We start from the raw sequence: 72,089 nt of genomic DNA, 5'->3' as shown, positions 1-72,089 counted from the left end.
ATCAGTGAAACTAAAATCTTGTTCTTTGAAAAGGTCAACAAAATTGAGAAACCTCAGCCAGCCTTATCAAGAAAAAAAGGGAGAGGGCTCAAATCAATAAAATTAGAAGTGAAAAAGGAGAAGCTACAAAGGACACCTTAGAAATACAAAAGATAATCAGAGACTACTACAAGCAACTATATGACAATAAAATGGACAACGTAGAAGAAATGAACAAACTCTTACAAAGGAACAACCTACCAAGATTGAACCAGGAAGAAACCGAAAATATGGAAAGACCAATCCCAAGTACTGAAATTGAAATGTGATTAAAAAAATTCCTAGCAATCCCACTCTCAAGCTCATTCTGTGAGGTCATGATCACCTTGATACCAAAATTAGACAAGGGTACTACACACAAAAAAAGAAAGTTACAGGCCAGTATAACTGATGAACATAGCTGCAAAAATCCTCAATAATACATTAGTTAACCCAATACAAATGTCTATTAAAAGGACCATATCTCATGATCAGGTTGAATTTATCCCAGGGATGCAAAGATTTTTCAGTAGCCACCAATCAGTGTGATACACCACATTAAGAAATTGAAGAAAAAAAACATATAATCATATCAATCAATGCAGAAAAAACTTTTGACAAAATCCAACATCCATTTTTGATAGAGGGAACTCACTTCAAATATAATAAAGGCCATATATAACAAATGCACAGGTAACATCATTCTCAATGGTGAAAAGCTGAAAGAACTCCCACTAAGATCAGGAGCAAAACAAGGATGTCCACTTTTGCCAATTCTATTCAACATAGTTCTGTAAGTCCTAGCCATGACAATCAGAGAAGTAAAAGAAAAAAAAGGAATCCAAATTGGAAAGGAAGAAGTAAAACTATCACTGATGGCAGATGACATGACAGTATATATAGAAAATCCTAAAGATGCTACCAAAAGCACCTAGGGTTCCTCAATTAATTCAGTAAAGTAGTAGGATACAAAATTAATATGTAGAAATCTCTTGCATCCTTAAACACTAACAATGAACTATTGGAAAGAGAAATTAAGGAAATAATCCCATGTACAATTGCATATGTACACTGCAATATATGGTATGATTGACCAACAGGAACCTGCTGTATAGCAAAGGGAACTCTACCCAATATTCTGTGACAGTCTATGTGGGAAAAGAAACTATAAAAGAACGTATGTGTGTACATGTAAAGCTGAATCACCCTGTTGTAAAGCAGAAAATATCACAAGATTTTAAATCGATTATAGTTCAATAAAACTTTAATAATGAAAAAAAAAATCCCCAAACCAAAAGCAAACACAAATTTAGGAAAAATAAGAATGCTACTGTGCATGCCCAGAGAAATGTTCAGGTTCAGAAAAAAACATGAAAATACCTTAAATTTATACCTGAAGCTGATCCTTAGCAAAGGGATATCTTACATCAAGAAAAAAATAAAAACAGAAAACAGTAAACCCTGAAGAAAGTGAGAATTTAATTTTGAGAGTTACTATATTGTTAGATTCAAATACAATTTTTAACAAAAATCTCAACGCATACAAAGAAACAAGGAAGTGTGACACATTCATAGGAAAAAATAAATAAATAAACCAAAACTCTCCCTGAAAAACACCTGATGGCAGATCTAGTAGATAAATACTTTAAAATAATTATCTTAAAGGCTTTTTGAAACTACAGGAAGTTGTGGGAAAGGTCAATAAAACGATGCATAAACAAAATGTAAATATCAGTGAAAAGTTAGGAATCTAAAAAGAAATCAAAAATAAATCTTGGAGCTTAAAAGTACAGTAACAGAAATTAATGTTCTCTAGAGAGATCTGAAGAGATTTAAACTGACAGAAGCAAAAACAGTGAACTTGAAAATAAGACAATGGAAAGTATAAAGTCTGAGGAATAGAAAGGAATTTCTTTTTTGTATTTTTAGGGTCACACCTGTGGAAATTCCTAGGCTAGGGGTCAAATCAGAACTGAAGTTGCCAGCCTATGCCACAGCAATGCCAGATCTGTGCCATGTCTGTAAACTATACCTCAGCTCATGGCAATGCTGTATGCCTAATCACTGAGTGGATTGAACCCACATCTTCATGGGTACTAGTCGGGTTCATTACTGCTGAGCCATAAAAGGAACTCCAAAATGAAAAATATTGAAGAAATGTTAATACAGCCTAAGGGATTAATCAGAAACCATCAAGAAATCCAACAGACACAAATGGGAATTCCAGAAGAAGAGCAAGAGAAAAGGGCAGAGAGAATATGTAAAGAATAAAATGGCTGAAAACTTGTGATAATTCATGAAAAAAATGAATGCAAATATCTAGAACCTCAACAAACTCCAAGCAGGATGGGCTCAAAGAGATCACCTTGAGACAAACAGTCAAACTGCCAAAAGGCAAAGATAAAGAGAGAATTTGGAAAGCAGAAAGGGAGAAGTAACTCTTCATATACAAGGGATCCACAATTAGATTGTCAGTATAACCTGCTATAGCCAATGTCTTGGGATAGAACATAATGGAAGATAGTATGAGAAAAAAAAATGAGCATATATGTATGACTGGGTTACTATGCTGTACAGAAGAAATTGTCACAGTATAAATCAATTATACTTTAATAAAAGAGATTATCTTTTTTGGTCTTTTTGCCTTTTCTAGGGCTGCTCCTGTGGCATGTGGAGGTTCCCAGGCTAGGGGTCTAATTGGAGCTGTAGACACCAGCCTACACCAGAGCCACAGCAATGTGGGATCTGAGCCGCATCTGCAACCTACACCACAGCTCATGGCAATGCCGGATCCCAAACCCACTTAGAAAGGTCAGGGATCAAACCCGCAACCTCATGGTCTCTAGTCAGATTCGTTACCCACTGCACCACCATGGGAACTCCAAAAATATATTATCAGTATAATTTTCACCAAGAACTTTAAAGGCCAAAAGCAATGGGCCAATATACCCAAAGTGCATAAAGAAAAATTTTCAACCAAGAATCCCATATCTGAGAAAATTTCTTCAAAAGAGAAGGAACAATTAAGACATACTTAGATAAACAAAAACTGAGAGAATTCATTAATACTAGACCTTTGGCTCAGGAAATGCTAAAGGGAGTCCTGTAGGTTGAAGTAAAAGGACTCTAGATGATAACATTATGAGGTGTATGAAGAAATAAAGAATCTCAGTAAAATTAATATATAGGCAATTATAAAAGCTATTATATTCTAACAATGACACTTAATTCCAACTTTGTTTTCTACAATATTTAGAAACTAATATATTTTTTAGAAAGCTGTTTTCCATAAGTTAGTGTTATTATAATTCGTTGGCAACTACATGTTTTATTTTCTACATAATTTAAGGGGCTCATGCACTAAAATTATTAGTTTGTGTTTTTGGACACTTAATGTATAAAGATCCAATTCTGTGACATCAACAAGAAAAAATCAGGGACAGAGCTGTTAAAGAAATTGAGTTACTGTATGTTATTAAAGTTAAGCTAATATAAACTGAAATCAGACAGCTGTAAATTTATGGTGTTAGACATGGTAATTATGAAGAAAAAAAGAATACACAGAGAAGGAAATAAGTAACGAATTTAAGCATTTCATTACCAAAAAACCCAACTAACTACAAAAGAAGACTATAATGCAGAAAATGAAGACAATAAAAGCTAAAGACATATAACAAACAAAAATAACATTGTAAATCAAGTATAATAAAAATTGAAAAAAACAAAATAAAAAATGATGGAAATAAGACCTTTCTTATCAGTAATTACTTTAAGCATAAATGGACAAAAGACTCCAAACAAAAGACACAGATTGACAGAACAGATGAAAACAGATAATCTAAGGAAATGCTGTCTGCCAGATATTCACTTCAGGTCCAAAACATACCATCAAGTTGAAAGTGAAAAGATGATGACTTAATCAGCTTGGGCTGTTATAATGAAATATCATAAATTGAATAGCTTGCAGACAATGGAAATTTATTTTTCACAGTTCTCAAATGCAGAAATCAGAGACCATGGTACCAGCATGGTAAAGTTCTGGTGAGAATCTCTTCCTGGTTTGCACATGGCTGCTCTACACTGTATAATCAAATAATGGAGATCAGAGACAAAAAGAAAGCTCTTTCATGCCTTTTATTATAAAGGCATTAATTCCACTTATAAGAGATGCACTCTCCTAACCTAATTACCTTTCAGATCCCCCAAATTCTAACACACATTGGGGATTAGAATTTCAACATATTTTTCCAATCCAGGAACAAGGAATATCTTTCCATTTCTTCACATCTTCTTTAATTTCCTTGATTAATGTTTTATAGTTCTCAGCATATTAAGTCCTTTACCTCCTTGGTCAGGTGTATTCCCAGGTATTTGATTTTTTGAGGTACAATTTTAAAGGGTATTGTATTTCTGTATTCCTTTTCTAAAGGTTCGTTGTTAGTATACAGAAATGCTACTGATTTCTGAATGTTAATTTGATATCCTGCTACTTTGCTGAATTTGTTGATCAGTTCAAGTAGTTTTTGGGTTGAGTGCTTAGGGTTTTTTATGTATAGTATCATGCCATCTGCATACAGTGACAGTTTTACCTCTTCTCTTCCTATTTGGATGTCTTTTATTTCTTTTGTTTGTCTGATTGCCCTGGCTAGGTCTTCCAATATCATGTTAATAGTAGTAGTGAGAGTGGGCATCCTTGTCTGATTCCAGATTATAGTGGGAAGGCTTTCAATTTTTCTCCATTGAGTATTATTTTTGCTGTGGGTCTGTCATAGCAGGCTTTGATTATGTTTGATTATGTTCCCTTTATACGCACTTTGGTAAGAGTTTTTATCATGAATGGATGTTGGACTTTGTCAAATGCTTTTTTGGCACCTATTGATATGATCATGTGGTTTTTGACTTTTCTTTTGTTAATGTGGTGTATGCCGTTGATTGATTTCTGTATGTTGAATCATCCTTGTGAACCTGGGATGAATCCCACCTGGTCATGGTGTATGATCTTTTTGATATGTTGTTGAACTCAGTTGGCAAAATTTTGTTGAGAATTTTGTGTCTATATTAACCAAAGATATTGGCCTATAGTTTTCTTTTTTGGTGGTATCTTTGTCTGGTTTTGGAGTTAGGTTGATGATGGCATCATAGAATGTCTTTGGGAGTGTTCCTTCTTCTTTAACCTTTTGAAAGAGTTTAAGGAGGATGGGCACCAGACCCTCTATATATGTTTGATAGAATTCCCCTGTGAAGCCATCTGGTCCTGGACTTTTATTTGTAGAGAGTGATTTTATGATGCATTCAATTTCATTTCTAGTGATCGGTCTGTTCAGAGGGTCTATTTCTTCTTGATTTATTTTTGGCAGGGGGTAAGACTCTTGAAAGTTGTCCATTTCTTCCAGATTGTCAAATTCATTGACATAGAATTGTTCATAGTATGCTCACATTGTTTTTTGTATTTCTGCAGTATCCATTGTGATTTATACTTTTTCATTTCTAATTTTGTTTATTTGGTTCTTTGTCTCCTCTGCTTGGTGAGTCCAGCCAGAGGTTTGTCAATTTTGTTTACCTTTTCAAAGAACAAGCTCTTGGTTTTATTGATTTTTTCTATTGTTTTTTGAATCTCTATTTTATTGATTTACTCTTTCATCTTTATGTTTTCCTTCCTTCTGCAGACTTAGGATGTTTTGTTCTTCTTTTTCTAACTCATTTAGGTGGTGGGTTAAGTTGTAAATTTGAGATATTTCTTCTTTTTTGAGGAAAGCCTGTATTGCTATGATTTCCCTCTGAGCACTGCTTTTGTGGTGTCCCATAGATTTTAAGAGGTGGTGTCTTCATTATCATTTGTTTCAAGGTAGTTTTTAATTTCTTTCTTGATTTCCCCATTGACCCATTCATTTTTTTAGTAGCATGTTGTTTAGTATCCATGCAATAGGTTTTTTCTCATTTCTTTTCCTTTGTTTGATTTCTAGTTCTATGACATTGTGGTCAGAGATGATACTTGAAAAAAATTTCTATACTCTTAAATTTGTTGAGGTTAGCTTTGTGACCAAATATATGATCAATTCTTGAGAATGTTCCATGCGCACTTGAGAAGAATAAGCATTCTGACTTTTTTGGATGTAAGGCCCTGAAAATATCAATTAAGTCAAAATATTCTATTGTTTCCTTTAGGATCTCTGTTGCCTTATGGGTTTTATTTCTAGTTAGTATTGTAAAAATGGCCATAGTACTCAAAGTAATCTACAGATTCAATGCAATCCCTATCAAATTACCTATGACATTTTTCAAAGAACTAGATCAAACCATCCAAAAATTTGTATGTAACCAGAAAAAGCCCAAAATCACCAAAGCAATCCCGAGAAAACAAAAACCAAGCAGGAGGTGTAACTTTCCCAGAATTCAAGCAATATTACAAAGCCACAGTCATCAAGACAGTGTGGGGCTGGTACCAAAACAGACAGACAGACCAATGGAACAGAGTAGAGAACCCAGAAATATATCCAGACACCTATGGTCAATTAATCTTTGACAAAGGGGGCAAGAACATAAAGTGGGGAAAAGACAGTCTTTTCAGCAAGAATTGCTGGGAAACCTGGACAGCTGCATGCAAAGCAATGAACCTAGAACACACCCTCACACCATGCATGAAAATAAACTCAAAAGGCTGAACACTCAAATATAAGACCAGACACCATCAAACTCCTTGAAGAGAACATAAGCAAAACATTTTCTGATATCAACCTTACACATGTTTTCTCAGGTCCGTCTCCCAAAGCAACAGACATAAAAGTGAAAATAAACCAATGGGACTTAAGCCAACTGACAAACTTTTGACCAGCAAAGGAAACCAAAAAGAAAACAACCCCCCAAAAAAACTTACAGAATGGGAGAGAATAGTTTCAAATGATACAACTGACAAGGTCTTCACCCCTAAAATATACAAACAAGTTCTACAATTCAACAGTAAAAACCAATAACCCAACTGAAAAATTGGCAAAAGACCTGAATAGACATTTCTGTAAAGAAGATATGCAGATGGCCAACAAGCATATAAATAAATTCTCAACATCCCAGATCATTAGAGAAATGCAAATCAAAACTACCATGAGATACTACCTCACTCCAGTAGGAATGGCCACATTAATAATTCCACAAATCACAAATGCTGGAGCAGGTGTGGAGAAAAGGGAACCCTCCTGCACTGTTGGTGGTAATGTAAGCTGTTATAGTTACTATGGAGAACAGTTTGGAGATACCTTAGAAATCTATACATAGAACTTCCATATGACCCCACAATCCCACTCTTGGGCATCTATTTGGACAAAACTCTATTTAAAAGAGACACATGCACCTGCATGTTCATTGAAGCTCTATTCACAATAGCCACGACATGAAAACCACCCAAATGTCCATCGAAAGACGATTGGATTAGGAGGATGTGGTATATTTACACAATGAAATACTACTCAGCTATCAAAAAAACCAAATAATACCATTTGCAGCAACATGGATGGAACTAGAGACGCTCATACTGAGTGAAATAAGTCAGAAAGAGAAAGACAAATACCATATCATGTCACTCACATCTGGTATCTAATATACAGCATAAATGAACCTTTCTACAGAAAAGAAAATCATGGACTTAGACAATAAACATGTAGTTGCCTGGGGGGAGTGGGAGGGAGTGGGAGGGATTGGGAACTTGGGGTCAACAGATGCAAACTATTGCCAATGGGATGGATTTACAATGAGATCCTGCTGTTTAGCACTGAGAACTATGTCTATATACTTACAATGCAGCAGGACAATGGGAGAAAAATTCATGTATACATGTATGTGTAACTGGGTCCCCATGTTGTACAGTCAAAAAAAAGTGTCGGGTAAAATAACAATAAAAAATAAAAAGAAAAGAATTTCAACATATGAGTCTTGTAGGGACACAAAATTTCAGTTCATAACATTGGGGGACCATTTTTCCATATGTTATAGATCACTGGTCCATAACAGGGGAATATTCCCCCACCCCAAAATGATGTCCTTCTCACTTACAGAATACATTCATTCCAAACCACAATCCAAAAAGTATTAAATCATTCCAGAATCAAATGTAAAGTCCAAAATCTCATTTAGATATCATCTAAATCCAATATGGGTAATTCAAGGTATAAATTACACACAGGTATATACTCAGACTCAATGTATGAGACAACCTGAGGAACGTTTCTCTTCAGTTATGATCCTGTAAAAGCAATAACTGTAATTGTGGGATAGGCATAAGATGAACATTCCCACTCAAAAAGGGAGAAATAGGAAAGAAAGAAAGGGTGACATGACACAAGCAAGTACAAAACCTATCAAGGCAAATTTCATGAGTTTTCAAAGCTTGAGAATAATCCTTTTTAGCTCCTTTCTCTTTCTTCACATAGAGGACATGAATCTCAACTCTTACTTCACTCCATATATAAAAATTAATAAAATACATAAAAGCTGGGCTAGAGGACCCCTAAAATAAAACAAGAAAATTTTGCAACTTTGAAGGTAGTCAATTATTTTTTGGAGAACACATAAAAATAGCAATAAAAGAAAAAATTGGTAAGTGAACCTGATCAAAATATAAACATATGCTCTTAAAAAACAATTTAGAAAGTGAAAATCCAAGCCACAAACTTGCAGAAAATAACTGCAGGACAACTATCTAAGAACTTGTATCCAGAATATATAAAGAAATTTTCAACTCAATAAGAATTCAATAATCCGTTTTTTAAATGGGATTATATATGAACATACACTTCACAAGAGAAGATAAATTAATGGCCAGTAAAACATGAAAAGATGGTTAACACAATTATTCATCAGAGAAATGCACTACATCCTTGTTAGAAGGGTTAAATGTGAAAAGACTGACAATACCAAATGCTGCCAGGAAGTGAAGCAACTGAAATGCTCAGATGTTTCTGGTAGAAATGTAAAATGGTACAAATACTCAAAAAAATGTAGGGAGTTCCAATTGTGGCTCAGCAGGCTAAGAACCTGACATAGTGTCTGTAAGGATACGAGTTTGATCCCTGGCTTCCCTTAGTGGGTTAAGGGTCTGGCGTTGATGCAAGCTGTGGCATAGATCACAGATGTGGCTCAGATCTGGCATTGCTGTTGCTGTGACATAGGCATAGCAGATGCATCTCCAATTAAACTTCTAGCCCATGAACTTCCATATAATGCAGATGTAGACTTAAAAAAAATTGGGCATTTTCTTAACAAGTTCATCATACACTTACCATCATGACCCCACAATTCTAGACATTTTCCACAAAGAAATGAAAATATATGTTCCCACAAAGACTTGTACACTACTGTTCATGCCAGCTTTATGATGAATAGCCTCACACCGAAGACAATGCAAATGTCTATCAATAAATGAATAGGTTAAAAAAACAGGCACAGCCATATAGTGCAATACTGCTTAGCAAAGAGGAATGAACTATGGTATATGCAACAACATGGTTGAATCTCAAAATAGTTACGGTGAGTGGGAAAATCCAGATGCAAAAGATTATGTGCTATATGATTTCATTTATGTGAAATCTTAGAAAAGGTAAAACTTATCTATAGTGACAGAAAGTGGTACTGATTGGGAAGGAGTAGAGGGCATTTTGGAGGTGATGGAAATGTTCTGTATATTGATTGTGCTGGTAGTTACACAGATCAAAATTTGTCATAATCCACTGAATTCTATGCATACTTAAAACAGGTGCATTTTCTTATAAGTAAATGCTTAAATAAAAACTATTTTAAAAATAAAAAAGCAAAAATAAACTACTTGTCTCCAAGTAAAGTATTTTAAATAGATAGATATGGCCTAAAAAGAAAAAAAAAACTATGCTTGGGCATATGATAAGAAAGCTGGAATTCTTACATTAATATCAAATAGATAAGACAAAAATTTATCAGCAATAAAAATAAATTATATTAGTAATTTTTTTGTAGAACTTATGTAACAGTCCTAAATGGGTATAACCCTAATAATAATGAATAATGGAGTAAATTAATGCAATCGGAGAGACAGATAAGCTCAGCATCTTTGTTGAAGATTTTAACACCCCTCTCTCAACAAATGACAGAACAACTATACGAAAGATATAACTATAGTTAAGAGAAATAAGATCTGAAGAACACCATCAACTTTTTTTGGTGTAACTGACCATTTACAGAACAATAAAATCATCAACTTCAAGAAACACAATCTTTTCAAGATAATCATATTCTAGAGACATATGTCTCTATGCACTTAAGTGGAATAAAATTATACAGCATATGCTCTTTACTCACAATGAAATTAAATTAGAAAACAATAATAAGATATTTAGAAAAAATTGCTAATATTTATAAATAAAGTACTTCTAAATAATCCATGCATCAAAAAATTTACTAGGAAACTAAAAGAAATTTGAACTGAACAATAATGCAAATACAATATCTTAAAATTTAATGTCATAAATCAGTGCAAGGAGAAAAGTGCATAGCTTTAAATGCTTGTATCAGGAAAAGCGATGTCTAAAATAAATTATCTAAGCTTTCACATTAGAATAAATGAAAACAAACAAAAAAATGAAAGGAAAAATAAAAAAGATAAAAAGATAATAGCAGAAATTTTAAGAAAATATAAAATAGATGTACAATAAAGAAAATTGACAAAACTAAAATTTGGCTTATTCAAAATATCAGGACAATTAGTAAAGTTTTAGTGAGAATTAAATAAATGTCATGAGTAAACACAAATTACCAACATAAAGAATGAAAGAGAATATTACTACAGATTTTACAGTATTAATAGAAAAATAAAAATTTATGTCAAAATATAGACTACTTACAAAAAATGTATAAATTCTTTGAAAAATATAACTTCCCAAAACTTTCAAAACAAGAGATAGAAAAGCTAAATAACACTCTATTAAAGAAATTGAGTTAATACCAACAATTTTCTTAAAAATTAATGTCAATTTTCCTAAACTGTCTGAAACAACAGGAAAATTTAATCAAACATCTAGGGAATAAATAATACCAATCTTCCCAAATCTTTCAGTAAGTAGAAGAGTAGAAAAATCTTCCCGCCTCATTTATGAGGCCAAAATAATATTTACATGAACATGGGACAAATACATGTTTTTTAAAAAAGGTAAAGACCAATATCCCTCTTAACATATTACCAAAGATATTTAACAAAATATTAGCAAATTAAGTCCAGAAAGACAAAATAAATTATATCCTAAGTTGATTTAATTTCATAAATGCAGGATTAGTTTAATAATAAAAATGAATCATTTTAATTCATATTAACAGAACAAAAATATGTAATTCTTGCAATATCTGCAAAAAAGCATATAACAAAATCTAACATGCATTCTTTATTTTTAAAAAGGCTAGTAGCCGTCTATAAATAGAAGGGAATTTCCTGGGAATTCCCAGTGTTGGGCAGCAGAAATGAATCTGACTAGTTAGTATCCATGAGGATGTGTCTTTGATCCCTGGCTTTGCTCAGTGGGTTAAGGATTTGGCATTGTGGTGAGCCACAGTGTAAGTCCCAGACATAGCTCAGATCCTGCATTGCTGTGGCATAGGCCAGCAGCTGTAGCTCTGATGTGACCCCTAACATGGGAACTTCCATAGGCTGCAGGTGCAGCCCTAAAAAAAAAAAACGAAAAAAAAGAAGGGCATTTCCTCAACTTGACAAAGTTCATTTATGTAAAACCCATAGCTGATTTTATACATAATGGTGAAATACTTAATGGTTTATCTTACATTGGGAAAAAATATAAGATTGTTTATTCTCACCACTTCTACTGGGTATTTTACTGGAGGTCCTACTCTTTGCAATAAGTCAAGAGAATAAAGGCATAAAGATAATAAAGGATCAAAATTCTCTCTATTCAGAGGACATGATTGCTTATATAAAGAATTGTAAAGAATCCATAAAATAATGATAGTACTAACAGGTTAATTTAGTAAAGTTGCAGAATAAAAATTTATTTTTAATAAAAATATGTTTAATATATTATGTATATATAATGCATATTTATATGTGCTGGCAAGAAATGCTTGTAAAATAAAGTAAAAAGTAAACCCTTATTGAGAATATTAGAAAAATCATAAACTTCGAAGGAATAAATTTAACAAAAGGTGTGGAAGACCCATATTCTGATTTATATAAAACATTGCTGTGGGACATCAGAAGAACCCAGAAAAAATGGAAAAATATACCTTGTTCATGGATTGAAACTTTCAATATCATTAGAATGTTAATTCTTCCAAATTCATCTATGGATTCAATGCAATTCTAATCAACATATTATTGTTATTATTATTGTTTGTCTTTTGTCTTTTTAGGGCTGCACCTGTGGCATGCAGAGCTTCCCAGGCTAAGGGTCTATTTGGAGCTGTAGCTGCTGGCCTACGCCACAGCCATAGCAATGCCAGATCCAAGCTGCATCTGTGACCTACACCACAGCTCAGGCAATGCCGGATCCTTAACCCACTGAGCGAGGCCAGGGATCAAACCTGCTACCTCATGGTTCCTAGTTGGATTCATTTCCACTACACCATGATGGAAACGTCCTAATCTATATATTATGATTCTTATAGAAATTAATAAGCCAAATCTAAAATTTAAATAAAATGCAAAAATTTAGGTTATCCAAAGCAATTTTGAAAAACATATTGGAATATTACTGATTGATTTCAATATTAACTATAAAGCTATAATAGTTTATATGGTGGGATGTGGGAATAAGTCTATACAAGCAGATCTGTGGAAGAAAACAGAACCCAGACGTAGGCTCACACATATGAAGAACCTGATTTCTAACAAATGCTTGAAACCATTCCAATAGAGAAACTAAGTCTTTTCAACGTAACATGCAACAGAGGAAAAAACCACTTTAATCATTACCTCTTATCATACACATTAGTTGATTAAAAATTATAGGCCTAAACCTAAAAGCTAAAATCATAAACCCTTTAGAAGAAAACAGAAGACCATATTCAAGAATTATGGGTAGACAAAAGTGTCTAAGCAGGACATAGAAAGCAGTATCATTTTAAAAAATGATAAATTAGATCATCAAAATGAAAATTTCTGTTCATCAAAAGATACCATTATATTCTTGTTCACTTGTTAACTGGGGACATACACAGACAATTAACAGTCTCTTGAGACTATAATACTGAATCTGAGAGTCTTCTCTGGAGACTCTATTAGAAGTTTGATGCTTAGTGACTAGGAATAGGGAAACTTCTGTAATTGTAAATATGTATTTGTAATTTACATGCAATGCTCAGTAGATATTATAGGGAATCAACAGGGATTTCCTACAAAAGGTAAAGTTGCTGCCATCAAATGAGAATAATGTTTACATAATATTGATAAAACTCCAAGGTCAACCTTAGCATTAAGTGCAGAAGATGCTTCTCTGCTCTGGCCCTAAGCCAAGCTGACTGCATATCCTCCTACTCCTCAGCCACTATCAACCTGAGACTGACTCATTAGAGGAAAATGTTAATGTTAACAGCTGCTCTCTGAAATGTAACTCTTTTATCTATTCATTCTGATTCATTAGCTCTTGTTTGTTATCCTCTGGCTTCGCTCAATGGGTCCAGCATTGCTGTAAGCTGTGGTATAGGTCATATGGCTCAGATCTGGCATTTCTGTGGTTCTGGCATAGGCCACCAGCTACAGCTCCGATTAGACCCCTAGCCTGGGAACCTCCATGTGCCATAGGTGTGACCCTAGACAAGATAAAACGACAAAAAAAAAAAAGAAATGGGATGTTGGTCTGATCCAGAACAGCACTATTCTTAACTATTGATGCTGACAAAACAGAGTGGTGAAATGCATAAACTTAAGTTTAGATTATTGGGTATTAAAGTCTGGCTCTACCACTTACTAACCACATAGACCTGATTAAATCACAATCTCTATGAGCCTCTATTTCTGCATTTGTAAACTGTGGAGGGGAGAGGGTGAAAAGAATACTGATTGCAGAGATCTGTTATGAAGATTTACAAGATAAATCACTGTAAAATATTTAATACAGATTCTGGAACATGTAAAGTGCATAGAAAATGCTAGCTAGAATATCATAATATTCTTGGAAAAACTGAAGTCTTGGAATTATGTGTATACAACTATTCCAGGTCAGAGAAAATTTTAGCAATAAGTATATTGAACATATGTAATGTCATTACATTTAGATACTGAATTTTCTCATCATTTTCCAAGTATGAATGAATAGGTTCTTTCATAGATTTCTAGAATGTTGGAGCATTATTTTTTACTTGGATAGCATTTTGTTCAATTACTACACAGACCTATTCTTTTTTTCTCTTAGCTTTACTAAGATATAATTGATATACAAGAACATGTTAGAGGCATACTATGTGATAATTTGATATACATATATATTGCAAAGTGATTACAATAAGTTTAGTTAACATATCCATAAATTTACATGGTTACCATTTTTTTGTGTGGTGAGAACTTTTTTTTTTTTTTTTTTGGTCGTTTTGCCATTTCTAGGGCCACTTCTGCGGCACATGGAGATTCCCAGGCTAGGGGTCGAATCAGAGCTACAGCCACTGGCCTACGCCATAGCCATAGCAATGTGGGATCTGAGCTGCCTCTGCAACCTACATCACAGCTCATGGCAATGCCAAATCCTTAACCCACTGAGCCAGGCCAGGGATCGAACTTGCAACCTCATGGTTCTCAGTCGGATTTGTTAACCACTGAGCCACGACGGGAACTCCTATAGTGAGAACTTTTAAGCTTTACTTTCTTAGCACTTTTAAATTTTTTCTTTTAATTTTTTTATTGTTATTTCCCCCAACACACTTTTTTTCCCCAATGTACAGCATGGGGACACAGTTACAATTACATGTGTAAAAATTTTTTCTCCCATTGTTGTGCTCCATTGTAAGTATCTAGACATAGTTTTCAGTGCTACACAGCAGGATCTCATTGTAAATCCATCCTATGAGCAATAGCTTGCATCTATTTACCCTAAGCTCCCAATTCCTACCACTCCCTCCCCCTCCTCTCAGGCAGCCACAAATCTATTCTCCAAGTCCATGATTTTCTTTTCTGTGGAAAGGTTCATTCATGCTGTATATTAGATACCAGATATGAGTGAGTGATATCATATGGTATATGTCTTTCTCTCTCTGATTTATTTCACTCAGTATGAGAGTCTCTAGTTCCATGCATGTGGCTGCAAATGGCATTATTTCATTCAATTTGTATGATTTATTTACTTTATTTTTTATATATAGTGATTTTTTTCATTATAGCTTGTTTACAGTGTTCTGTCATTAATTTCTGGGAATGTCATATATATGTCTCTATTTAATAGTACTATGTTATATACTTAAAAGCACTTAAAAGCATGTATATAAAAGCACTGTTAAATAGAGACATGTATATGACATACCCAGAAGTTAATCATCTTATAACTAGAAATTGGTACCTTTTGACCCCCTTCACCCATTTCTCCCACCTCCACTCCCATCCCTAGAAACATCCAATGTACTCTCCATTTCTAGAAATTTGGCTTATTGATTATTTATTTTTTATTTTGCATATTCAATATATTTACCCATTTTAATTGAGGTAAATGAACATAACATTATATTAGTTGGAGTACAATGTAATGATTTAATATTTGTATGTATTGCAAAATGGTTGACCACCACAATATGTTTAGTTAACATCTGTCACCATACTTAGTTAAAAATATTTTTTGCATGATGAGAAGTTTCAAGGTCCAATCTCCAACTTACTTTCAAATGCATGCTAATGATATTATTAACTATAGTCATCATGCTGCTTATTACATCCCTATGACTTATTTTATAACTATAAATGACACTTTTTACAACCTGTACCCAGGCAACCACCAATCTACTTTCTATATCAATGAACTTAAGGGATTTTGGAGGGGATTTTTTTTTGTTTGTTTTTGTTTTTTTGTTTTGTTTTTTTTTTTTTTTTTAGATTTCACATATAAGTGAAATCATATAGTATTTATCATTTTCTGTCTTACTTACTTCACTTAGCATGATGTCCTCAAGGTTCATGAGGGTCATTGTAAATGGCAGGGTTTCTTTCCTTTGGGGGATTAATAATATTTGCATGTGTGTGTGTGTGGTGTGTTGGTCTCTGGTATATCTATCCATATATATATGTATGTTCTATGTGTATATGTGTGTGTATATATATTTATTTATATATGTATGTGTGTGTGTGTGTGTGTGTGTATATATATATATATAAAACACATTTTCTTCATCCATTCACCCATCAATAGACACTTTGATGTTTCCATGTTTTTACTGTCTACAGTGAACATAGGGATGTATCTATTTATTTCTTTGAGATAATGATTTAATTTCCTTTGCTTGTATACCAGATACAGAATTGCTGGATTACTGGTGGATCTTTTTTAAAGCTGTAAATGAACATCCATACAGTTTTCCATAGTGGCCATACAAATTTATATTCCTACCAATGGTTACAACAGTGCCATTTTCTCCACACTCTGGCCAATACTTGTTATATACTTCCTTTTTGATAATAGCCATTATATGAGGTGTGAGGTGATAGCTCATTATGGTTGTGATTTATATTTCCTGATGGTGAGTGATGCTGAGCACCCTTCTGTGTGTCTATCCAAGCCATTTGCCCATTTTCAAATATTTATATATATATTTGCTATTGAGTTGTATGTGTTCCCTTTATATTTTTAATATTAACCTCATCACATATAAGGTTAAAAAATACTTTATATCATTCCACAGGTTGCCTTTCATTTTGTTCATTGTTTCTTTTGCTGTGTAGAAGCTTTTAGTTTGATATAAACATTTATTTTTGCTTTCATTATCTGTGCTTTTGATGTCATATTCAAAAAGAATAATTGCCAAGAACTATGTCAAGAAGCTTTGTCCCTCTGTATTAATTCTTCTAAGAGTTTTACAGTTTGGGGTCTTATATTTACTTCTTTAATGCATTTTGTGTTAATTTTTATGCATGGTATTTTTTATATGAATATCCAGTTCTCTCGGCACCATTTATTGAAGAGATTTTTTCCCCATTGAGCATTCTTGACTCTCCTATCAAATACATGTTGACACTATATGTGTGAGTTTATTTCTGGGCTCTCAATTATGCTCCATTGATGTGTATATCTGTTTTTGTGCCATTATCACATTATTTAGATTTATACAGATTTGTAATATATTGTAAATTATTATGTGTGATATCTCCAGCTTTACTCATCTTTCTAAATATTCCCTGGGCTATTTGGGGACTTTTGTGGTTTCATATGAATTTTGGATTGCTTGTTGTATCTCTGTAGAAAGTACCATTAAAATTTTGATATGGATTGCATAAATATACAGATGGTTTTAAAGAGCAGGGATATTTCAACAATATTAAATCTTTATTTTTTGTGAACACAGGATATTTTCCCATGAATTTTTGTATTCCAATTTTTAAATTTCTATAATATATTATTTTTTCTACTGTACAGCATGTGAGAAAAAATGAATGTATTTGTGTATCCTTAAATTTATATTATCAATGGGAAATGGGATCAAGATGGTGAAATAGAAGAACTGGAGCTCAATTTATCTCCTAAAAACAACAAAATTTACAACTACAGGCTGAGTAATCTTCAACCAAATGGACCTGAAACTTTCAAAAAGATATCCTATGCCAGAAGACAAAGAGGAGGCCACATCAAGAAGTAGGAAGGGCAATTATACAATATAAGCAACCCCATACCTCCTGGGTGGGAAGCCCCACAGACTTAAAAGTAACTGTTTCAAAGAGACTCACCTACAGGAGTGAGAGATCTGAGCCCCACATTAAGTCCCCATGCCTGGGAATCTGGCACTGGGAGAAAGAGCCCCTGGAACATCTGGCATTGAAGGCCAGTGGGGTTTGTGTGCAGGAGCTCCTCAGTACTGGGGGAAATGGAGACCCCATTCTTAAAAGGTGCACAAAGACTTTCACGTGCATTGGGCCCCAGGGAAAAGCAAATGCTCCATACGAATCTGGGTCAAACCTGCCTGCAGTTCTTGGAGGACCTCCTGGGAAAACAGGGGTGAATGTGGCTTGTTGTGGGGGAAGGACATTAGAAGCAAAGCTCTTGGGAATCTTCATCAGTGTGCCTTTCTCTGGAGGTGGCCATTTTGGGAAAATCTGGCCCAACCCATCAGAACTGAGAAGCTCCAGTCCAAACAAAAATCCAGGTGGGATCACAGCCCCACCCATCAGTAAACAGGCTGCCTAAAGACCCGCCAGGCACACAGCCACCTCTAATCTAACCCAGAGACAAAGCCCCACCCATCAGAGAGATAGGAATCAGCTCCACCTACCAGAGGGCAGGCATCAGTCCCTCCCATCAGGAAGCCTACAGCAAGCCCCATACTAACTTCATCTACAAGGGGGACAGACATCAGAAGTAAGAGAGGCTACAACACTACCATCTGTAAAAATGTCACCACACCAAAAACCTATAAAAATGAAAAGACAGAGAGCTATAACTCAGATGAGAGAGAAAGAAAAAAACCCAGAAAAACATTTAAGTGATCAGGAGATTCTCAGCCTCCAGGAAAAAGACTTTAGACTGGTGATGCTAAAGATGATGCAAGACATTGGAAATAAACTGGAGGCAAAGATGGGTAATTTACAGGAAACACTGAGAAAAGAGATACAAGCTATAAAACTTAAAGGGGAAGAGATGGAAAATACAACAAGTGAAATAAAAAACTAATTAGAAGGAGACAACAATGGAAAAGAGGAGGCAGAATAATGAATAAGTGAGATGGAGGATAGATTAGTGGAAATTACGAATGCAGAACAGAAAAGAGAAAAAAGACTGAAAACAAATGAAAAGAGTCTCAGAGAACTCTGGGACAATGTTAAACACACCAATATCTGCATTATAGGGGTGCCAGAAGGAGAAGAGAGAGAGAAAGGGACAGAAAAAATATTCAAAGAGATAATAGCTGAAAACTTCCCTAACATGGGAAAGGAACCACTCACTCAAATCCAGGAAGTGCAATGAGAACCATATAACATAAACCCAAGGAGGAATAATCCAAGACACATAATAATCAAACTAACCCAAATTAAAGACAAAGAGAAAATATTGAAAGCAGCTAGGGAAAAGAAACAAGTAACATACAAGTGAACCCTGGTAAGTTTATCAGCAGATTTCTCAGCAGAAACTCTGTAGGTCAGAAGGGAGTGGCATGATATGCTTAACGTGATGAAAGGAAAAAAGAACTCCAACCAAGATTACTGTACCTATCGAGGCTCTCATTCAGTTTTGAAGGAGAAATCAAAAGCTTCACAGATAAGCAAAAGCTAAGAGAATTCAGTAACACTAAACCAGCTTTACATCAAATACTACAGAAACTTCTCAAGACATAAAAGAAAAGGCCACATCCAGAAACAAAAGTAACACAAATAACAAGGCTCAGTAGCAAAAGTATATATAAAATAAAGATACAAAATGGTCTATGGAAAATTATGCCACCAAAATCAGAAATTGTAAGAAGAGGAGCATACAAATGCAGGACACTGGAGATGCAGTTGCAATTAAGAGACCAACAATTTATTACAATCTCGTGTATATATATATATAGAGAGATACCCTTATAACAAAACTTCATAAAAACTGCAAACCAAAAATCTACAATTGATACACAAATAAGAAAAATCAACTCAAATACAACACTAAAGATAGCCATCAAACCACAAGAGGACAGAATAAGAGAAGAAGGGAAGAAAAAACAGCAACAAAAACAAATCCAAAGCAACTAATAAAATGGCAATGAGAACATACATATCAATAATTACCTTAAATGTTAATGGACTAAACACCCCAATCAAAAGACATAGACTGGTTAAAAGGATATGAAAACAAGACCCATATATATGCTATCTTCAAGAGATCCACTTCACTTCAACGGACACATACAAATTGAAAGTGAGAGGATGGAAGTAGATATTCCATGCAAATGGAAATTAAAAGAAAGCTGGCATATCAATACTCATATCAGACAAAATAGACTTTAAAATGAAGAAGGGACAAGGGTGGTCACTACCCAATGATCAAAGGGTCAATCCAAGAAGAAGATATAAAAATTGTAAATATATATGCAACCAACATAGGATCATCTCAATATATAATGTAACTGCTAACAACCTTAAAAGGAGAGATTAAAAATAACACAGTAATAGTGAGGGACTTTAACACCCCATATTCAGCAATGGACTGATCATCCAGACAGAAAATCAACAAGGAAACACAGGCCCTAAATGATGCATTAGACCAGATGGGCTTAACAGATATTTATAGAACATTCCATCCAAAATCAGCAAAATAAATTTTCTTCTCAAGTGCACATGGAACATTCTTTAGGATTGATCACATTCTGGACCACAAATCTAGCCTTGGTAACTTTAAGAAAATTGAAATTCTATCAAGCATCTTTTCTGACCACAAAACTGTATGACTGGAAATCAACAAGAAAAAAACTGCAAAGCACAAACACATGGATACCAAACAACATGCTACTAAGCAACAAATGGATCACTGAAGAAATCAAAGAGGAATTTTAAAAAACACCTAGAAGCAAATGAGAGCAAAGATACAACAGTCCAAAACCTATAGGATGCAGTAAAAGCTGTTCTAAGAGGGAAGTTTATAGCAATACAAGCCCACCTCAGCAAACAAGAAAAAGCTCAAATAAACAAGCTAACTTTACATCTAAAGCAGCTAGAGAGAGAACAGACAAGACCTAAAGTTAGTAGAAGGAAAGAAATAAAGATCAGAGCAGAAATTAATGAAATAAAAAAGAAGACAACCATAGAAAAGATCAATGAAATGAAAAGCTGGTTCTTTGAAAAGATCAACAAAATTGATAAACTCTCAGCCAGACTTATCTAGAAAAAAAGAGAGAGGACTAAAATCAATAAAATTAGAAATCAAAAAGGAGAAGTAACAATGGACATCACGGAAATACTAAAGATCACAAGAGACTATTGTACCCAACTACATGCCAATAAAATGGAAAACTTAGAAGGAATGGACAAATTCTTAGAAAAGTACAATCTTCCAAGACTAAACCAAAATGAAATAGAAAAGTTGAATGGACCAATCACAAGAACTGAAATTGAAACTGTGAATAAAAAACTTCCAAGAAACAAAAGTCCAGGACCAGATGGCTTCACACGTGGATTCTATCAAACATTTAGAGAAGAGCTAACACCGCTCCTTCTGAAACTATTCCAGAAAATTGCAGAGGAAGGGACATTTTGAAACTCGTTCTATGAGGCCACCATCACCCTGATATCAAAACCGGACAAAGATACCATGAAAATAGAAAACTATAGGCTTACTACACTGATGAACATTGATGAAAAAATCCTCAACAAAATACTAGCAAACCACATCCAACAATACATCAGAAGGATTGTACATCATGATCAAGTGGGATTTATCCCAGGGATGCAGGGATTCTTCAATAGCCACAAATCAATCAGTGTGATACACCACACTAACAAACTGAAGAATAAAAACCATATGATCCTCTCAATAGACGCAGAAAAAGCCTTTGACAAAATCCAACACCCATTTCTGATAAAAACCCTTCAGAAAGTGGGCATAGAGGGAACCTACCTCAACATAATAAAGCCCATATGTGACAAACACACAGCTAACATCATTCTCAATGGTGAAAACCTGAAAGAATTCCCACTTAGGTCAGGAACAAGACAAGGATGTCCTCTCTTGCCACTACCATTCAACATAGTTTTGGAAGTCCTTGCCACAGCAATCAGAGAAGTAAAAGAGATAAAAGGAATCCAAATTGGAAAGGAAGAAATAAAACTATCCCTATTTGCAGATGACATGATACTATACCTAGATAATCCTAAAGACTACCAGAAAACTGTTAGAGCTCATCCATGAATTTGGCAAAGTCACAGGATACAAAATCAATACACAGAAATTGATGGCATTTCTGTATACTAACAATGAAAATCAGAAAGCAAAATTAGGGAAGCAATCCTGTTTACCATCGCATCCAAAAGAATAAAATACCTAGGAGTAAACCTACCTAAAGAGACAAAAGACCTATACTCTGAAAACTATAAGACCCTGATGAAAGAAATCAAAGATGACACAAATAGATGGAAAGACATGCCATGCTCTTGGATTGGAAAAATCAATTTTATCAGAATGACTATACTACCCAAGGAAATCTACAGATTCAATGCAATCCCTATCAAACTACCAAGGACATTTTTCACAGAACTCGAACAAAACAGTTTAAAGTTTGTTTGGAAGTACAAAAGACCCAGAATAGCCAAAGACACCCTGAAAAAGAAAAATGGAGCTGGAGGAATCAGGCTCCTGGACTTCAGCCTATGCTACAATGGAACAATCATCAAAACCATATGGTACTGTCACAAAGACAGAAATATGTATCAGTGGAACAGACAGAAAACCCAGAATTAAACCCATTCACCTACAGTCAACTAATCTATGACAAAGGAGGCAAGAATATACAATGGAGAAAAGACAGCCCCTTCAATAAGTGGTGCTGGGAAAACCGGACAGCCACATGTAAGAGAATGAAATTGGAACACTCCCTAACACCATACACAAAAATAAACTTAAAAGGGATTAAAAACCTACTTATAAGACCAGATACTATAAAACTCTTAGAGGAAAACATAGGCCAAACACCCTCTGACATAAACGACAGCAACATCTTCTCAGATCACGAGAACTTCTCAGAGTCATGACAGTAAAAGCAAAAATAAACAAATGGGACCTAATTACATTCAAAGTTTCTGCACAGAAAAGGAAACCCTAAACAACATGAAAAGACAACCCACAGAATGGGTTAACATCTTTGCAAATGAATCACCTGACAAGGGATTCATCTCCAAAATTTAAAAAAAAAAAATTCTGACTAGCATCTTTAGTTTATTTTGGATTTTCTAAACATACAACTCTATTGTCTGAAGATGAAGGGATCTTTGATACCCCCTTTTAAATTTTTAAATATATCCTCTCCCTCTTTACAAAAAAAAAAAAAAAACACCACCTACAGCTCTATACCAAAAAACCTAACAACTCCATCAAAAAATGGGCAGAAGATCTAAACAGACAATTCTCCAAAGAAGACATACAGTGGTGGCCAAAAAACACATGTTTATTATCACTCACTATTAGAGAAATGCAAATCAAAAAACCACTATGAGGTACCACCTTATACTGGCCAGAATGGCCATCATCTAAAAGTCTATAAACAGTAAGTGCTGGAGAGGGTGTGGAGTAAAAGGAACTCTATTACACTGTTTGTAGGATTGTAAATTGGTGCAACCACTGTGGAAAACTGTATGGAGATTCCTCATAAACTAAAAATAGAACTACCATTTGATCCAGCAATCCAACTCCTGGGCATCTATCCAGAGAAAACCATGACTTGGAAAGACACACGTACTCCAATGTTCATTGCAGCACTATGTACAATAGCCAAAAGATGGCAACAACCTAAATGTCCATTGACAGAGGAATGGATAAAGAAGAGTGGTACATATACACAATGAAATATTTTTCAGTCATTAAAAGGAAAGAAATAACAGCATTTATAGCAACATGGATGGAATTAGAAATTACCATGCCAAGTGAGGTCATTCAGACAATGAGACACCAACATCAAATGCTATCACTGACGTGGAATCTGAAAAAAGGACAGAATGAAGGTCTTTGCATAACAGATACTGACTCACAGACTTTGAAAAACTTATAGTTTCCAAAGGAGATAGTTTGGGGGGTGGGGGGATGCCCTGAGGGTTTGGGATGGAAATGCTATAAAATTTGGCTTTCATGATTGTTGTACAACTATAAATGTAATAACTTCACTGAGTAATATAAAAAAGAACAAAATAATGACATTTGCAGCAACATGTATGGAACTAGAGACTCATCCTGAGTGAAATAAGTCAGAAAGAGAAAGACAAACACCATATGATAACACTCATATCTTGTATCTAATATATGGCACAAATGAATCTTTCCACAGAAAAGAAAATCATGCACTTGGAAAATAGACTTGTGGCTGCACGAGAGGAGAGGGAGGGAGTGGGAGGGCACTGAAGCTTAGGGTTAATGGATGTAAACTATTGCTCTTGGAATTTATTTACAATGAGATCCTCCTATGTAGCACTGAGAAGTGTGTCTAGATACTTACATTGCAACACTAAAATGGGAGGAAAAATTATGTATACATGTATGTGTAACTTGGTCCCCATGCTGTGCAGTGGAAAAAATAAATTAAAAAAATAAAGAAAAAAAAAAGACTTGCAAATGCCTGTGGAGTCAACTTCCTTAGAAAAAGTTGTTCTGTTCAATTAGTTCTTTTTTTTAAAGTATAGTGGATTTACGATGTGTTCCACCTGGTGCACAGTAATATGACCCAGTCATTCATACACACACACACAATCACACACACGTTCTTTTTCTCATACTATCTTTCATCATGTTGTATCCCAAGAGACTGGATATAGTTCCCTGTGCTGTACAGTAAGACCTCCCTGCTTAGCCATTCTAAATGTAATAGTTTGCATCTACCAACCCCAAACTCCTCATCCATCCCACTCTCTCCCCTCTCCCCTTCAGCAACCACAAGTCCATTCTCTATGTTTTTGAGTCCATTTCTGTTTTGTTCATTTGTGCCATAATTTACACTCCACATAAAAGTGATATATATTTTTCTTTTTCTTTCTGAATTTCTTCACTTAGTAAGAGACTAGCGCATCCATGTTACTGCAAATGCCATTGTTTCATTCTTTTTAAGACTGAGTAGTATTTCATTGTATATATGTACCACATCTTCCTAATTCATTCATCTGTTGATAGTCATTTAGACTGTTTTCATGGCTTGGCTATTGTAAATAGTGCTGCAGTGAACATAGGTGTGCATGTATCCTTTTTTTTTGGTCTTTTTTTCTTTTTCTAGGGCCACTATATGAGGCATATGGAGGTGCCCAGGCTAGGGGTCTAATTGGAGCTGTGGCCACAGGCCTACACCACAGCCATAGCAACACAGGATCCGAGCAGAGTATGCAACCTACACCACAACTCACAGAAATGCCAGATCCTTAACCTAATGAGCAAGTTCAGGGATTGAACCTACAACCACATGATTCCTGGTCAGATTTGTTAACCACTGTGCCATGACAGGAAATCTGCAGGTATCTTTTCAAATTATAGTTTTGTCCAGCTATATGCCTGGCTGGATCATATGGGAGTTCTATATTTATTTTTCTGAGGAAATCCATATTGTTCTCCAAAGTGGTTGTACCAATTTACACTCCCACCAACAGTGCAGGAGAGTTCCCTTTCCTCCACACCCTCTCCAGCATTTGTTATTTGTAGACTTGCTAATGATGGCCATTCTGATTGATGTGAGGTGGTACCTCATCATAGTTTTGATTTGCATTTCTCTAATAATTAGTGATGATGAGCATCTTTTCATATGCCTATTTGCTATCTGTGTGTCTCCTTTGGAGAAATGTCTATTTAGGTTACAACTGGAATGCCCTGTGGATTTCCCCCTTCCAGCTTGATCCAGATGAGAACACAAACATTAAAGAAGTTCAGGTGTAGAAAATGCTTGAATGATAAGATGTAGCCTAGGACTCTTAATCATCAGTTGGAATAGAATAGTCTATCAATTTTGAAGATGTGATTTATACTTATTATGAAGGTGAAATTAACTTTGTTGTAATTGAGAGTTATCTGTAAGTTCAGTGTTACCATAAATAATATATACATATAATGCAAAAAAACTCCCTAACTACATACAGTTAATTATTGGGTCTATTTGCCAGTATAGGGAAATGGATATTAGGCTTAAGAATTTTAGTATTATTTTATGTGCAATGATAAACTATTATTATTATTATTTGCTTTTTAGGGCCTCACCCACAGCATATGGAGGTTCCTAAGCTATGGGTTCAAAAGAAGCTACAGCTGCTGGCCTATGCCACAGCTATAGCAACTCTGGGTCTGAGCTGCATATGTGACCAATACCACAGCTCCTGGCAATGCCAGATCCTTAACCCACTGAACAAGGCCAGGAACCCATGTCCTCATGGATAGTAGTCAGGTTCATTAACCACTGAGCCACAATGGGAACTCCACAATGATAAATTATTAAAGCTCACACATCAGGTTCCAGTTGGAAATTTCCCCAGGGCATCATGCAATGTTTAAATACACAGAATCCAAAAATAAGTAAATAAAAATAATTTTAAAATAAATAAAAAAATAAAAATTTTAAATAGGGCAAGTGTGTGTTATGGCGTGATATTAAACTTGTATACATTTTGTAAAAATTGGTCTGGCGTCAGTGTGGAAAACAGATTGCATGACTGTGTTAGGAGATGTAGATGGTGTAATTAGGGGGTTACTTAATAAGCCAGGCAAGGGATGACTAAATCCTGAAGAATAGTAGTGACTGCACAAATAAAAAGAAATAGTTGGATTTAAGTCATCTTTAGTAGATGAACACTTGCTTTGTGACCTTATTCCGCAAAACAGAAAACCCTGGAAGAATACCAGTTTTGGGTGTTGAATATAGGAAGATCATAACTGCAGATTTGGATATGTTAATTTTAAGGTAATTTTGGATTTCCAAGTGGGCAAGTCAAGTAGGTAGTTGGATAGAGGTGGCATTAAAAGTAATACGAGAAAGGGAAACAAGCTTATTCCAAACTCTGATCAGTGATGTTTTATAAATATGCCCCTACATGGAACCTTGAGGACCAACGTGTAGTTTTAATTGTTACAACGAGTTATGTAAGAATGATTTGATCATTAGCTTCCAATGCCCAGTAGAACAACTTTGACTTCATCCTACTGGGAATACTTTGGAAGCATCAAGGGACTTTCAAAACTTTTTAAAGAACGGATTTACAAATAGAAGAAAGTAAAGCTATTTCCTTGCAGTTTGTTATTTCCAAGGAAAACCAATGCATAAATAATCCTGCTTCATTTCTGTATATTTAATGATACTTTGAGAAAACCAGCACATTTTCATTTTCCATATTCTACAGGAACTGGGTGAGAATGCAGACATTTTCATAATTTTCATTATTATAGCTTTGTAATTTGTCTGTCTGATAACAAAATATTCAAATAATAAATTAAAATCCTAGGCAGACTTTTTCTTTTTCAAATCCACAGTCAAACTCTGGGCAGACAGACTTAAATGTTTGTCTGAACAGGCATGTTTCAGTTAGACCTTTTACTGTGTAAATAATACATGTTTTGAGACATTTTAAAATAATAAACTTTGATTAATAGAATTAGAAATAGAAAAATAGCCATAATACAAAAAATCAGTTTATTTTACAAAATGAAGTTTTCATAATTGACACATAGGCTATGCAGCTCAAATTTAACTTATTTGTACTGTTTCAAAACAGGGAATTCTGGCTTCTGATTTATTGTATACAATAAAAATTCTTTAATTTCATGGAATCATAAGAATATAGGCTAAAGTTACTGAAGGTAACTTCAAAAGATTCCTTGTCTTATGTATCACATAACTCTTGAGGAAAAAAAAATTCACAAAGGTTACTATCCATGTCTAAATTATACATTATTGGAACTATGAGCAGTAGTAGCAATAACTTGGTTACTTGAGGTTATAAAGAAAGTTGGACCAGTTTATGTAGGGTAAATAAATATTACTTAAGGTTCTTAATTTCCAATTAATATTTTTTGCCTGATTTGTAAATCTGAGGGCTCTCTGCAGGTATATATTTAAAAGTAAAAATTCTAAAACTCTTAAATTCTTCACTTATTTTAGTGAGAATAAGATAATATCTCATGATCCTACATCTGCTGATCATTGATTCTCAGGAAAAGAGCATTTTTTCATATTTTAAAACTAGACAAACTCAGTTTTTCTAGTATATCCTTGAGGTAAAAATTTTTTGTATTCCATAACTATTGAGAAGTATGACTATAAATTCGTGAAAAAAATTTCACAAGTGGAAATAGTTAACAACCTGTATGCCTAAATGTATTTATTTTCCTTTTCAAGATAATCTAAAAGGGTCTATATTCACAAGAAAATTCTTTTTTTTTTGGAGTTCATTCATGTTATCACCAAATATTTTGTTCACAATGGTGACAAAGCAATAAATATGCAGGAATGAATTTAATAAAAAATTATTGAAATTATAAAAATAAATAAAAAATGTGTTAACTATTTAAATCCTTGTATTATATGACTATAGGTACCTTTGGAATATGAAAAAAATACATCTACTTTCAATGGGTCAAAAGTTAACTCCCATTAATAATACTCAAAATAAATGCTAATTTCCCTAAAGGTCATTTTTTGCATTTAACTGATATTTATGCACAAAAATTAAACATGATTATATCCTAATTTTACATTTTAATTTTTAGTGCCAAAACATATCCTTAAAAAGGTGACAACAGGATTTCAGTGTTCTTGTTTTTCTCCATTACTAATATATTGCAGACCATTCTTTCCCACAGTCTTTTTGTATGTATATAGAGCTGCACACATATGAATGAGTTACAGTTTTATGTGACAGAGTATCATAATATATATGCTGCTTTTCTCTCTTCCTCCTTCCTCCTCCTTCTTTCCTTCCTTCCTTCCTTCTTTCCTTCCTTCCTTCCTTCCTTTCTTCCCTCCTTCCTTTTTTCCTCCCTCTCTTTTTTCTCTCTTTCCTTTCTCCCTTTCTTTTTGGCTGTGTCCATGGCATGTGCAATTTCTGGGGTCAGGGTTGAACCTATGCCAGAGCAGTAACCAGAGCTTCAGCAGTGACAACACTGGACCCTTAACCTGCTATGCTGCCAGGAAACTCCATGTATGCTGCTTTTCTTATAGAACTGTCCTTTTGACTTTCACTTTCCTGCATTTCTCTCATTCCAATCTGTGCTCTAACTCACTCCACAAAAACCAGTGCTATAAACTTAGTGTCTATTATTCATGTTTCTCCATGTATGTAAAATAGATTTAAAATTACGTCACTTGTTTGATTTGTTGTCACTTGTTGATATCAAAATTTTCATACTTCTTTGTATCTTACTTTTCTTATAACTGCACATTGTAGAAATTTCAAAATCAAAGTCAGGTATGCTTTTTGTGGCTGGCATATTTCATAGCATGCATACAGTACAATTTATTAACTATTTCACTGTTGATACATCTGGTCTCTGCTACCTTGAACAATAATGTATTGATTATCTTTGTATAGTGTTGCTTTTATTTCTAGAATATATAAAAGAGAACGGTAGGTGAAAGGATATATGTATTTGAAATTAAATAGTCATATAAAATTGATTTTCAAAAGGGTGTTGCAATTCATATTTCCACAAGTAAAATATGAGAATGTCACTTTCCTCACTTCAGTCAGCAGTGAGTGTTTTCTTTCATTTTAATTTCTGCTCTTTTGATACATGAGAAAGGAGGTATTCATGTGTTTGTACATGTCTGTGCACATGTGTGCATCTATGACATAGAAATTTTAGTATCTTCTATTTATTTGTTATTTGATTGATTCATCTGTAAACATGCTTATTCATATCCTCCACTCATTCTTCTTTTAGACCGCCTTTTTAAATCTATACTTAACAAATATTATTATATTACACATATAATTCTATGAGTTTCAAATGCATGGTAAAATAGATTTCCCAACCTATTATATGGATCTTGACTCTCTGTTACATATTATTTTGCTAGCATTCAAACTACATAGTAGCTATGTTTTTACACTGACCTTCTTCTCTTGGATAAAGAGTTCTTTGTTCCCTATGTCTCCTAAATTTCATAGATAATATCTATGGTGTGGGATAAGAGCCTAACCTTATTTATTTCCAGACTGAGAGAAAAAATGTCTTCACAATCCATTAAATCAATCACCCATTTCCTACTGAATTGAAATATCCTATCTGACTTTGGCCACATTTCCGCTTTTTGGAATCTGATTCTGGCCTTTCTATATCATTGCATGGATCTTCTTCCCTTTACTTATGCCACAAACTTAATGTTTTGATTATTCTGTTTCTATAATATAGTTCAACATCAATTAAGTTATTCCTGGCTCATCATAATATTTATATTTTTCCTGGGAAATCTTGGAAAATTATTTTCTTCCATATGAATTTTAACATGAGCATATACATTTTAAAAAATGTATCTAACCCATGTTAGATTTAAAAGAACTTGCATTAAATTTACCAGTAACTTTAGGTGAGTATCATTTTAAAACTTTTTGTTATGGGTAATATTGAATGCATATAAAAGAGAAATAAAGGTAAAAATTTTTAACTACTAATTAAATGAAAAGAACCTCTTATGAATATGTTAGATACATAAAAATCACTGGTTTATGATACTTTTATGAATATTTGCTCATTTATTCTTTCATTGTAGTGATTAGCCAGTTGGGTATGGAAGAAGAAAATAAGACACTGGTGACTGAGTTTGTCCTCATAGGACTTACAGATCTTCTGGGGTGGCAGATCCCCCTGTTCCTGGTGTTCTTGGTCATCTACCTCACCACCATGTTGGGCAACCTTGGACTGATTTTTCTTATCTGGAAGGACCCCCATCTTCACACCCCCATGTACTTATTCCTGGGCAGTTTAGCCTTTGCAGATGCTTGTTCTTCATCCTCTGTGACTCCCAAGATGCTTATAAATTTTTTATCAAATAGTCATTTGATACCTCTCTCTGACTGTATGGCCCAGTTTTATTTTTTTGGTTTCAGTGCCACCACAGAATGTTTCCTCCTGGTGGTGATGGCCTATGACCGCTATGTAGCCATATGCAACCCCTTGCTTTATCCAGTGGTGATATCTACTAGACTCTGCATTCAGTTTATAGGTGTTTCATATTTCACTGGTTTTCTACATTCAGCAATTCACATAGGATTTTTATTTAGATTAAGTTTCTGCAGGTCCAACATAATACATCATTTCTACTGTGAAATTTTACAAGTCTTCAAAATTTCTTGCACTGATCCTACAGTTAATATACTTTTGGCTTTCATCTTTTCAGCCTTTATACAAGTCTTCACTTTTATAGCCATAATAGTCTCTTATACTGGTGTCCTTTTTGCCATCCTGAAAAATAAGTCTGAAAAGGGCAGGAGCAAAGCCTTTACCACGTGCAGTGCCCACCTGCTCTCTGTTTCCTTGTTCTATGGAACTCTCTTCTTCATGTATGTGCGTCCTGCGTCTGGTCCCTCTGAAGGTCATGGCAAAATATATTCTTTATTTTACACAATAATAATTCCTTTACTAAATCCTTTTATTTATAGCCTGAGGAACAAAGAGGTTATAGGTGCCTTGAGAAGAAAATTGAAGAAATAAATAGTTGCTAGACAGTTTTCAAACTGTTTCTTCTTTACTGTCAGTTGAAAAAAATCTCATGTCCCAAATATTAGCTTGACTCAGCCATTTATTTAGTGGTCTACTGGTCAGGTTGGCCAATGAGCTCTGTGTGAAGGACCCCAGCTTCCTATTATGTTTACTTGGATATGGGGGAAAGTTTGGTAAACTTACCTATAACTAGCTCATTTATAAACATCGTGCTCCATTTTTACCTAAGCATTTAGCTTTTGCCAATTAGCTGCTCTCCCGGGAACTTTAAAAACTCTAGATAGCAATTGAAAATTTTACTGGGAAATAGCTATAAGTGAGGCTGGCATATAGGGTTATTCACTTGTTTCCTGAGTGAGCGCAGCTCACTGCTCCAGACCTGCCAGATAATAAGGCTTCACTGTTCTCTGCCTCACACAGCAATTCCAGTAGACTAGTAAAAATAAAACTCTGCTTCTTGACCAAATATATTCCTGGAAGAAATATTATTTAGTGGTGAAAGTTAGGAAAAGGTAAAAAATTCTAAAAATTTGGTGGATCTCAAGAAGAAAAATGGAAGCTGGCATGAGTTAAAGAGTGGAGCATCAAAATCAACCCCAGCTCAAATTTTTAACTCCATGAACTATTTTAATCATGGCTCTTGCATGTAGCATGATATTCAATAACAGAAATTTAGGGATATTTTAGTTCAATAAAAAGCAATTTCAGAGATTGTCCTTGATTGCATTACTAGTCTATCACTTTTAGCAGGAGCTGACTGGGAATGAAAGCAGGAGTAATATCAGTCTTTGCAGCTCATTTTGCAAACTAAGACTGGTCAACATTTTAATTTCCTTGTTAAGAAAAATCTTTTCTCTATAATTTACTATTAGTCCTTTAAAAGTAAACCTTACATGTTTTTAAAGATCACTTATGTATGTGTAACTAATGTACTTGGCACAGCATATTTTACTTGAAGTATTTGCAAAGCTAACCATGGTAGTCTCCCATTATCTGTGGGGAATATGTTCAAGACCCCCAGGGGATGCCTGAAATTGCTGATAGCATTGAACCCTGTTTTCCATTACTGTTTTCTACCCACAACTTTAATGTGCTTTCCATCTAAACCAAGTACTTATCACACACTGTGGCTGTAACTTTTGCAGTTTGAGGTGCAACAGCAAAACTAGCACACGATTCTTTTTCTTTTTAAAATATATTAAAAATATTTATTTACTTATTTGTTTTTTAGGCTCCTATCCATGGCATATGGAAATTCCCAAACTAGGGCTCAAATCGGAGCTACAGCTGCTGGTTTACACTACAGCCACAGCAACATGAGATCTGAGTCGTGTCTGCAACCTGCACCACAGCTCACAGCAATGCTGGATCCTGACCCACTAATCAAGGCCAGGGATCAAATCTCCATCCTCATGGATATTAGTAGGATAAGTTTACCCTGTACCACAACAGGAACTCCAATTTTTTTTTCTTTCTTCACAATTTCACTGGTAGAATATTTGTTCTTATCGTAGATCTTACCAACCTCAGGATACGATTTTTTTCTTTCCTATTGAGAACTTTCATCTTTTCTCATAAAGGAAGCACTATGGTTTTTCTTTGAAAAATCCAACTTGCCAGCATTACTACCCTTGTGCTTTGAGGCCATTATTAAGTAAAATGAAGGTGACTTGAACATAAACTCTGTGATACTGCAGCAGTCAATCTGACAACCCAGATAACTACTAAGTGATCAAGGGCAGGTAAAATATATAGCATGTATGCCAGACAAAAGGACAGTTTACATCCCAGGCAGAATGGAGTGGGATGGCATGAAATTTCATCACAGTACTCAAAATGGTGTACAATTTAAAACTTATGAATTGCTTATTTCTGGAATTTTCCATTTAATATTTTTGGACCATTGTTGACCTTGGGTAACAGAAACTGGAAAGCAAAATCATGGATAAGGGGGAACTACTGTATGTGTTATGAAATCTTGTAATATCTTTGCAATTGCACAATACATGATTTTATCAGGATTATCTTCAACAATATCCCAGCTATTGTACATATTACTTTGAAAATAAAGGTTTAAGTTGAACTTTAGTATTTTCCTCCAGTTTGAGGGCCTCTTGAGGAATTGACATTTATACAATTTTGCAAGGTCAACTCCAGGACCTTGGGATATATTAGATTCTATCTGGAGTTGATATGAACTGATTATGTTCTGAAATGTTCAAAAGTATATTGTATGTCAAATATCTCAAGGCTATTTATAGTACATCCCATATTCTATGGAATGCAAGTGCACCAAAAGGTGAATGTGAGGTATATATCTTTCTAAGTGTTGAATGACAAGGAAATTATTTAAGCTGAGAGAACTGACACCTTCCCTGCACCTTCCCCGTGTTGAGTAATCTGTACTTAGATCAGTCTGCATTCAGTGAATGAGACTTTGGAAACTGTATCTGGATATGCAAGGCCTCTGTCATGTTGCTGCTATATACTCTGCTGCTTTACTTGTTTGATATTTTTTGCATAAAGCTAAGTCAATTTGGGTAATAAACCTGGTTAAATAAACACTGGGAATGCCTACTGCATCTTGTGAATTTGGTTCTCATTCTATATTTGAATTCTCCTAGAGTGGTCTTATTACATGGCCCTTGTGGTGAAGGATGGGTAGGGAGGATCTTCTGAGATTTTGGTACTAGGATAGCTAAAAACTAATCTTTGGTTTGAGGTAGTGGAAGTTTTTTGAGGCCTCACTCATTGGGTTAAGGATCTGGTGTTGCCATAAGCAGTGGTGTAGGTCACAGATATGGCTTGGATCCTGCATTGCTATGGCAGTGCCTTGGCCAGTAGCTACAGCTCTGATTTGACCCCTAGCCTAGGAACCTCCATATACCATGGGTACATCCCTAAAAAGACAAAAAAAGGCCAAAAAAAAAAGCAGTACAACTGAAGTAAAGGTGTCTTGTATACTACTATAGACTTGGCCAAGGATTTATGTTTTTATTCCAATTTCAGAAGAAAAGTCAAACAATTTTTTTTAATTTTGCAGTCTTCAACACATGTTTGAATAGTTAATCACTTCTGTGTAATCATATACCTCAGTTAGAGAAGATACAGATTTGATCCCTAGAAGAGGGAAATCCATAGTTTATTACGTTGAAAATATTGTGGTAATTTATCTTTCAGAGGAGGAAGACACCTAAGAGGAATTGAAAACTGTAGTATTTATGACTAATTCAAAATGGCTAGTTTTTTATTCATCTAAAATATAGGGCCTTGCCTAATCCATAAAATTGGGGGGAATATCTTGAATTGGGACAACAGTATACGTTCTACAAATAGTATGGAATAAATTACTATCTTTGAAGACTATCTAGGTAAAGAAAGAGCTATTTTCCTGTTGGTGAGTGTATTTATTGCACTTGAGCATTTTATTAAGCCCTATACTGTGTTACTCAAATTAGCAATGGGATCCTGCTGTATAGCACTGGGAACTCTTATCTAGTCACTTATGATGGAACATGTAATGTGAGAAAAAATAATGTATACATGTATGTGTAACTGGGTCACCAGACTGTACAGTACAAAAAAAATGCATATAAATAAATGAAAATAAAAAAGAAATCTGAATTTTTTTGTTGTTTTTTTTTTTTTTTTTGCCTTTTCTTGGGCCGCTCCCACAGCATATGGAGATTCCCAGGCTAGGGGTCCAATTGGAGCTGAGGCCACCAGCCTATTCCAGAGCCACAGCAACACGAATCAAAGCTGTGTCTGCAACCTACACCACAGCTCATGGCAGTGCCAGATGGTTAACCCACTGAGCAAGCCCAGGGATCAAACCCGCAACCTCATGGTTCCTAGTCGGATTCGTTAACCACTGCACCATAATGGGAACTCCAGAAATCTGAATTTTAATGGAGTTGAGAAAAAAATTAGAGATATAAGTTGAACTCAGTCTTTTTGGAAGCTTACCATTCTAAGTCATAAATTATTTTAAATATATCTGCTATGTAGTTGTAGGAAGATTGGAGTCTCTGGCAAATACCAACATTATCAGACAGTGGCATTCTTAAGGGGTTTTAGGATTTAAATTACTTGGTGTGCAGCAAGAAAGAACACTTTGGAAAACAAAATGCAGGTCTGTTATTGGGATCTGGTGGAAGTAGTTCCCTCCAGGGAAAGATAGCAGATAATTTAAAAATCTGAGATAACCACTGCATATGAACAAGGCCAGAGGAATGGTCCCCAAAATGAGGTAACACACAGAGCTCATTGACTAAACGGGACGCATATACACAGGAGTATCCACTAGTGGTTGCTCTGGAGGAAGTATTACTTATTTTTGTATTCATGACCAAGTTATAACTCTGTTACTGAGATTAAATATTGGACACCCCAAGGAGATACCAGTCCTAGCTCCTTACGGTAAATGGTCTGGACTTTATATGAGTGTTCACCTGATAAAGAAAAGCAAGCTACCTGGTTCATTTACAGATGATCCAGAAATGAGACAAGATGCATTTTGGAAATCTGTAGCCCTTTACCTTGCAGACCAAGGATAACATATTAGCTGAAGAAGGCAAGAGCAAATAGACCCAATGGGCATGATAAGGCTAGTGTACAGGACACTTAGTAGTTGTATCTGGCAGCTTGAAAAGAGCCTTTAATTTTTATTTATTTTTAAATTAAAGTATAGTTGATTTACAATGTTATAACAATTTCTGCTGCAAAACAAAGTGACCCAGTCGCTCTCTTTATCTCACACACACACATAATCATTTTTTTCCCTCGTATCATCTTCCATCATGTTCTTTCCTAAGAGATCGGATATAGTTCCCTGTGCCACACAGTAGGACCTCACTGAAATGAATGTTGACTGTAAAAATTATTTGTTGAACTTTGGGATTCACTTACCCTGTGACTGAGGCCACAGAAGGTTCAATGAGTGGGTATGTGTAAAATTTGTCCCATAGGCTATATGTCATTGGGCTAAATGCACATTTCACTGTAGCTCATGTAATAAATTGGACTAAGAAACTTAACACCGTATGGATATTATCATATTACTCATAACCCAGAAAACAGCAGTTTAATTAAGAACTTGAATGGATAATTTAAACACTTGATAATAAAAATCAGATGTAATAATGGCATAGAGGATTTTCTGGCTTGATTAGATAAATATCTTTATTTGAATATAGTTAATAAAGTGGGAAACACCTTTGTCAGTTTTCTCAGATACAGAGATGGGAGATCTTCTTATACTTAAAAAATTTACTTGAGACCTACCTCCTTTTTTGAGATATAACTAACATATAATATTAGTTTTAGGGGTACACAATAATGATTTAAGTGTGTATTGAGAAATGGTTACCACAATAATTTTACTTAACATCCATCACCACACACAGTTACAAGTTTTTTTTTCTTGCGATGACAGCTTTTAAGATCTACTCTCTTAGCAACTTTCAAATATACAATACAGTATTGTTAACTGTAGTTACAAAGGTGTGCATTACCTCCCCAGGACTTATTCATTCTATAACTGGAAATTTGTACATTTTGACCACTTTCATTTATTTTGCTCAACCCAAAAACCTCACCTCTGGCAATCACAATCTGTTCTCCCTTTCTATGAGCTTATTTTTGTTTTTGTTTGGTTCTTTTTTTAATTTTCTTAAATTCCATATATAAGTGAGCTCATACTTCTCTTTCTCTGACTTATTTCACTTAGCATAATACCATCATGGTCCATCCATGTTGTCACAAATGGCATTATTTCTTTCTGTTTATGGCTGAATACTATTCCACTGTACATATATATCACAATATATCTATAAGGACATTGTGGTATATATGCACTTATTATTTCCATATCTTGGCTACTGTAAATAGTGCTGTAATAAACATAGAGGTACAGCTATTTCTTTGGGATAGTGGTTCCATTTGGATAAATACTTAGAAGTGGAACTGCTGGATTAAATGGTAGTTCTATTTTTGATTTTTCTGAGAAACTTCCATACTATTTTCCATAGAGGCTGCACCAATTTATATTGCCAGGTCCTCACCAACACTTATTATTTATTGGGGCTTTTTTGGTAATAGTCATTCTAAAAGGTGTGAGGTGACATCTCATCATGGTTTTGATTTGCATTTTCCTGATGATTAGTGATGTTGAACACTTTTTATGTACCTGCTAGCCATTTGTGTCTTCTTTGGAAAAATGTCTTTTCAGGTTCTTTGCCCCTTTTAAAATCAGATTTGTTTTTTGCTATTGAGTTGTATGAGTTCCTTTTATATTTTGGATATTAATCTCTTACCAGATATATAATTTACAAATATCTTTTTCCATTTGGTATGTTGCTTTTTCATTTTCTTGTTGGTTTCCTTTTCTATGCATAAGATAATCAGTTTGATATAGTATCACTTGTTCATTTTTGCTTTTATTGCTTATGCTTTTATTGTCAAATCCAAAAAGCATTTGCTAAGATTGATGTCAAAGAGCTTAACTCCAATGTTTTATTCTAGAAATTTCATGGTTTCAGATCTTACATTCAAGTCCTTAGTCTATTTTGAGCTAATTTTTGTGTATATTATAAGATAGTGGTCCAATTTCACTCATTTGTGTATGACTGTTCAGCTATCCTAACACTATTCACTGTAGAGATTGTATATTTTGTATTGTATATTTTTGGTTCATTTGGCATAATTTGATATGTATTCTTATACTTTTTAACATGACAGTTTAAATACCATTTGATGGATAAAAATAGATGTACTAAAACTAACAATCACCAGGACTTATACATCCTTTCCTCTCATTATCCACTATTACTTGAGATTTTCATAGATATTCAATACAAGCATTCACCTAACTGTAAGTTTAATTTTCCAAAGATAAATATACTTTTCCCTCTGGTCATTCCATTTCCACATATATTGCATGAACTAAGAGTTTAAGGACAATTTCCTAAGTATATTTTATGCAGAGGGTTAATACCTAGATAATTCTCAATTTAGTTCTGTGAATCAACAAATTCTTTATTTCAGCATCAAGTGCAGAAATGAGATTAAAATAATGCTTAATGAACCACATGTAAGTTACCATTATTGATCCATAATTAATATTTCATTCCAGTTAATATTTTTTGTTGAATTCCCATATAATTTTTTTATGGTCACTACATATTATTATTATTATTATTATTTTATCTGAGAAACATGTGGCTAGCCTAAGATCAGAGAAATCTTGTCCTGTGTTTTATTCTAGAAGTTTCATAGTATTAGTTTTAACATTTAGCTCTAAGAGTTATTCAATTTTACTTTTTGTGTATGAGATGTTAAGAGTTGAGGTTCATTTTTCTTCATATAGATATCCAGTTATTCCAGCCTATTTTTTGAAAAGACTATGTCTTCAGCCATTGAATTACACTGATAGTCTTTGAAAATTTTCAGCAGACCATATATATATGTCAGAGTTCTCCAAAGAGCCAACATATTTATTTAAAGAAATTGGCTCACATGATTGTGTGGACTGGCAAGTCTGAAATCTAGGTTGAAAGGCTGGTAGGCTGGAAACAGGCTGTAGTATGGAAATAGACTACTTCCATACTACAGTCTTGAGGTAGAATTCCCTCTTCTTGGGGAATCCTCTGTCTTTATTATCAAGTGTTTCAAATGATTATATAAGGCTTGTGTACATTATTGAGAGTAATCTCCTTCATGTAAAGTCAGCTAATTAAATGTGTTGATTACATGTACAAAAATACTTTCACAGCAACATCTAAACTAGCATTTAATAAAATATTAAAGAGTTCACTGAATATTTTTTGGGTCACAGCAGTTCTGTCTGCCTATTTCCTGCTGTTTGAAAAAAACAGTTTCCTATGTTTCATATATTTTGTTCCAGGTTCTAGCTGTATACTTGAAAATATATAGAAATGTTATGGGACTAGCACTTTTAGAAATTACTTTTTAACTGAGGAAAATAGAAATACAAGATACTACTTTTTGTCATTTCATATCGCTCATTAATCTTCTAGTACTTCTTTTTCTGGCTACCTGATAGAGTCTACATTCCTTAGCTTTGTGTGGAGATCCATAAAGTAACCAAACAAATATTCTGTATTCCTGCATTAAATATGTAATTTACCTTCTTCTATGACTTTTCTCCTGTCACTCCTTTATCCTCAAATGGAAAGCCTTCTACATCTTTCTTAATTTCTAAATTGTGCCCATTAGAATCCTAAGAAGTTTGATCATCCCAAAAGCTGTTAGTTTACTTTGGGCCTTAATTTTTATTACTTATGCCAGCCAATTTATTAGTTCATTCAATCATTCACACATTGCTTTTCAAGAAAGCTTATTAAACATCTCATAGATAAACTTAATCATGATTATTCTTTTCAAGGAATTCACAATCTAAAGAAGGAAATAGATTTGTCAACATGTTGACTGTGATAGAGAATGAAAGTGATATCAAAGAAGTACACTCAAAAATACAATATATATCACCTCACACTGGTCAGAAGGGCCAGGATAAAGAAGTCTACAAATAAAAATATGCTGGAGAGAGTGTGAAGGGAAAGGACCTCCTACACTGTTGGTGAGAATATAAATTGGTGCAGCCACTTTGGAAAACAGTACGGAGGTTCCTTAAGAAAGAGTTGCCATATGATCCAGCAATCACACTCCTATTCATATATCTGGAAAAGATAAAAGCTCTAATTCAAAAAAGTATTGTACTACAATGTTCATAGCAGCACTACATATAATAGCCACGACATAGAAGCAATCTAAGTGTTCCTCAACAAACAAATGGATAGAGAAGGTGTAGGTATGTATAATGGAATATTACTTATCATAAAAATGAAATAATGCCATTTTCAGCAATAGAGTTGGACCTAGATATTATCATACTAAATGAAGTAAGCCAGATGGAGAAAGACAAATATTATACAACTTACACGTGAAATCTAAAAAGTAGTAAATTTGAACTTAGTTACAAAACATAAACAGAATCACAGATATAGGAGATAAACTTAGGGTTACCAAAGGTGGAGTGGAGGGAGAAGGAGAAATTGGGGCTATAGGATTAACAGATTCAAATTACCATATATAAAATAAGCAGCAAGGATTTACTGTATAGCACAGGGAACGATATTCAATATCTTATAATAAATTAGAGTGAAAAATAATTAAAAAAGAATGATAGTATAAATGAATCTTTCCACAGAGAGAAACTCATGGACTTGGAGAGGAGCCTTGTGGTTGCCAAGAGGGAGTGGGATGGACTGGGAGTCTGGGGTTAACCGATGCAAACTATTGCTTTTGGAGTGGAAGAGCAATGAAATGCTGCTGTATAGCACAGGGAATTATATCCAGTCACTTGTGATGGAAGGACAATGTGAGAAAAAGAACATATATACAAATATAAATATAAGTGTATACACACACACACACACACATATATGACTGGGTCACTTTGCTCTATGGTAGAAATTGACAAAACACTATAAATCAACTATAAGGGAAAAATAAAAATCATAGAATAAAAAATCATATGTAACTGAAAAAAAGACTATAACTAAATAAACAAATCACTTTACTGTACACCTAAAACTAACACAATATTGTGAATCAACTATAGTGCAGTAAAAAGGGATAAAGAAAGAAAAAGGAAGTTAGTACAAGGTGTTGAGGCAGAAATATGAAACATTGCTCAGCAGTATGATAATGATGGAAGAGAATCAAAGACAACTTTCAAGAAGAGATTTCACTGATGCAAGATTAGATTCCTGACAGAATCAGTGGGAGTCACAAGGCACTCATTCCAGGATAAGGGAGTATAATACATAAAGATTATGCTCTAAGTTATTAGGTGATAGGGGAATGGGGTGTAAGCAGGGATTGGATGATGCAAAACCATTTATTTCATGCTAATGGGTTGGACTTTATTGTAGATAAATGGGTACCTATGAAAGGTAATGAGCAAGATAAAAAATACATTTCGAAGATTTAATTTTGGTGGAAGCATAAAAGCAGATTAAAAATAGGGAAAGACTAGAGACAGAAAGAAAAATAAGGTTATAATTATAAACCATTGCAAATTCCTTTTTCTGAATTTCTATAAATATTTCTCCACTGAATATGTCTGGATATATGTTGCCATTGAAAAAATGTGATGCCAAATTGTTTTCCTTTCCTTGATCTAGATGTCCAGAGAGTATTTTATTTTGAAATTTGATACTTTTATTTTGGCCATGCCCACAACACTCAGAAGTTCCCAGGTCAGAGATCAAACCCACACCACAGCAGTGACAATGCAAGATCTTTAACTGCTAGGCCACCAGGGAACTCCAAATGTAATAATTTTAATATAATATGTCTCAAGTTGATTATTTCCATTATTTTACAAAGTACACAATGGACTTATATAGATTAACGTATATTTATTCTGAAACATTTTCTCAGATTATAATTTTCATAATTTTATACTGATTTATTTTTTCTTCAGGGATTCATTATATATATGTTGGATTTTACTTGCACATCAGCTATATCAATTATTTTTCTCTGATTATTTTTAAGTCTTTTTACTTTAGTTTTCCTCATGCTGTTCTCATGACTTTTCTTAATGGTTGTATTATTTCTTTATGCATAAAAAGTGATCAACATTTAGTGACCTATCAACAATCAAGTTGTTAACTCTCACAATTCTGAGGTTTGGCCAGGCTCAAATGGACAATTATTTTGCTCTGTGTAATGTCAGCTGATCTACAGGCATCTGTAGACACAATTGGTCTAGATTTTCCAGTGCAACTCATTCACAAATCTGGTCCATTAGTGAAGATGACTGAAACACAGGGCTCAGCTGAGATACTAGAAATTTTGGAAACTCTTCTTCCTTATATGGTTCCAGGTCCTTCATCTATGATCTCTGTGGACCCCAAAGTGGAATCAAATTCTTTTATTTTTGGATTTTTAGGGATGCACCCATGGCATGTGGCAGTTCCCAGGCTAGGGGTGGAATCAGAGCTACAGCTTCCGATCTATGCTATAGCTATAGCAGCTTGGGCTCTGAGCCACATCTTCTACCTGCACCACAGCTCAGGGCAATGTCAAATCCTTAACCCTCTGAGTGAGGCCAAGTATTGAACTCACATCCTCATGGATCATAGTCAGGTTTGCTAACCACTGAGCCATGAAAGGAACTCAAAAAACAGTTATTATTTTTAAAGCTAAGTAATTTGAGTAATCTGATGGGGTAATTTAGCTGAGAAAGTGAAAGATAATTCTTTTGATACTTCATGGTCTTTGCTCTTACCTACCAAGAGTCAGGCTGGATCTCACTATTTCCCTCACTCAAGATTGAACTTCCTATTTGGGGGACTGATTTTATCTGTGTTCTGCTACTCTGAGGCCTCAGTTCTCTTTCTCTCTCTCCTTTTCTGTAGAGTCTCCATCTTCCCTTTAATCTGGTGCAGTCTCCAGAGTGAAGGGGTGTAGTTTACTTCAAACCTATAAATTAAAGTTCATAGCATTCTTGGCTTCCTAGTTATACTGAAGGTGTGTTTTATGAATGTTTTTGTTCTCATTGTTCATCTGTAGTTTTTTTTTTCTTTGAGAATTTGTGGAGAGATGTGGATTTTTCCAGTTTACATTCTTTATAGAAACAATATGGATAAAAAGGATTAAATTAACTTTTATGGGCCAACATTAATTACTTTTGTATGACAAAATGTACAAATAAATAAATATCAACTGAATGTATTACATATGTTTTTCAAAAATTATCTGGATGAAGCAGTTTCATATAGAAATAAATCAGATCCATCTTAAAGTCTCAGCTTGGAAACCACTATATTCTTCTGAAAGATAATGATGGTTGGGACATTTTGATCTTCACAGATCTCCATACTTTAATATGTATTCTTTATATCAATTTAAGGACCATCTTGCATGCTTGATTATCTGAACAGAAATGATGTTAAGACCTGAGTTTGTTATTTCTCACATCTGTGTCAACTATGATATTCCATTCACAAGAGCCATAGCCAGGCCATAATACATTTACTTTATCCTTCACAGAACTTTTATCAATGGAAGCTGGATTAAAAGGATATTGAAATCCTATTGCTATTTTGAGGGAATTCTGTACACTTGACGACTATTTCTGAACATAACTTTAAATCCACATTATTATACTTATGCAGTGTCATGTTAAATACTTCAGGGACTGTTAACCAGGGAGCAGAGAACAAAATCGATATGGTGATTATATGCTTAGTGGAGAGTGTAATGGCAGATAAACAGAACTTGGTGTCTGTATGACATTAAAGTCCAAGCTAAGGCCAAAGAAGTCAAGTATGTTATTCTTCTCTATAAACATAAAAGTTGAATTTTCAAACAATATAATACTGGGATCCTGCCGCAAGATTGATCCATATCATCTGTAAGTTCTATAAAAGTTTATTCACTCTTAACAGCCTATAGGAGTATCAATAGCTGGCCAGCATTTTTGCATTGGTCACCTGTTTGCAACCACAGAGGACTGATCACTGTGAGAGAATAAACAGCTACCAGTCCTATTTAGGACAACCTGAAGAGGGTGTTAGACAGAGGTAGGGAGGCCAGATGGAATGCTTGAAAATTTGCAAATGTAAATACTTCTTTTGGAAAAATTAGCTACCACCAGATTTCCCAGTTACCTGTTTAGTTGTTAGTATTATATGTAGTCTTATTTTTGTTAATATATTCTTGAAGTATTGAAAACTGTAAATTATAATATTTCCAATAAGGAGAATCAAGGTAAATTGGGAGTAAAGAAAATAAAAACTTTTTGCCTCATAGTTTAGTGGGCTATAAAGGTGTAATTGTAAGCCTGTTTTTAAATGTCACAGAGGATCTTGGAGCAAGTCTTTTGGGATAGTTAGCTCTCCTCTTAAGAGATGGATTTAGATACATATGCAAGGTAAGTAATTAAGTGAGAAGAAACTGTCCCAGGGAAAAACCTTTTGGTAGCTGACTGAGGATATGCTGGCCCAGTGGAGGCTTCCTTTCAATGTAAGCTCTTTTAGGACTTTTAGAAAGCAGGATGAAGCCAGCTATGATGACTGAAATACAGCCCATTCATTTTAAACCCTGTCTTACACCAGACTTGAGAGTGATCATCTTTGCTCTGCTAGAGAAAAGAGAAAGCTAACAAGGTGCCATGAGAGTGGTAATTACTTGAGATAATGAGAAACTGCCAGGGGAAATTAGCAAAAGTTTGGTTTGTCAACAGCAAATTTGATAACATTTTCACAGAGTAACTTTTCAATGCTATATGAGGAGCAATGGGCATTAATAGTAGATATTTCCACCAGTTCCAGAAACATCTCCTCTAACTGAGTGCTGGGCTGATAATAAGAGGCTGTAAATTAAATTTCAAATTATATAGAGTGTCCACTAGTTCAACCCTTATTAATCCTGACTCAGATCAGGTCCTTGTCAGCTGGGGATTCTCATTTGCTTCTCCATTTCTGAGTTCCATCAAAGTCAGGATCTCTGGCTCTTTACATTTCAATAGTATGAATTGGTGGCAGTAGTTAACTGATTCCCAAAATATACTTGGAAACAGCTCGTTCTAAATCTCTAATATTATATAGTATTGAACTCTTATTATTGACTTTAGAAAACTTTCTCTAATGTTTTGAAAATGAACCTCTTCATGGAGCCACAGAAGATCCCAAACGACCAAATAAATCTTGCTAAAAAAGTAAGATTCACACTCCCTGATTCCAGACTATACTACATAGCTACAGTAATCAAAAGAGCATTGTGTTGGCACAAAAAAAGACTCATAGATCAACAGAAAATAGTAGAGATCCCATAAATAAACCCATGCACTTATGGTCAATTAATCTGTGACAAAGAAGGCAAGAATATACAATGGAGAGAAGACAGTTTCTTCATTAACTGGTGCTGGGAAAACTGGACAGCTACATGTAAAACAATAAAAGTATAACATTTTCTCACAGCCATATACAAAAATAAACTGAAAATTAATTAAAAGTCCACATGTAAGACCAGAAACCATAAAACTCCAGAAGAATACACAGGCACAACATTCTTTGACATAAATTGTAGCAATATTGTTCTTTTGGATCTATCTCCTAATGTAAAGGAAATAAAACAAAAACCAAACAAAAGGGACCTAGTTAAACTTAAAAACTTTTGCACAGTGAAGGAAACCCACTGAAAAAATGAAAAGACACCACTGAATGGCAGAAAATGTTTGCAATTGATATAACTGATAAGGGGTTAATATAAAAATATATAAACAGCTCATACAACTCAATATCAAAAACCAGAAAACCTAGTGAAAAAATGGGCAGAAGATTGGAATAAACTTTTTTCCAAGGGAGATACACAGATGGCTAACAGGCACATGAAATGATGTTCAACATTGCTAATCACAAGAGAAATGCAAATCAAAAGCACAATCGCCTCACACCTCTCAGAAGGGCTATCATTAAAAGTTCTACAAGTGGAGTTCCCTGGTGGCCTAGTGTGTTAAGGATCTGGCATTATCACTGCTATGGCACAGGTTCGATCCCTGGCCTGGAAACTTCTGCATGCCATGGGTGTGGGCAAAAAAATCCCACAAAATGTCTACAAGTAATGAATGTTAGAGAGGATGTGGAGGAAAGAAACCCTACCACATTGTTGGTGGAAATGTAAATTGGTGCTACCACTATGGAAAACATTATAGAGATTCCTTGAAAAAATTGCAAATGGAACAACCAAAGCTGAAGAAAGTTAAAATGCTATTTAAAAAAGCTATGTGTACTCCAATATTCATGGCAGTGTTATTTACAATAGCCAAGATGCGGAAGCAACCCAAGTATTCATCACACACACATATACATACACACACACAGGAAAATTACTCAGCCATAAAAAGAATAAAATTTTGCCATTTGCCACAACATGGATGGCCCTATATGATATTATGCCAAGTGAAATGAGTTAGACAGAGAAAAACAAGTACTGTATGCCATCACTTATATGTGAAATACAAAAAAAAAAAAATGAAAAAAGTTGAAAGAATATAACAAAACAGAAAAATTATCATAGATACAGCAAACATACTGGTCATTGTCAGTGGAAATACTAATGGTGGGAGGGTCAACATGGGGGATTAAGGGGTCCAAACTACTATATATAAATTAGATAAACTACAAGAATGTATTGCACAACACAGAACATAGCAAATATACGAACTTTATAGAGTATAATCTACAAAACTATTGAATTACTCTGTTGTATGCCATAAACCCATAATACTATAAATCAACTATACTTCAATTGAGATAAAATTATGATAAATGAAGAAAACCATAAAAGGTAATTAAGAAGGTTAATGTAACAAATTCTATAAAAATGCATATTTCTCTCCATTTATCTCCCAGCTAATTTAAGAGATATAACATTATATTAAATAATCACTTATAACAATGGTTTTGTAAGGTATGTAGATGTAAAAGTTTTACTTATCTTACTAGTGTTAAATGAGTATCTGTCTGAAGTAGATTATGATAAGATGCATATTAAAAGTCCTGGAGCAAGTACTAAGAAAATAACTCAAGATATATCTTCTTTAGTTAACTAATTTATTTGTATAGAATAATTCTCTTTACAACTGTGCTTCTGCTTTTGCCGTCTTTCTCCTGCCCCTTAGTGATAGCCTTCTTTCTTTGTTTATTAAATTGCAAGTTTAGAAATAGCAGTAATAAACATAATCTCCACTTATTTTGAAGTCACTGATGAAAATCAGTGTGCCAGAAATCACTGCCTCATTGTCTACATTTCTTCAGGAAACCAATCATTTTCTGATTTCCCAATGTTTTGCAGGAACTAGGTGAGAGTGCAGTGATTTCTACATTTTCCATCACTTAGAGTTTGCGATTTGGTCTTTAGATAACACGACATCTATGTAATATACCTATGTGAGAAATTAAAATTACAGAGAAGCACTGAGATTTTTCTCAACCAGTCATCAAAAACTGGACAGGTGGGAGAGGATGGCTTATTGCAAAGGAGATATTTTTACCACAAAATTTCATAAATAATCAACTTTAACAGAAGAATGACGTAGGTGGAAAAAATTAAAGTAACCACAATAAGAATGATTCAACAGCATTAACTTTTATTTTAGAATGTAGAGGGTTTAGAATTGAGACACAGCTACAGCTTTTATATACCTTATTTGTAATTTTGCTGAATGAAGATAACCTGAGCCTTTAATTTTGGTGGCTGTCTATAATGGGGACCACTTTGGGCATGTGTTTAGTAATTTAAATATATTAAAACTTTTTTTATGTAGTTTAGTGAGGATGGAGAATAGCAACTCATTGTTCTCCCACCTTGTTAAACAAATCTAGTTCTTTTAATGCATTTTCATTCACTGTGTCTGTGTATTATGTGTCAAGAGGTATGGCTATACAATTAGGAAATGGATTTTTAAAATAAGTTATTTTTAATTATTATTATTCTTGTGGTAAATTATTTTTGTTTCTCTTTCAAGGAACATAGGAAGTTATATATTCTCTCCAACATATTTGGAAAATTCAATTCTGTGTTTTGATTTCTGCTCCTCCCCACCTTTTTCTGCTGCCCACGGCATATGGAGTTCCCAGGCAAGGGATACACCCTTGGATAACTCATGAAGTTAAAATAGACTTCTTTTATGTCTGAAAAAATAGTCCACAGTAATACTGAACCATGGTTTACTCAACCATTCTATAGCTGTGAGTATTCTTTCTGTTTCTAGGCTTTGAGCTCATGAACAACATCTTATAAATAGCCTTGTATTTTATTCTTTTTCAGAAAATAATGTTTTTTAATGCTTAAAACAAAGTGTTTTTTTTTTTTTTTTTGTCTTTTTGCCATTTCTTGGGCCGCTCCCGTGGCATATGCAGGTTCCCAGGCTAGGGGTGGAATCGGAGCTGTAGCCACTGTCCTACACCAGAGCCACAGCAACGCAGGATCCGAGCCGCATCTGTGACCTACACCACAGCTCACAGCAACGCCAGATCGTTAACCCACTGAGCAAGGGCAGGGATCGAACCTGCAACCTCATGGTTCCTAGTCAGATTCGTTAACCACTGCACCCCGACGGGAACTCTCAAATGTGGTTTTTTTTTAATTGAAGTATATCTAATTTATAATATCACGTTGGTTTCAGGTGTAGAGCAAAGTGATTCAGTTATTCATATGTATATATGTGTAAATATTATTTTTCAGATTCTTTTCCATTATGTATCACTGCAAGATACTGAGTATAGTTCTCTGTGCTATACAGTAGGTCCTTGTTCTTTATCTATTTTATATATAGCAGCATTTGCAGCAATATGAGGGACCTAGAGATTCTCATATTAAGTGAAGTCATGTGATATCACCTCTTTGTGGAATCTAAAAAAAAAATGATAATATGAAATTATTTACAAAAGAGAAATAGACTTACAGACATAGAAAACAAACTTACAGTTGCCAAAAGGGAAAGCAGGGGTGGGTGAGATAAATTAGGAGTTTGGGATTGACATATACACACTATTACGTGTACTTTATTCTTGTACATGAGTTATATTATTTATAGAATGTATATTCAGGAATAAGACTGGTTGATCCAAGTTTACATAAATTTCTAATTTTGTCAGGTAAGGTCAGATTTGAAAGACTGTTAAAATTTATATTCACCAGTTATATTAGAAAATGCTTCCTTTCTTACTTTCCTGTCATCAGTGGATAATATTTCTCATTTCGCATTTTTGCTTATCTGATAAGTAAAAATAATGCACCAATTTAAAGAAAATCACTAATTATTAAGGAGGATGATAATTGTTTCATATATTCATTGGTCACATTGATTTACTCTTTCATAAACACGTCTGTTCACATTTTCTCATCCTTTGTTTCACTGGGTCATTTAATTTGTTCTCATCTATATTGCAAGAGGTTTCTTTTGTGCGTGTGTTATCCTTACTAACCCTAAATATGCAAAATGTGTCACAGATTCTTTTCCCACATATTATTGCTTTTCCTCTTTGCTTATGGATTTTTTCTTGCGTGGTTATGCCTATTGAATCATTAGTTTATTTATTTCCCACATGCAATGGTTTTGCACTTGCATCTCTTTTTTTTCTGCAATAGTTTCCATATAGCTTTAGTATTAACTCACATATTTGCACTTAGTTTTGTTTTTTTTCCCCAATTTTAGGGTCAGATACCTAAACACAGAATTTTTAAACAGACTCACCATAGGATGAAAATTAAACTTTGAAAACTATTAACTAAATGGAAAGTGACAGTAAGATACAATTTAATTTGCAAATACAATGCCACAACTTTGTGTAATCTTTAGTGATTGTCTTTGTCACATATTTTCATATTACAGGGATCAAGTGTGAGTTTGTCAGAAGGAAACAAGACTTTGGTGACTGAGTTTGTTCTTATAGAGCTTACTGAGCAATCATGGCTGCAGGTCCTCCTCTTCATTGTGTTCTGTCCAGCTACCTCATCACCATGGTGGGCAGTCTTGGACTGATAGCTTTTATTTGGAAAGATGCCCACATTGACCCACCTATGTATATGTTCCTTGGTGGTTTAGCTTTTGCAGATGTTTGCACTTCAACCTCTGTAACACCTAGGATGCCGGTCAATTTCTTAGACAAGGCTGCAATGATATCCCTAGCTGGGTGCATCACCCAATTTTACTTTTTTGCTTCCATTGCAACTACAGAATGTTTCCTCCTGGTAGTGATGGCCTATGACTGTTATGTAGCCATACGTAACCCCTTGCTTTATCCAGTGATGGTGGCCAACAGAATCTGCAATTACTTGATAAGTATTGCATATGCAATTGGCTTTCTGCATCCCCTGAGTCATGCAAGTTTATTATTAAGATTGACTTTCTGTAGATCTAGCATAATACATTATTTCTACTGTGAAATTTTGTAACTGTTCAAAACTTCATGCAATGACTCATCCATTAATGCACTATGATACTTATTTTTGCAGCTTTTATACAAATATCCATTTTAATGACCATCATAATCTCTTATACCTGTGTGCTCTTCGACATTCTGAAAACAAAGTCTGAGAAGGGCAGAAGCAAAGCCTTCTCCACGTGCAGTGCCCATCTACTCTATGTCTCATTTTATTATAGCACTCTCATTTTCATGTGTGTGCACCCTGCATTGGGCCTAGCTGAAGATCAGGACAAAAATGTATTCCATATTTTACATGATTATAATTCCCCTGCTAAACCCATTTATTTACAGCTTAAGAAATAAAGAGGTTATAGGTACCTTGAGAAGAGTTGCAAAGAAGTAAACACCTCTCAAGGGAAATTTCAAATTCTTCCTCCTTTCACTCTTTGCATAAACAGGTCCCCAATTATTGCACATTGGCCACAGTTCTCCCCTTTCATCAGAGCAACAGAGGTCATGGTCACCAAGCACTGGCTGAAGGAACCCAGCTTCAAGCAATGTTTACTTGGATGTGGAAATTACTATTGCTGTTGTAGTTACTACTTCAGTTGAAATGACTCACATCATTCACAGTTAATTAGAAATATTGTAATTCCTTTTTATCTGAACTTTAGGCTTTGAAAATTTGCTCTCTGCAGGGAACTTCTCCTCCTAATTTTATTAATTTTTTTAAATAACTGACAGTAACTGAGGCTGGTATATAAGTGTGAGTCATTTGGTTCATGACTGACGCTAACTCACTGAGGTAGACCTGCATGTAAACAAGATTATGGGATGCTCTACCACATCATGGTAAAGTGATAGAAACTTAGGTTCTTGACAGAAAAAATGTTTTTCAAATAAAAGTGAGGAAAATGAAGAAAAATGAGGAGGTTTAAAAAATTGATGCATCTGAACAACTGAAAAAAAAAGGAAGCTGTCTTGAATGGAGTGATGGAACATCAAAATGTAAAACTTCCCATATCTGGAAATCCACACACTAAATTTCATACTGGATATCATATGATACTCATGAATCTGCAGATTTTGGAGATATCTCAAGATATAGACTTTTCAAATATTACAGATTCCCTATACACTACTTACGTGAGTATTTTGTTTGCAATAAAGTATATGGCTGCGGATACAAAATTGAGGTCATGATCTCTCAAATCTGAGACTAGGATCTTGTGAGCTCAATCTCAGCTACCAATTTACTATGAATTTACTCTTTATGTTCTATTATAAACTTTTAAAATATTGTGTAATTTTTAAAAAATAAATGTACTCCCCTGTGTACATCTCTGTGTGAACTTTTTTTTTAGGTTGAGTGTATGGCGGTATTTAATGCTTCTGATTTCTGCAATGATATTTCATGACTGAATTGTTAAAGTCAAAATCAAATTTTTATTAACCCTTTAGCAATACAATGCTAAAAAACATTTTATATTAATCTAACCAAGGCACAATTGTCATATATTGCAAACTTAATAACAGTTGAGTAATATTTGATATCTATAGGCATTCAATATTTGTAATACATCTCAAAAATTTTGCTGTGTCTTTGTTTGAAACAGGATATAAACAAAGTCTAGCTATTGCATTTTAATGATGGTTTTTAAGTCTCTTTTAATATAAAAAGGCTTTTCTTCCTCATTTTTTCATGTCATTTATTTGTTGAAGAAACTGGTTCATGGTTCCTACAGAATTTTTCACAGTGTAGCTCTGGCCAAAAGAATCTTTGTGACGAAAATAATGTATTCCTTGTAAACTGGTAGATAAAATTATGTCTAGAATCTTGATTAAATCCAGAATATTTTATTTTATTTTATTTTATGTTATTTTATTTTATGTTATTTTATTTTTATTTTGTCTTTTCTAGGGCGCACCTGTAGCATATGGAAATTCCCAGACAAGGAGTCGAATCAGAGCTGTAACCACCAGCCTACACCAGAACCACAGCAACATGGGATCCAAGCCACCTCTGCGACCTCCGCCACAGCTCAAGGCAATGCTGGCTCCTTAACCCACTGAGTGAGGCCAGGGATCGAACCCACAAATTCATGGTTCCTAGTCATATTTGTTAACAACTGAGCCACTCCTAAATTCAGAATATTTTCATTTTAGTTAATTAGCTGTGGACTTCCAACTGTGTGCCATGAAGAAGGACACAATTCTGATTATGTTGTTTCACAAAGTTATCTGTTTCATCAAGATTTTCAAATTTATTTGTCTAGAATTGGACAATGACTTTCATAATGGTTTTAAAATGTACTGCGTTTGGAAGGTTATTTCCCTCTTTTTATTTCATTTTATTTTATTTTTTCATTTTATAAGTTTAAAAAGTTTAGATGGTGATTTTCCTATTTTGTAGGTGTTTTAAAGGAACTAGCTTATAATTTTTTAGTACATCTAATTTTATTTGCTATTAACAAAATCATTAATTTCTGTTAGTTTAAAATGTTTCCCATCTGCTTTCTATTCTTGAAATATATTGTTTTTCTTTTAGCTTTTATATTTAGAGTTGAATTAATTTATTTTCAGTTTTAATTTATTATCAATACTCTGTATATTAATGGCTTGTGATATCATAGTATTCTGAATTAAATTTAGTCATTGAGTATTTCATATGTTTTTGGCTTTCTGTCTCTCCTTGCTCATGTGGGAATTCTATTTATGTTACTATTCTGTAGGTCCAACATTAAACATCAGTTCTATTTTGAAATCTTACTGCAATACAAAATTTCTAAACTGATGATTTTATTAACACAACCATTCTTTTTATTTACTCAGTTTTTTTTACTTCAACTTCACTCTTATGAATCACATTGTCTCTTACACCCATTTAATATTCATCATACTGAAAACAAATTGTGAAAAAGGCAATAGCAATGCCTTTCTACAGCAGGGCCTAAATGCTCATTGGTCTCATTCTATTATAATGCTCTTTTCTTCAGACGTGTGAGTCCTATACATTAATATAATAAAAAATCTTTGTCTAAGTAAATGAGCAATGTTTTTCTGTTTCTGTTATATTTGTCTCTGATGAATGATTCTTAGATGACAATATGTGGTCTTTCTTTATTACCTAACATACAATTTTGCAGAAAAACACTGTATATACGTTAGTATACATTTTTACTGCTTAGTTTATGAAACTCTTCGTGATTCGTACACCTCATGCTCATACTGAGCCTAAATTATATCTGTGTGTCCAGGTCTACAGTTTTCATTATGTAAAGTTACTGCCTTGGTGACAGCTGATTTGACAAGTAGTTGCATGATGCAAGACCTCACAATCTAAAGGACTCACAGCTTTTCTCTCTTATTTTTGTGAATGTCATCTTCCCCTACACCTTACTATGCCCATCCATCCTATGAGGTCAGGCCATGAGCCATGGTTTTATATGTCACCATGGATGCCATGTTCAGTTAATACCACCTAGGATTAGGTTAGTATGTTTCATCACACTGGAGTAGGGATTAGGAAGATAGACTCCATGCTGGAGCTATGTGGTCTTCGAGTGAGAGTTACAGACAGGAGAATTACTTTGCTTTTGGAAGAAGAGGAGCAATTCATTTTCTGCAACCACAAGAAAGGCAGTCTTTTTTCAGGTGCTAATGGCCAGGCACCATCATCTTCTTTTTTTTTTTTTTTTTTTTTTGTCTTTTGTTGTTGTTGTTGTTGCTATTTCCTGGGCCGCTCCTGCGGCATATGGAGGTTCCCAGGCTAGGGGTCTAATCGGAGCTGTAGCCACCGGCCTACGCCAGAGCCACAGCAACACGGGATCCGAGCCGTGTCTGCAACCTACACCACAGCTCACGGCAACGCCGGATCGTTAACCCACTGAGCAAGGGCAGGGACCGAACCCGCAACCTCATGGTTCCTAGTCGGATTCGTTAACCATTGCGCCACAACGGGAACTCCGGGCACCATCATCTTAAGAAGAATAATTTGGCAAATGACATGTAGGTTCCCCAGGACAGAGTAATTGAGGAAAATCTTCAAAGGATAGTTTGGCAGGTCAACTAAGATGGCAGAGTAGAAAAACCCTGAGCTTGCCTCTTCTCATGAGCAAACCAAAATCACAACTATTTGCAGAACAGCCATTTTCAGAACAAGACATTAAAAGAAACCACAGAGAGACAGGTAAGTGAGGCAGGACCTGTGACACAGTGAAGTCCCATATCCCGGGAGGGGCAACCCACAAACTGGAGAATAATTACATTGCAGAGGTTCTACCACAGGAGTGAGAGTTATGAGCCACATGTCGGGTTCTCAAGCCTGTTGGTCCTGCACCAGGCAGATGAGCCCCCAGAGTATCTGGCTTTGAAGTCCAGACGGGCTGAATTTCAGGATTTCCACATGATTGGGGGAAATAGATATTTCACTCTTAAAAGGCACACACAAAATCCTACAGACTTTGAGGTACAGGGCAAAAGCAATAAATGAGAGGAACCTGGGGCAAACCTACGTGCTGGTCTTGGAGAATCTCCTGGAGAGGTAAGGTGTGGTGGGAGCTCACCCTGGGGATATAGGTACTGATGGCAGCCATTCTTGGGAGCTCCTTCTATCTCATTGACATGGGTACTGGCTGGCATCACTGAAGAATCCTCCCACTAGCTCATTAGCAAGACCTGGCACCAACCAAGAGCCTGTAGGCAACAGTGGTGGGATGTCTCAGGCCAAACCACCACATGCCCCATCCATTAGCTGACAGGCTTCCCAAAGTCTTCCTATGCCCACAGCCCCTCTAGAGATACCTCTAGACATAACTGTACACCAGGGGGCTAAGACCCAGCTCCACCTATCAGGGGGCAGGCAACATCCCTGTCCTCCAGGAGCCTGCACTAGCCTCTAGACCAGCCTCATTCACCAGGGTACAGACACTAGATGCATGAAAACTTCAATCCTGCAATCTTTGAACTAAGCCTACTCACATCAATCCAGACTGTACTCTGGGACAATCTGGGCCCACCCCTGCCCACTAACAGGTCAACACAAGCTTAAGACACCCTGGACCTCATGCCAAATTGTGTCAGGACCCACCCTGTTCCTCCTCCCCAACCAGTGATATGACATCACCTCCAGGACCTGACTCTGTCTGCCAGTAGTCCAGCACTAATTCCAGGATCTAGATTTACCCATAAGTGGGGTAGGGGGAAGTAGTCCCAGAGTCTTCTGAACCCTGAGTGTGCCCACCACTGAACCAGCGCAAGCCCTGGGGTCCCAGGGGTTTCTGCAGTCCATCACATCATGACTAGGCCCTGCTAACCAGCAGCTAGTAGCATCCATATTAGGCAAGCTTGGCAACCAACAAGACTAGGGGCCAAACAAGCCTATTGAACCACCCACATTAAAAAAAGGACTCACACAACCATTAGGAGGAACCCTAGAGAATATAGTTTGGGTGATGAGAGGGGAGTCTGCTGCTGGATTACATAGTATATCTCCTACAGAAGGCCACCTCTCCAAGGTCAAAAAATGTGACTTTCTTTTAAGAGCCATTGGAATTTATTTAAGGGTTGAGTTAGAGTTGTAGCCTTGGGTGTGAGAACAGTGGTGATCTCAACAGTTTGGTTTTTTATAAAGATGAGGTTGGACCAAGTGTAGGGCATGGTGCATGAAAGAATATTAGAAAACACACAAAGGATATTAAAAGATTACGCCAGTATTCCAGGTAGGAGATGGCGTTTTCTTGAATTTAGAGAGAAGTGGATGGTTTTAATATACATTGAAGAGATACAAGCTGTGGGTTTGATAATGGATTTGAGGGATGACTCTAATTTTTTTTTAAATGGGGTAGGTGCAAGATAATGCAATTAATTCAAAATGGGAAGGCAGGATGAGGTCAATGTTTAGTGATATGTTTGAAGAGACTCTAAGTTTGGATTTGAACTTGTTGAGTTTGAAGTGTCTTTGACATGTTTAAAGAAATTATCATTTTATGTTTTTGCCACCTTTGTCAAAGATTAATTGACCATAGGTGTCTGGGTTTATTCCTGGGTTCTCTATTCTGTTCCATTGGTCTGTATGTCTGTTTTGGTACCACTACAACACTGTCTTGATGACTGTAGCTTTGTAATACTGCTTCAAGTCTGGGAGAGTTATGCCTCCAGCTTGATTTTCATTCCTCAGAATTGCTTTGGCAATTCTGGGTCTTTTGGGGCTCCATATAAATTTTTGTATTGTTTGTTCAGGTTCTGTGAACAATGTCATAGGTAATTTGATAGGGGTTGCATTGAATCTGTGGATTGCTTTGGGTAGTATGGCCATTTTTACAATATTAATGTTTCCAACCCAGGAACATGAAATATCTTCCCATTTCTTTACATATTTAATTTCCTTGATTAATGTTTTGTAGTTCTTGGCATATAAGTCATTTACCTCCTTGGTCAGGTGTATTCATAGGTATGTGATTTTTGGGGGTGCAGTTTCAAAAGCTATTGTATTTCTGTGTTCCTTTTCTAATATTTAATTGTTTGTATACAAAGGGTGACTGATTTCTGAATGTTAACCCTATATCATGCTACTTTGCTCAATTTCTAGATCAGTGCAAGTAGTTTTTGGGTTGAGTCCTTGAGGTTTTCTATATACAGTATCATGTCATCTGCATACAGTGACAGTGTTACGTCTTCTCTTCCTATTTGGATGCCTTTTATTTCTTTTGTTTGTCTGATTACTGTGGCTAGGACTTCCAGTACTACGTTGAATAACAGGGGTGAGAGTGGACAACCTTCTCTTGCTCCAGATTTCTGTGGGAAGGTTTTCAACTTTTGCTGTGGGTTTGTCATAAATGGCTTTGATTATGTTAAGGAATGTTCCCTCTACACCCAATTTGGTGAGAGTTTTTATCATATGTTGGACTTTGTCAAATGCTTTTCAGCATCTATTAAGATGATCATGTGCTTTTTTACTTTTCTTTTGTTAATGTGGTATATGATGTTGATTGATTTGGGTATGATGAACCATCCTTGTGCACCTGGAATGAATCCCACCTGGTTGTGGTGTATGATTTTTTTGATATGTTTCTGGATTTGGATGGCTAAATTTTGTTGAGAATTTTTGCATCTATATTAAACAGATATTAGCTTATAGTTTTTTTTTGGTGGTATCATGTCTGGTTTTGGAATTAGGTTGATGGTCGCATCATAGAATGTCTTTGGGAGTGTTCCTCCTTCCTCAACTTTTTCAAAAAAATTAAGGAGAATGGGTATAAGTTCCTCTTTGTGTGTTTGATAGAATTTGCTTGTGAAGCCATCTGGTCCTGGACTTTTATTTGTAGGGAGTGTTTTTATAACATATTCAATTTAATTTCTAGTGATTGGTCTGTTCAGCTGATCTATTTCTTCTTGATTCAGATTGGCAGGCTGTAAGTCTCTAGAAAGTTTTCCATTTCTTCATGGTTGTAAAATTTGTTGGCATACAATTGTTAATAGTAGTCTCTCATGGTTTTTTGTATTTCTGCAGTAACCTTTGTGACTTCTTTTTCATTTGTGATTTTGTTTATTTGGGTTTCTTCTCTCCTCTGTGAGTCTGGCCAGAGGTTTGTCAATTTTGTTCATCTTTTTCAAGAACGAGCTCTTGATTTTATTGATTTCTTCAATTGTTTTTTGAATCTCTATTTTACTGATTTCCTCTTTGATCTTTATGATTTTTTCCCTTCTTCTGGACAACTGCATGCAAATCAATGAACCTAGAACACACCCTCACACCACGCATGAAAATGAACTCAAATGGATGAAAGACTTAAACATAAGACAAGACACCCTCAAACTCATGGAAGAGAACATAAGCAAAACATTCTCTGACATCAACCTTACTAAAGTTTTCTCAGGTCAGTCTCTCAAAGCAACAGAAATAAAAGCAAAAATAAACCAATGGGACCTAATCGAACTGACAAGCTTTTGCACATCAAAGGAAACCAAAAAGAAAACCAAAAGATAATTTACAGAATGGGAGAAAATAGTTTCAAAAGATGCAACGGACAAGGGCTTAATATCTAGAATACACAAGCCACTTGTACAACTCAACAGCAAAAAAGCCAACAACCCAATTGAAAAATGGGCAAAAGACCTGAATAGACATTTTTCCAAGGAAGATGTACAGATGGCTAACAAGCACATGAAACAATGTTCAACATCCCTGATAATTAGAGAAATGTAAATCAAAATATCATGAGATACCACCTAAAACCAGACATAATGGCAATCATTAATATGTCCACAAATAATAAGTGCTAGAGGGGGTGTGGAGAAAAGGGAACCCTCCTGCACTGTTGGTGGGAATGAAAGCTGGTACAACCACAATGGACAACATTATGGAGATATCTGAGAAATATATACATAGAGCTACCATATGACCCAGAAATCCCACTCTTGGGCATATATCTGGAGAAAACTTTCCTTAAAAAAGACACATGCACCTGCATGCTCATTGCAGCTCTATTCACAATAGCCAAGACATGGAAACAACCCAAAGGTCCATCGACAGATGTTTGGATTAGGAAGATGTGGTATCTATATACAATGGAATACTGCTCAGCCATAAAAAAAAACATTTTAAGCAACATGGATGGAACTAGAGACTCATAGCATATGGTATTACTTATATCTGGAATCTAATATATGGCACAAATGAACATTTTTACAGAAAAGAAAATCATGGACTTGGAGAATAGACATATGGTTGCCAAGGGGGGTGTGTGGGGTGGATTGGGAGTTTGGGGTTAGTAGATGCAGACTATTGCCTTTGGAAGGGATTAGCAATGAGATCCTGCAGTGTAGCACTAGGAACTAAGTCTGGTCACTTATGATGGAGCATGATAATGTGCGAAAATAGAATCTGTACATGTATGTGTAACTGGGTCAAAAAAAAGAAGAGATTATCTGGTCTTGGAATGTGGAAATGTCAAGAGTTAATAAAATAGAAGAAATTAATATGCCCTAAAAACTGCTCAGAATCAGTTTACCAAGTTGCCTGAAGTGTAAACTCTAATGAAACAAAGTGTGTTTCTAATTGTTACACTGGGGTATGTCTAGGATGATTCAGTTGCTGATTTGCTCATAATGCACAGTAGAATCACTTTGCCTTAATCCTATAGGGAATCCACTGGTAAGTTTCACTGAGTCAATTCCAAGATTGTTTTTACTTTTTCACGAAGAGTAGAAATAAATATGACCCTGTAATTGTGGCTTCCAAGGAAAATCTTTGCACAATGAACACTGCTTCGTTTCACACTTCCATTTGTCTTCCTTTAAGACTTTTAAGAAGAGATGCAGCCACACATGTGAGAACAGGTGATCAGATTGGCAATTGGTAAAGATGACTCTGGCCTTGATGTAGTGTACAGTAGAGGGAAATACACATTGTATTCTATACTTTCTTTGAAAAAATTCACAATTTTTCCTTCAAGAAAACCGCCACTTTCTCATTCTCCCCAGAACTTACAGAAACTGAGTGAGTACACCAGGATCTAATTTTAATTCTTTGTTATTCCTCAATTTGCCTATCTGATAATTAATTATCCCTGGTAAGGAATAAGTGTCCTGGCAACTCTACCAGATTTTTTGTTTCTCTTTAGGACAATTTCATATGCCTGTCATAAATACTAGATGTTTAACTGTTGAGGAAACAATCATTACAAATTTCTTTTTAACAGTAAACTTAAATAATAGAAGAATGAAACAAATGGGGAAAACAATGGTATGACAATAGTTTCAGGGATTATTTCATACTACAGAAAATTTTATTGTTGGTATATCCATAACTATATTTTGCTGCTCAAACTTCTTTAGCTTATTCACGGAATCATGAGAAGATGAAGTTAAATCACCAAGGAAAGCTTTTTAAGCCCCTTAAATCCCAGTGGATAAGGAAGTGTACATACGTATCCATATGTAGGTATCTATCTACCTTTATCATCATCATCATCACCATCTCTATGTTAATGGGAAAGATCCAAAATTCTTAATACCTCTTAATCTAATTTTGAAATTGAGAAATACCAATTATAGGTTAAGAGTTGGCACAAAAGCTAGATAAGCTTAGGACAAAACCTCCACTTTGGAAACTAAATGACCTTCACTCACTGTCCATGAGGCCAGTCTTCAGCAGAGTCCAATCAGTCAATTCTCTTGCTTTATATTGTGCTTTTAGGTATCCTTATGGGTATATAATTTAAAAGATATATTTTAAAGCTAATTTGTATCTTTTATTTTCTTTGTCTTCTTTTTAGGGCCACATCTGCAGCATATGGAAGTTTGCAAGCTAGGGGTAGAATCAGGGGTTCAGCCACTGGCCCACACCATAGCCAGAGCAACACCAGATCCAAGCTGAGTCTGAAAGCCACACCACAGCTCACAGCAATGCTGGATCCTTGACCCACTGAGCAAGGCCAGGGATCAAACGTACATCCTCATGGATGCTAATCAGATTTGTTTCTGCTGAGCCATGATGCAGACTCCTTAAAGCTAATTTTTTTCTTGTTCTATTCTAAGACAGAAAATAACAATGCAGAACAATTTTAAGTTTATACAAATACAGTTTTGGTAGATAGGTAATTTTTGCATGAATTTTTATCAAGTATGTGTATGAAATTGTGTTATTCATTTTATTTTGAGAAAGAGCTGAATTTACACACTAAATTACATTATTTTTTTCCCCTTCTAGGTAATCTAAGAATCTCTGCATTCACTTCCAAATATCTTATGATCTTTTTTTTTAGACTTATTTTTAGGAAAAATTTATATATCACAGAAGAAAGTCAAATTATTTAAGATCACATCAAATATTTCATTTGCATTATTGTTAAAAATTATAAAATATTTATCAATATATCAAAAAGAAAGGCACTTAGTTATAGAAACAAAAATATTCTACTTGTATATCTAACTTTATTCATTTACAAGATATTTTTGAGTATTCAGAAAACAAGAAAGAAAAATCACTCAATGATTGAAGTCAGATTGAAGTCAAAATATCCAAAAGGATATCTACATAATCCAAAATATTACTCAACTAAAGATGTAGTTTTACACAAAATTTACTTGTAATAAATTCTTTTTTTTGGGGGGGGAGATGGCTGCACCTATGGCATATGGAAGTTCCCAGGCTAGGGGTCAAATTGGAGCTACAGCTCCTGGCCACAGCCACAGCCACAGCCACACAGGACTGGAGCCACATCTCCAACCTACACCACAGTAATGCCAGTTATGCCAGTATTTAACCCATTGAGTGAGGCCAGGGATCAAACCTGCATCCTCATGGACACTAGTCGGGTTAAGTACTGCTGAGCCACAATGGAAACTCTGTGAAATCCTATTTTTTAATTAAAATATTTTTTATTGCTACCTATAGCACTAATAATAGCAATAGGACTATTCTTTTTCTCTTTTTCTCATCCTCACTGTTAACAGGCTTATGACTATCTCTAAACAGACTTTTGTACATGTATACCCACATATATATAATTGTATGAATAGAATTTATATATATTGTTTATATATATATACATATGCTTGTGTTTTATCACAAACACTTTTTTTGGGGTAGAGGATGTTTTTCTCTCTACTTGTCTCCTTTATTCTTGCCTCTCATCAAGGAAACAAATATTCACCTGGAGTCTATCAGTTCATACAATCTTTTATGTTCACATGGTTATATGCAAATATATGTGTGTGTGTGTATGTGTCTAAAGATGTACAAAGAGAATTTTAAGACTTTATTATTTGTTTGTTTAATATGATTATCTCATATATAGTTTTGTGCATCTTAACCTTTCTCACTTCCCTAATAATTGTGAAATTTTCCTTAAGTAAACTGGTAGAGCAGAAACTCATTTTGAAATGGCTGCCACAATATTGACTGTTATGATTATACCAGGATTTGCTCAACCATTTCTTCATCCTGATTAGTTTTTATATTAGCTCCAGGCTTTTGCCACCATGATCAATGCTGCAGTAGAATTTTCTTCCTATGAATGATAGTTTATTGCTATAGAATGAACTGCAGACACGCATTTCTGGGTTGAAGAGTAAGTGTATTTTTATTTTTTAAAAGACTGAAAAATTGTTTTTAAAGGGCTTAATGATTTATATTCTCACCAGTAAGTGTGAGAGTGGCCTTTTCCAAATTCCACTAAGCAATAAGCTTTACTAATCTTGAGTGAAGTTTGGTCTTACTGTTATTTTATTTGTGCATCTTAAGTATTGGGGAAGGTGAGCAATTTTTCTTACATTTTTTTCAATGTGTGGACATTTTTCTGTGACTTGCTCATTCAGTTCCATTTTCATTTTTCTATTGAATTATTCAAATTTTCTTATCAACTTGTAATATTTTTTGTATGTGATACGTATTGATATTTCACCTATTAATTGCACACATTTCTTCCTAAGTTTTATTCATCTTTCACTTTGTTGTAGATTCAATATATACTCCATTTTTGTGAAGTATTAGATTAAATATACCTATATATTTCCTTATAATTGATGGTTTTTTTATAATAGTCAAAGATTTTAAAATATGTTTAAATTATATTATTTCATAAATTTTCTTAGAATGTTTTAATTGCTTCTTTTTGATTTTTTATTTTTTTAACTTTTAAAAAAGTCCTTTTTTCTGGGCCAGGGATCAAATCCAAGCCACTCCTTAAGTGCTTTATTTGGCAGCAATTTTGAAGTAGGCATAGGAAAGGGAGCCATTCTTACTTTTTTCTGATGGGTAGGCAAATACAGTCATACCATTTATTGGAATAAATCATTATTTTTCTCAGTTGAGAAAGCATTCATGTAATGTATTAAATTACAATATATACTTGAATCTGCTTTGGAATCTTTGTTTTGTTTTACTATTATACTTCCCTACTTCTATGTCATGTCATATTCTAAGGAATGGCTTTATGTTTTAATGTTACTGCTGCACATTTGATTTTCTTACTGTTCATATTTTTCTTATCTCTTCAAAATAATTTTATTTTATATGAATTTTATGCCTATGTTGTTACATTAAAAAGTGATTAAGATTCTAATTGAAACTAATTTCAACTATAGTGAAATATTATACTAAGTCTTTTTATCTAAGAACATATTTTGGCTACTTTTAAGATATTGCCATTTGGTAAATTTTTGTAATTTTATTCACATCGGTCTTACACATGAAATTTATTTCAATGAATTGTAAAGTGTTATGGCTGTAATAACTGAAATCTTCCCTCTTACTTTCGTTTTTGTTGGTTATTATTTATATAGAAAAATCTAGTGATTATGATTCATTCTATATTTGGTACTTAAGAAAGCTAAAACATTATTTGTTTAATTATAACAAAATAAAAATAGCAAAACATGAATTTATCTCCTACAATTCTTTTGATATTTTATTATATTTATTATATTATTTTACTTAATTTTGATATATTTGATCCACTACAATTTCTAAGATAATGCTTCATAATAATTTCAATCTGTTCTTAATTTGAAGAGAGATGCTGCATTATTTAGAATGCGTGCTATTTGTTTTGATAATTATTACTGTGCATATTTAAACAGCTTGGTTCTATTCTTATATTTATATTAGATTTCTAGATAAGAGATTAAATTGCAATAAAATTTTCCAAATTACAACATAAGCTCACATCTCTTATACAAGACATGAAATCATTACTCTGTGTGTGTGTGTGTGTGTGTGTGTGTATTCATACCCCCCCAATTAATAGGACTAGTTTCCCAAATACTTATTGTTTGTAAAGAATATTTACTCTAGGACAAGAGGCAAATGTTCTAATTAAAGGTGATACATAAACAAGGAAAATGCATTTTTTTTCAAATAAAATGTGATTATGTTCATAGTTTTTCAACGACTGTCTTCTTCATCTACTCTTTCACTGCAGTAATAGCCTGAGTGAATATAATGGATCAAAACAAGACATTGGTGACTGAATTTGTCCTCACAGGACTTACAGATCTTCCAGGGCTTCAGGTCCCCTTTTTCCTGGTGTTCTTGGTCATCTACCTCACCACCATGGTGGGCAACCTTGGACTGATTTTTCTCATCTGGAAGGACCCTCATCTTCACACCCCAATGTACTTATTCTTGCGAAGCTTAGCCTTTGTGGATGCCTGTTCTTCAACTTCTGTGACTCCCAAGATGCTCGTGAATTTCTTATCTACGAATCATTTGATATCCCTCATTGAGTGTATCTCCCAATTTTATATTTTTGCTTCCAGTGCAAATACAGAATGTTTCCTTCTGATGGTGATGGCCTATGATCGCTATGTAGCCATATGCAACCCCTTGCTTTACCCAGTGGTGATGTCCAATGTTTTCTGCACTCAATTATTAGGTGTTTCTTATAGTATTGGGTTTCTCCATCCCATGATGCATGTGGGTTTACTATTTAGATTAACGTTCTGTAAGTCAAATGTAATACATTATTTCTACTGTGAAATTTTACAGCTATTTAAGATTTCCTGTACTGACCCCAGAGTCAATATGCTCCTGATTTTTCTATTTCAGTCTTTATACAGTCTTTCACTTTTATGAGTATCATTCTCTCTTACTCCTATGTCTTCTTTGCCATCCTGAAAAAGAAGTCTGCAAAGGGCAGAAGCAAAGCTTTCTCTACATGCAGTGCCCACCTGCTCTCTGTTTTCTTGTTCTATGGCACTCTCTTCCTCATGTATGTGCTTCCTGGGTCTGGACCATGTGAAAATCAGGATAAAATGTATTCTTTATTTTATACAATTATAATTCCTCTGCTAAATCCCTTTATTTACAGTCTGAGGAACAAAGAGGTTCTAGGTGCCTTGAGGAGAATAATGAAAATAAACAGTTCTTAAGGCGAAATTCAAATTTTTTTTTCAAACTTTGCAAAATACAAGGCGTCTGTAATTACGCAAATTGGCCTTGGCTTTATAATTTTAACAGAGGGCAATGTCTAAGGCAGTTTTCTGAGCCCTAAGTGATGAAAAGTCAGCTTCAGTGGATATTAGTTTCAATGATGGAGGTCTTCATATGACAACTGGATTTTTAAGGAAAATAGAGCATCCTTCTTAAAAATTATGGATATAGAATTTGCATGTTTTTGATGCTAAATCAGATATAGTAGTTTTGCAATTTTACTCTGGCATATATTTTCATGTTTCTTTGTTTAAGGTTGGTGTGACTGAGTGAAGATGATTGTGGATAATATGGAAATTCTTGCTGCTTCTCAACTGTTTGGAGATTAAGGTGAATTAACTTCTTGGAGATTCTACCTGAAGAGAAAAATTTCCTTGTATTGCAGAAAATGTTAAAAAGCATAGAATATAAGAGATTGGTGGATTTTACTGGAGAATAGTGGAAGACGGCATAAAATAAAAAGTGGCATATTGAATATGGCTCAAATATTTGCAAATATACAGTGAATTTTATCAGGGAAATTATAGGAAATATTGGTAAATCAAGAATATGTAAATATTAAAGGATTTCAAAATATATTTCCTCAGATATTGGCAGCCTATTCTACTGTATTAATCTTTATATGTTTAATGAAGCAGAAACATAATTTTACATAATTTCCCTATTATGATTTCTTGTATGCTTACTATTTAACTAAACATAATTTATTTTCAAAATTGCAGGATGCAATGTTTCTTAATTTAGGTAAAGGCTACTATGAAATTGTTCTCACTTCTGAAATGATAATAAAAGCTTGCAGCATAATATTTATTTTTCCATCATTAACTACTCTGTAAGGAATGTGTAGTAACTTTTTCTGTTGGCCATTTTCTAAATTTAAAGGAAATCTAAAGTAGTAAATGTATAATTTGTTTGAATTTGTAATATCATTGACTACCCACTGCTGCTACAAACTCCCCAAATGACAACCTGATATTGCTGAGCAGTAAGGAAAAATTAAAAGGAAGAATCATGTATACAGAAAACCTGTTATATAGATGCAATAGGTATGCAAGGTAGGAGGATACAAGAAGAGAATAAAAACAAAAGAGAACATTAAAGTACTGTGAAAGACTATTGAGTTAAGTTATCTAACATATGTTTAATTGGAATCTGAGAGGAAAAGAATGAGAGTGGGGCAGAAAAAATATTTGAAAACAATGGTCATGAATTTTTAAAAGATAAAGAAAATTATCAAACAAAGATCCTGGAAGTACATAGAACATGAAGTAGAATAAATATAAAAACAAACAAAAACCAAATCACAATAAAATAAACACACACACAAAAAACCTGGATGCATTATGTTGAAGGAGTTAAAAATCAAGGAAAAAAGGTTTGAAGGAAACCAGAGGGGGAAGTGTCCACAGCTGGAAGATAACTGAGGAATTCAGTGACATATTTCAAATTGTGGCAGGTAAGACTTGCCAACTTAGAATTTTATCTAACAAAAAATAATGTCCAAAAATTAATGTGGTCCATTAATTACCATTTTGGGGGACATTCTTCACCATTGTGAGATATCTATTAGCTTTCAAATCTTGTCTTTCTATGCCCACAGATGTAGGGGTACGTGTAGGTGATGCCAGGAGGGTTAGAGTTGGGCTAGGTTGACTCTCACCTGGCTGGGCTTCCAAAGTCCCTCTTTTGGGCCCCTTTCCATATGGGTCAGGAATTGAGAATATGTCAGAAAGTGGCTGAAGATTTTGGGGTCCTGAGGACCCAGTGGTCTGGGAGATCTGCAGGGAGATGGGGTGGTTGGTCCCTAAGGTTGGAATAGGGGTGGATCCTTATGGGGGCTGGAGACTTCTCAGCCTGAAAACAAGTCTGAGACCAGAGTTGAAGCACCCTGAGTGGGCCTGCCCCAAGCCTTGTGTTGCTTCCTGGTGCCATGAAGCAGGATGAGATGAAGCTAGAGCAAAACCCAGAGGGGTCCCTGGACATCAGAATTTTACAGAAGCTCCAACGTAGAAGAGAATCACCCTGTGAGAGCCAAAGGAGCATATTCTGTTTTGAGACTGCAGCAAAATAGCACCACAGACCAGTAGGCAGGCTACTTTAATATCCCCTGAGTCCACAGCTTGAATAGAAGTTATTCAAAGAAAATATACAAGTGGCTAATAGGTACATGAAAAGATGTTCAACACTGTTAATCATCAGAGAAATGCAAATCAAAACCACAATGAGTTATCACCTTACACCTACCAGATTGGCTGTCATCAAAATGAATGCAGATAACATATGTTGGCAAGGGTGTGGAAAAAAGAAAACCGTCATTTACTATTGGTGGGAATGTAAATTGGTGTAGCCACTGTGGAACACAGAATGGAGGGTCCTCAAAAAACTTAAATATAAAATAGAAATACCATACAATCCAGTAATTTCACTTCTGGGTATGTATCTAAAGAAAAGAAAAACATTAATTCAAAAAGATGTATGTACCCAAGGTTCAAAGCAGCAGTATTTACAACTGCTAAGACATAGGAGCAATGTAAGTGTCCATTAATGAAAAAGATATGGTATACACACACAGTGGAATAGTACACGGCAAAAGAAAGAATAAAACGTTGTCATTTGTACCAACTTGGATAGACTTGGAGGGCATTATGCTAAGTGAAATAAGTCAGACAGATGAAAACAAATACCATATGATATCACTTATATATGGAATCTAAAAGTGAAAGTGAGCCAGTGACTTTAGCAAAACAGAAATAGACACACAGATATAAAGAACAAATGAGTGGTTACCAGTGGGAAGAGGAAAGGGGAGATGGAATGACAAAATAAGTGTAGAAGATTAAGAGGTACAAACCACTACGAATAAAATAAATGTTACAATGATATGTTGTATGGCAAGGGAATATAGCCAATATTTTTTAATAATCATAAAGGGAGTATCAGCTTTAAAAATTGTGAATGACTATGTTGTACATCTGAAACATGTAATATTGTACATCAACTATGCCTCAATTAAAAAAATGAAAAAAGACCCCCCCACTATTTAAAGCATTTTGTATTGATACACCGTCTTTGAATATAATATCATAAGCATATTTGATAATTTTTCATTTAAACTCCTAGTTGGTTTTAAATAAATTTTTAAAGCAACCCTAAGACAGGATTAAGATGGTGGAATAGAAGGACTGGACCTCACCTTCTCTCATAAAAACAACAAAATTGTAACAAAATGCTGAACAACCTTCAATAAAATGTACTGAAATTTTTAAAAGACATCCTACACCAGAAGACAAAGAGGAGGCCACATCAAGTGGGAGGAGGGGCGATTACACAATATAAGTAACACTATACCTGCTGGGTGGGAAGCCCATAGACTGGAAAGTAACTGTGTCACAGAGACACACCTACAGGAGTGAGAGTTCTGAGCCCCACATCAGGTCCCATGGCTGGGGATCTGACATTGGGAGAAGGAGCCCCAGGGCATATGACATTGAAAGCCAGTGGCGCTTGTGCTCAGGGGCTTCATCGGACTGGGGAAAATGGAGACCACATTCTTGAAAGGCACACACAAGCTTTTGTGTGTGCTGGGTCCCAGGGCAAAGCAGAGACTCCATGGGAATCTGGGCTGGACCTGACTGAAATTCTTGGGAAAACAGGGGGTGACTGTGGCTTGTTGTGGGGGAAGGGCATTGCAAGCAAAGCTCCTGGGAATATTCATCACTGTGTGTTCCTCTGGAGGTTACCATTTTGGGAAAGTCTGGCCCCACCTATTTGCTCTGAGAACACCAGGCCAAACAATAATCCAGGTGGGATCACAACCCCACCTCTTAGTAAATAGGCTGCTGAAAGATCCCCCAGGCACACAGCTGCCTCCAATCTCACCCAGAGACAAAGTCCCACCCACTAGAGGATTAGGAATCAGCCCCACCCACCAGTGAGCAGTCTCTCCCATCAGGGAGCCTACAGCAAGCCCCCTTACCAACTTCAGCCACAAGGGTGGAGGACATCAGAAGAAAGGGAGGCTGCAAATCTTGTCTTCAAGATGGATATAAAACCAGAAAGCTATAAAAACGAAAAGGCAGAGAACTATAACTCAGATCAGGGAGAAAGAAAAAAAAAAACCCAGCTAAGTGATCTGGAGATTATCAGCCTCCAGGAAAAAGACTTTAGACTGATGATAGTAAAGATGATGCAGGACATTGGAAACAGACTGGCAGCAAAAGTGATAATTTACAGCAAATATTGAGCCAAGAAATACAAGATTTAAAACTTAAGCAAGCAGAAATGCAAAATACAATAACTGAAATAAAAAATTCATAGAGGCAGCCAAGAGCAGAATACAGGAGGCAGAAGAACGAATAAGTGAGGTTGAGGACAGACAAGGGGAAATCACTGATGTGGAACAGAAAATAGAAAAAAGATTGAAAAGAAATGAAGTCAGTCTCAGAAAAGACTGGGACAACATTAAATGCACCAACATCTGGATTATAGGGCTGCAAGAAGGAGAAGAGAGAAGGGACAGAAAAAATATTTGAAGATCTAATAGCCAGAAACTTCCCTACATGGGAAAGGACCCACTCATGCAAATCTAAGAAGCACAACAAGTATCATATAAAATAAACCCAAGAATGAACACCCTGAGACACATATTAATCAAACTGACCAAAATTAAAGACAAAGAAAAATACTAAAAGCAGGTTGGGAAAAGAAAAAAAAATAACACACAGGGGAACCCTGATGAAATTATTGGCAGATTTTTCAGCAGAAACTCTGCAGGCCAGAAGGGAGTGGCATGAAATACTTAACATGATGAAAGGAAAAAAACCTCCAAGCAAGATTACTTTATCCAGCAAGGCTCTCATTCAGATTTGAAGGAGAAATCAAAAGCTTCACAGATAAGCAAAAGCTAAGAGAATTCAGCAACACTAGACCAGCTTTACAACAAATACTAAAAGAACTTCTCTAGGCAGAAAAGAAAAGGCCACGACTAGAAATAAAAATACCACAAATTGCAAGGCTCACCTGTAAAGGCATATATACAGCAAAGGTAGGAAATCATCCACAGACAAATATGCTATCAAAATTGGAAACTGTGAGAAGAGGAGGATACAAATTCAGGACACTGGAGATGCACCTGTAATTAACAGACCAACAGCTTAAAACCATCTCATATATATATAGACTCATATCAAAACTTCAGCATAACTGCATACCAAAAATATACAATAGATACACACACAGGTAAGAAAAATCAACTCAAATACAACACTAAAGATAGTCATCAAACCAGAAGAGGAGAGAACAAGAGAAGGGAAGATAAAACAGCAACAAAAAGAAATCCAAAACACTCAATAAAATGGCAATAGGAACATACATATCAATAATTACCTTGAATATAAACGGACTAAACGCCCCACCAAAAGACATAGACTGGCTGAATGGATACAAAAACAACATCCATATATATGCCTTCTTCAAGAGACCCACTTCACTGCTAGGGACACATACCAATTGAAAGTGAGAGGATGGAAGGAAATATTGCATGCAAATGGGAATCAAGAGAAAGCTTGAGTAGCAGTATTCATATCATACAAAATACACCTTAAAATAAAGACTATTATAAGAATCAAGGAAGGACATTACATATTGATCAAAGGATCAATCCAAGAAGAAGATATAAAAACTGTAATTTAAATACACCCAAAATAGGATCACTTCTATATATAAGGCAACTGCTAACAACCTTAAAAGGACAAATTGACAATAACACAATAATAGCATGGGACTTTAACACCCTACTTTCTGGATGATCTGTCCAGACAGAAAGTCAACAAGGAAACACAGTCCCTAAATGGTGCATTAGACCAGATGGACTTAACAGATATTTATAGAATATTCCATCTAAAATCAGCAAAATAAATATTCTTTTCAACTGCACAAGAATAATTTCTAGGACTGATAACATTCTGGGCCACAAATCAAGACTTGGTAACTTTAAGAAAAATGACATCATATCAAACATCCTCTCTGACCACAAAACTATATGACTGGAAATCAACAGCAAGGAAAAAACTGCAAAGCACAAACATGTGAAGACTAAACAACATGCTACTAAGCAACCAATGGATCACTGAAGAAATCAAAGAGGAAATTTAAAGATACCTAGAAGCAGATGACAACAAACATATAACACTCCAAAACCTATGGGATGCAGCAAAAGCCGTTCTAAGCAGGAATTTTATAGCAATACAAACCCACCTTGGGAAACAAGAAAAAGCTCAAATAAACAAGCTAACTTTACATCTAAAGCAGCTAGAGAGAGAAGAACAGACAAGACCCAGAGTTAGCAGAAGGAAAGAATCATAAAGATCAGAGCAGAAATCAATGAAATAGAAACGAAGAAAACCATAGAACCAATCAATGAAATTAAAGCTGGTTCTTTGAAAAGATCAACAAAGTTGATAAATATTTAATCAAGAAAAAAAGAAAGAGGACTAATATCAGTAAAATTAGAAATGAAAATGGAGAAAGAAGTGAAAAGAGACTACTACATGCAACTGTACACCAATAAAATGGAAAACCTAGAAGAAATGGAGAAATTCTTAGAAAAGTACAATCTTCCTAGAGTAAACCAGATGAAATAGAAAAGATGAATGGATCAATCAC

At 34.9% G+C, this 72,089-nt stretch overlaps 1 protein-coding gene and 2 pseudogenes across 1 annotated transcript; all 3 read left to right on the top strand.

Moving 5' to 3' along the window:
* Positions 30,450-31,680, top strand: LOC100514252 (olfactory receptor 5AC1-like). The gene has a single exon (XM_003132723.2). The coding sequence runs from the start codon at positions 30,591-30,593 to the stop codon at positions 31,512-31,514; it is 924 nt and encodes a 307-aa protein (XP_003132771.2). The 5' UTR covers positions 30,450-30,590; the 3' UTR covers positions 31,515-31,680.
* On the top strand, positions 43,788-50,894 carry LOC100514602 (annotated as a pseudogene).
* On the top strand, positions 64,437-65,365 carry LOC110256357 (annotated as a pseudogene).

The sequence above is a fragment of the Sus scrofa genome, chromosome 13 (assembly GCF_000003025.6).
Source record: "Sus scrofa isolate TJ Tabasco breed Duroc chromosome 13, Sscrofa11.1, whole genome shotgun sequence".
In the NCBI taxonomy this organism is placed as follows: domain Eukaryota; kingdom Metazoa; phylum Chordata; class Mammalia; order Artiodactyla; family Suidae; genus Sus; species Sus scrofa.
The sequence above is the reverse complement of the archived record's forward strand: the minus strand, read 5'-3'. Positions and strand labels throughout refer to the sequence as shown.

Coding starts and splice junctions, on each gene's coding strand:
- LOC100514252 (XM_003132723.2), top strand. CDS start 30,591: ATGGAAGAAGAAAATAAGACACTGGTGACTGAGTTTGTCCTCATAGGA.